The following is a 71,642-nucleotide window of genomic DNA, read 5'->3' as shown; positions in this document are numbered from 1 at the left end:
CATTTGCTAAGGGTCTCACAAACCTCCCTCACCACAAGAGTACGATGCCCTCGTCGACTTAACTCCTTGGTAGTCTTCGTTCCTTTAAACATCTTTTGGCTCCACTTAAACCACTTCTCCATCGATATCCTTCCATGGACTTGTCATCACTTAACTCAACTAGGATCACCTCTATCTTAGACTCTTCCATAGGCTTCTCTTCGTCGTCACTTGAGATCACAATTATGCCAGCCATAGTCTCCACCATATGCTCATATTCCCTTATTGGCTCCTCATTAGCCTTGGGGTTTTCATCCCATTTTTCAAACATAACATTCCTTATAATGTTATCAATGCTGAGCTTACCCATGGATCATCTTCTAACTCACTTTTCGAAAGGTTTGAAGCAGAAAAAACAGAGTGAGTCGCATTTGCCATCAACTCATCAAAACGCTCCTAGAAGTCTATGTGCCTTGTGGTTATATAGGCCAATTCGAAATCAAACTCATCTAATACATCCAATTAAATGCTAAATTCATCTCAAATTCATCTCAAATGGTACCTGCACAATACATGTGATTATGCAGCCCACAAGTTCGCGCCACAAACTTCCTATCCAGCATGTAGATCCTCCAAGTACCAAGACAATGCGCCAAAGCATCAAACTGCATCTCTTTTAGGCCATAATTCAAATCCAAATTCGGCTCCATGTTTTCACTTGCCTCTATCAACATACCCTCATGCATCAAAGTAGCATCAATGAAAACTTCTGAAGGTTCTACGACAAACACATCCACGAACACCTCAATCACCTCCAACACCGGTTGCTCAATCACATCCTTTCCTGAAGGATCTTCCAGTGGAATAACTCTTAGAGAATTCAATAAAACCATTGGATTCACCTAAAGACTGCTGCACTCTTCCGCACCTCCATCTCTCTTTGTCATAATTGCATTCAAGTTCTGCCTCTTTGGATAGTCCTTCACAAGGTGGGGTCCTTGGTAAAGAAAGCAACCCAAGAACTTCTTTTTGTCCTTGTGTTCTTCACCTTTGTCACCATCTAGAACAACCGTAGTCTCCTTACATTTGTCGACTGGCTTGTTGTCCAAATGTTTATTCCCACCTTGTTCTTTCTTCCCACTGGAAGTAACTGCTACTTTATAGTCCATTAGTCTCCCGGTTGCAGCAATGGAGGAATTGAAACTCTTCACATCTTATCTCTTCAATTTCGACTGTGCCTAGGGCTACAAATTCATGAGGAAGTTAAACAACTTATCCTCTTCTGGCATATTAGACACGTCGAGCATCAAAGAACAAAAAGCATTCACGTAGTCCTTCACTGAACCCACTTGTTGTAAATTCTTCAAGGCTTCCCTTCTTAGCCATACAACATTGCATGAAAGGAACTGAGCTCTTAATTCCTTCTTCAGCACAACCCTCTCATCAATTGTAGGTCTGTCTCCACTTGTCACTTCTTGTACACGAGCCCTCCACCACAACTTAGCATCTCTAGCCAAGTACATGCTTGTGATAGACACCCTCTTAGCATCCGGAATCTTGGCAGCTTGGAAATACTGCTCCATATCCCATAAGAAATTCTCTGACTTTTTGGAGCTTTGTTCGACAACATATGTCTTTGGCTCGGGCACCTTGATCTTGGTCGTCATTGAAAGCAAGCTTCACCACGCTCAATTCTGTCTTCACCTCCTTAAGCTTTCCACTAATGGCCTCCGCTAAGCCATCCATATCACCTAAAACATCGATGATCTTCTTCTCCATAAAAGATTTCAAATTTTTGAAGACTCTTTCAATCTTTGATGTCTTAGCATTAAGACCTTACATCTGGGTGACCACACGCTCAGTCTCATCCCCACTCACAATACCAAGGAAATCTTTTATCCTTGTTACTCTCTCTTTTAAGGAATTACTACCTCCAACCATTCCTTTCTCGCTTTTAACTCCAAGACTGTTCCTTGCTCGAAAATTGCCCTCCCTACGGATCCCAAGGGACAATCCTCCATCTAGGTGACCACATTAATGCTCTTATACCAACTGTAATAGGGGCGTGAAAAATGCCTTTAATTTTTCGACCCTTGTCTGGCACTTCTACTCCTCCTAAGTCACCCTTCTCACACCTCCAACTCGTAAGGGTTCAGAATTCACGTAGCGGTACAGGTGATTACCAACATACAGCAAGCAAGACTTGCCTACACAAGAAAACTCTTACACTCAATATACGGGAAAATTTCCCAACCTTCTATTCTCAAATAGCAAAGGATTACAAGCTCTTACTTTTTGTTGGACAACCACATCACTTGGTATCTCAACTTCACCTTCACAAGTTATTTATAGGCATAAACTACGTAGATGACACCCTCATCTACTTAGAAAACGTTAACATCCATTAGATTTGCCGCCTAGACATTTGTTTCTATACAAACAACTGCCTAGCCCACTCTTGCCGCCACCTTGCAGCCCATTTGGTCATGGAGTTGATTTTTACTCCTTAAAAATCTCTCCCACTCCTTGGAACATGCAGCCACACTCATGTAACCGCCTGCACTTGCTTCAGCTATCAGCCACATCCTGAATTTTAAGCTTGCAGCACTCCTACCACGTCCAACAACCTTTGGAATTGCTTAAAAATCGTTTTGCCATGTCAAAAACCCATTATAACACGTCTATCAGCCAACTGCCACGTCTATCCCACATCCTGTCTACATCCGCAGCGACCGCTTGTAAATCTACGTTGCATGCTGCATGTCCCAACCACGCCATGTGTCTTTGTCGATCGCTATGTCTTGCTGCACTGCTGCCAAGTTTTGCTGCCTATACCCAGCCCAAAACTCACTTGTTCTGACATTGTTATGCTTCTCATGTGCACCTTATATGCACCTTTGGCTTGCCTTAGCATGGTGCAGAACATCAAAACCACAACATGGCATATGCCACTTGCTAAGGGTCTTGTAAGAGCTTCTAATGTCAACAGAAGGATAGGCTCAAGTTTTGTGTCTCCATTAAGGGGAATGGTGGAAGTTAGCTCATACACATTGTTGATGACAGTTGCCTGGTCGACCAGGGTAGCATGAGGATCTACCATATTTGCCTAAAAAGAAGAATGTAAATTTTCTAAAAACTTAGGAACTTTGGAAAATAATAATAATAATAATAATAATAATAATAATAATAATAATAAGGTGTAGTAAAGTTATCTGAGAAATTGGGTCTTCGGGGACCGCCTCAAAAGGATGGCTCAAAGGAGGTTCTGAATTCATGGTGAAGAAGTGTTGGAGCTCAACCTCAGTGGTCGTCGAACCGGCCAAGACAAACTTTGGTCCAACATAAGTCCTCTGAAATATTTAAATGTTCAAGTAAGAACTTGGGGGCATATGTAAAAGAAGTTTTTATAATTAAAAAAAACTTGAAAATGTTGAAGTACCGGTGATTCTGCATGTGAGGGAAGTCCTCCTGGTCAGCAGGGCCTCGGGCTTCATAGGACAACCTCCAGACGTTTGGGCCGTTTCATGTGACTCCGTGGGAGCTTCATCCAGGTGTCTCGAGGTATAGGTGTCGGCCAACTAAGTTTGAGAATTTTGGTAAATATGAAAGAAATGCTACGCAAAGAAAAAATAAAAACTCAAGTGGTGGAGGAGAAGAGCTTACCCCGATCTCATGCTCGGAGTTCATAATATGCTCCAACTTTTGTCTCAAACATGGGAAGTTGAGCTTCCTATAATTTGAGGCATAAAGATAAGTCAAGGCCCTCAAAATTAGTAAATAAAAATATGTAGAGATAAAATAGGCTTACTGGAGCAACGAACGAAGAAGTGGCTGATTGCATTGCCACAATCGATTGGCAAAAGTTAGGTTGTTCCGCCAACCTTGATGAACCTACAAATTGAAGGATTTTTATTTTTTTTTAAAGGTGCAGCCAAATTTGGGGGCAAAAGGTTCTGCGGATATAAGTTTTTAGCAAATCATTAAACATGGAGAATGACTTTCCTTGGGTGGAGGCATGTGGCCTTTTCTCGCCTCGATCAGAATTAGAATCGACGGGGTTAGTGGAACACTCCTTCTCAGCAGCATCAACTATAAGTTTTGAAATGTTAGGAAAAAACAATGAAATGATCAAGAATGAGAAAGTAAGCATTCTACCTTTAGCCTGAGCTTTTTTCTTCTGTTTTTCCTAGTGTAAGTTTACTTTATTGTAATTTATATTTTCTTGCTTTTAACTTCAAGTTTATTTAAATTGCTTTACTTTTCATTGTTATCAAATTTTTATTAAGTTTAATTTACTTTATTGTTCTTATTTTATTCTTGCTTTACTTTATGTTTATTTATCGCTTTGATCTATTTTATCGAACTTTAATTCTCGCCATTTAGTTTAAATTACGTTTTAGTTCAATTGCACCATTTTCATTATTAAAAAAAACCTAAAAATCACAACAACAAAACATCCATATGAAGCCTAACCATCCCCGAGCCCGAGGAAGTGAAAGAACCTAGGCCAATAGGAGGTTCCTTGCTTGGCCGATCAATCACTTGATCAGAAGTCAAAAGAGCAACATATCTGTCCAATTCTTTCCATCCAAGTCATTCGGTGACTTGGTGGTGGCACACCTAAAAAACTCAAGAAAAGAAGGAACAAAATTTCCTTCTGTCGACCATCTCGGCTGAAAAGAGGGAAACACAAGTCAAGTCAAGTAGGAGTCATTATCCCAAACCGAACTCTCATGCAATTAGTGGAGGTCGACCAAAAGCATATGCCTGCTATGATAAGTGGTCGATCGTAAGGAAAGGTTCTGTTGGCGCAGAGGACTAGCACATTGTAGATGGCAATGTTTTGCAAGATGTTCTTCAATTTTGGTTCCATAGCTTTAAACCAATCATACCAATCTCGCTTAGAATTGTTGTCAACCACCATAGTAAGTTTTTTGGCCATGGAATTTTGTCCTGCCACAAGATCGACCTTAGAAGTATACCCATATGGCCAACCTTTGAAAGGTTTAGAACTCTCCCAAGTCAATGATCAACCAAACTGTGTAAGGTAGATGATCGTCACTTTGCTCAACCCAAGTTTTCACCACTTCATCTAAAGGTTGAAGTGAGTAAAGAGGTCCCAGAAGATATCTAGGGAACTCGCCTTGAAGTCAGATGGCGTAGGCTTCATCGTGCTTGTCTCAATTCTCAGCCATGACCTTTTTCAATTGGGCTAGATGAGAAATGATGGTTTCTTGCACCAAATTCTTCCTACAAACACAAATACTATCTTAATCAAGAAAAAATAGTGGCAAAAGTGAAAATTTGCCAAGAACATAAAGAACACCATGGATAAACCCAAACTTTCAAAGTTCAAAATCAAACTTCCAAGAGCCGCAATTCATCAAAATGATGAATCTAAGAAAGAAATTTAAAGTTAGATGTGATTCAGTTACCCTTCCACCTGAAGGCCAAGGAATTGAGGGGGCAATATTGGAGGCTCGATTAAATCCACCTAGAGGAACGTTATGCGACTTGATAGATGAAACTGTGCAACATGTGGCTATTTGATTTGTAAAAAGATTTTTCTCTTATTAATCAAAAAAGAAAAAGACAAAGAGTGGTAGAAACCAAAAAAGTAAAAGATACCAAATTTGTTTTAAAAAATAAAACTGAAGTTTTCCCAAAATCTTGGTTCTTTGACAATTCATAAGGGATGAAAAACTAAGCAGCAAAAATAGAGCAAAAGAATTAGAATCGGGGGACGTCATAATCGGAGGAGGTTGCAGGCAGCAACTGCAAGGTTTCTGAGAACATGTTTTGTTTTGTCGACAACAAGAAGAAGAGAAGTGTTGTGTTTTTTTTTCCTTTTTTAGGAAACATGTTTTGTTTAATTGAAAATAATATAAAATTTATTTTTTATCCACCCTTAGATCAGATCAAAGGTTGAGTGACAACTAATTCCTTGCACACTAGAGTCCAGGAGAATGAGACTGTATATTATATGGGAGCTGATTTTTCTTCTCCCATTTTCTCCACTTACACTCTCTTCTGCTTTTTCATATTTTTTAAATCAATTTTGTTCTTTCTCTTTCTTATTCTACTCTGACCCTACATTAATTTCTTTTCTACTTCACTTTTATATTATTTCTTTTATACTTAATTTTCCAACTTACACTCCATTTTCAATATTAAAGGAAAAAACAACTAAAAATAGAGTGTAATTTGAAAACTTAAGTATAAACAAAAAGAACTAATATAAAAGTGAAGTAAAAAGAAATTAATGCATGGTAAAGATAGAATAGGAAAGAGAAAGAACAAAATTGATAAATAAATAAATAAAAAATATTAAAAACCAAAAGGGAGTGTAAGTAGAGAAAAGAAGAGTTGAGAAATCAGATCCCTATTATATATAGACATTGAGATCATGTGCATGCTTCCTAAATAGCTTCATAGTTGAAGCAAGCCAAAGCCTTGCGGCTGTGATTGTTTAAAGCTAAATGGTACATGCATAAGTAGGTGCCTTATGGCCTTTTTCTAATTATGAAGGCCAAGCAACCATAATAGGATCAAACATGGATGAATGCTAATATAGCCAATTTAAATTCAAACATCATACCGCCGACAAGATATATATAGTCCAAACATCAGGTCAGCCCAAGCCAAAAATATTGAGTTTGGACGTGAGTCATACATAGTCCATTAGGTTTTTCAAAAATTTCGAACTGAGTCAAGCCAGACTTAGAAGGCAAGATGAGGACTTCAAGCTTGAGCTTTTTGGCCCCAATTTTGATTTGAGCTTTGAGCTCGCTTTTATTTATTTATATATATAGTAATGCGTAAGGGTGGGCATCAATTCAACCAAACATACTAAACCGGCCAATCCAAACCCTAATGGATGGTTTTATTTGGTTTTGACAAGAAAATTGTCAAACGATTTAAGAACCCAACTGGACGGTAATGGTTTGGTTCAATTTTGAGCTTTAGCAAATCAGATTAAATCGAATAGGACTATCTACTTGTATATTATTTTATTTTACAAATGTAGTCCTCTCATTGAATTATAAGAGCACCTCCAACGCTCCCAATTTGCCCGAGCAGGAGGGGGCCTAGGGCCAAGGCTTGGTCTCCAGCGTGCAACAGAAGGCTGGGCAGCTTATGGACTCCACAAGCCTAGGCAGGCCCAAAGGCAAATCTTGCTTGGGCTGTTGTTTGGGTTTGCTGATGTCATTAATGATGTCAGCAACAAAAAAAAAATCTTAAAAAATACCAAAAATTTCAGATTAATATATATATATATATATTGTCATATTCTTCACTTCCCACACCAAAATTAATGGTTTAAATACTAAAAATTAAATTAGAAAATTAATTCAAGTGAATAGTAATTGCCCTTACCCATACTTTTTGGGGTGGAAACAAAAAAGGCAAAGGCTACACTATTCACGTGAATAGTGACAAACCTTGCCTTATCTTGCCCTTGCCCTTTGGGGTGGAGGTGCTCTAAGGATATTGAATTTAAAGTTTAACTTTGAAGTTATTTATATTTGAATTGCAACTATATTATTAAACTTATAAGTTTTATAACGTGTTGAATTTTAGGATTATTTTATATGCTAAAAATTGAAAAATGTGTGACATATTTTGAATTATTTCTGTTTTTAATTGGGCCAACGAGGGTGAGAAAATGTAAAAGAAAAAAGAATTGTGCTTAGACCCACATCGGCCAAAAACGTCTTAAATTGGTTTGGTTTAGTTGAATTTTGTTTACCCCAAATCTACTTGTAATTAGGCCAAGAGATTGTTTTAATTGCAAGTATGCCACTATTAGTTGTAAAAACCCTAATAAATAGAAGAATAAAAATAACGAGAAAAATAACTTGCGGGAACTAGAATCTTGGTGAAAACTGTACTGCAAAAGAAGATCGCATCACATTCAATTGATGAAAATCAATTGGAAATCAACACCAATGTGAAAATTGGCTGAGCTATTCAAGCCTCAAAAACCAAGCCACAAAAGGCTCAAATCTGAGTATAAACGCAAACAAATCAACGGAAGCCTTTGAATCCTTTGAAAACCTTAGAATATCATGTAAGAGATGTTGCTTGTGTAAGTATTTGAGTTGTCAAAAGTTGTTTTGAGCATGAACTTAAACCCTTTTATATGGTGAAATGCTTGAATCGACACAGAAATTGCTCCAGAGTCTTTTCTATTTTTGTTGGCTTTAAATTAGGTCCCATTTTGATACATTAACTTATGATAACAAGTATAGAAATTGCACACCATTTTCACACACACACAAAAAAAAGACATAGATGTCTTACATTATTTTCTCTTTATGCTTCAAGTTAGCGTTCTAGCCTCACGTCTTATACAGATTACAGCAAAGCACAAATATACATAACGCCCCCATTGGAGCTAAAGAAACCTGTACACAGAGAGCATCATTCATGTTGCATGAGACATCATTTTAAACTTGGACCCCTACCCTCTGAGCCACCTGCATCAGCAGAAAAGTAATCAAACTGTTATTAACCATGAATGCTGGGTTGGACTAAACTCCAATCAAATCCAAGTTGGGCCACCAAATGAGGAAGAGTGTTAAACTAAATATAAAAAATCATAGATATGCATAAATACATATTCAGGAATGAGGATGACTAGAAAATAACGAAATGACAAAAACTAGAATGACAAGGACAACAATAACGACAAGGAGGATGAATGCCAAGAGAGTTTGACACACATTTCTATGGTCCTTAAACAAGTGTATAGGATCCACAAGTTCAGAAAATTGAACAAACAGTAAAATGCTATAAGACAGACTCCAAAATGCAGCTCCCCCTATCTGAGCTAGCTGAAGGAAGCTCCCCAAAATCAGGGTAGTTTAAATTTCTACCAAATCCAAGATCCCGACTTCAAGGAAAATATGGACTCACACATTCTAGAAATGGAGCAGCTATGGTAGGTGGAAATTCTATAAAGTTGTGGAGAAGAGATGAAAAAAGGTTTTTCCCCAATCAAAAGGTTGCATTGGAAGCAACTTCAGGGACAGAGAAGAAATATTTTTCCTCACATTGCATAATGTGAAGTGTTAATTTAAAAAATCTGAACCAGGGTAGACTGATCAAACTGTTCCTGGAAGATTTTCTAGAGACTAAATTACACAGCATAATATACACTTAAAATTCCCTTAGAAGAAATGTGATGAGTGACGTACCTCCTTAAAGGAGTGAACATCACTTCCCCAAAGCCAAGCATCACAGCCTGCATCTCTGGCACCCCATATATCATTCCTACGATCATCTCCCACATGCACCGCATCCTCAGGTTTTACTCCTAATAATTCACAAGCTTTAAGAAATATTGTTGGATTTGGCTTCTCTGCTTCAACCTGTTCATAAGAGATCATAACGTCAGCAATCGCATAATGATTGATACTAGCAATAGCTTTGCTACCAGACATACATACCCATAGATTATAAATAATAAAAATAATAAAAAACTCTCCCAATATTTATTATTATTTATATAATAGAAATATGGAATTTCTGAAAATCCGAATAAGCTTTCTTCTTGTCTGTGTTACGCGTGTGAGTGAGAGAGAGGGGCAAAACCCATGCAAACTGCTAAAAGATTCTAAGCAATTCACTTACTTCGGCTGACACGGCTACGGCATCAAACCAATGTTCACAATTTAGAGCCTGCAAAAGAGGTCTTAATCGAGTATCAAAATTTGACACAACAGCTACTTTGACACCTGCTTTTCTCAGAGCTTGAAACACTTTCCCAGCATCAGGATCACAGAGGTGCCAAGCCTACGAGAAAACACAGTGAAAAATATCATAACCCAATTCTGACTTCTATATTGCTATACAGATAATGGTAATTATAAAATGTCAAACCTTGTTAGTTGTATAGTAGTTATAAAGTTCTTCAAAGTACTGGGAATCTGAACAGCCAGTGGAAGAACTGACTATATATTGCCAGAAGGGTCTCCCATCATTTACATATCTGCAATGAAATAAGAGTAAAATGCTCACTTTAATGATCAAAAAGAAAATCAGATAATTCACTCCAAACATGACAGAACTACTGCTAAACTTCTTTATTTAACTTAAGGAAAGATTAAAGACTAAACAGAAAAGAAAGGAAACGAACTCTTCTACTTGACCAACCCATTGATTACATATTGGATAAACAGGGAAATTTCTACGATAATATATTTCTCAAAATGTGATGAAGCATCAAATCACTACTAATAGAAACTTGCCAACTTAATGTTATAAAAATTAGAAAAACAAAGTTTATGAAATTAGCTTCTCGGCTAACTTCCAGGATGCAATATCAAAGCTATTAAAGGCAAAATTTGATTTAATTATTTCTATCCCATAAAATGAAAGTGCAACACTTCTGAACAACTCCTCAGAAACTAAATCAGGCAAGAACTAAGAGGAGACAGAAATTCATGATAACCATGGTGAATCAAAAAGTAAATACGTAAAATTTACACTCAAATGGATTATTGCAAACCTTATCACCCAGTATAAGAACCAAAAAAATAGAAAAATGGAGAATAAAAACGGGAAGAGACCTGAGACGAGATCTACCCCAAGGCTGCCCGTAAGCCCTTCTGTATCTGTTCAAAATCTCAGCCTCTGAGTACTCCACTCCATACTTCTCGCCTATCTTCCTATATATCTATATCAATAGAAAAATAAACAATATGTCAGCAAAGAAATAGAGACACAGATAATAGCGCAAGAACATTATATATAAAAAATTAAAAAATATATATATAAATAAAATTAAAAAACTCCACAAACTTGCAAACCCAATAATTTCTATGCTACAAAACCACAAGCACAATATAATTTTAAAAGGAAATTTCCCAGAAATCCAATTCTGCCACACAAAAACCAAGAATTCAATGCATGCACAAAAAACCAATATTTATACATATAATTTATAAATACCTCCATACAAAATGCGCAGTAAAGTATGTTCTTGGATTTTCACCATTTATGTATAAATTTAGCCCAAAACACAAAATGGAAAAACAAAGAAACTAAAAATAGGAAAAGAAACAAGAACCACAAACTTCAATTCATAGATATACAAAACCAGAAACCCAAAAAATTCAATTCATAGATATACAAACCCAGAAACCCAAAAGTTCAACGCATACTTAGAAACATTGAGCAATAAATATGTAGCTGTGCATGTAAAAAGTGTGTGTGTGTGTGTGTGTGTGTGAGAGAGAGAGAGAGAGAGGGAACCTGAGCCATTGGCTGGGAAGGAACAACAAGGGTGCCAACAGCATCAACAAGCAGAGCCTTGTGGGTGATTTCACCATAAAGAGACCTCCTATAATCTTCATAATCTTTCACACCCAATATCTCCAACCCCATGTGCCTCGACCCAACGACCCCTGGCTCTTGATGTGCCACAGCAGAGGTCGAATAGGCCGTCAACCCGAGCCCACCGCCCCGGTCGACCCGAACCGGTCCCTTAACGCCATTGGAGCAAGACCCAGATCCCAAAATTGGTGCTTTCGTAGTGAGAGTCGTCAGCAGCCTAAAGAGCTTTGTTCTGGTTGCCATTAGCGCCATTACTGAGCTTCATTTGAGGCTCTACTGCACAATGGTTGTTTCAGTTTTTGGCTCCATGCGTGACTCACTGACTCAGCTTAAAACCAGAACCGAATGCTGGGGTGCCAACATGTTAAAGATCCTTGATGTGGGGAGTCTTTATAGAAATGCATCTCGGGTTCTGGTTTTACTAAAATGGCCTCAAGAGGTTTCCTAATTTTCTTTTAATTAATCTTTATTTAGTCTTTAATTGTGTAACATTCTCGTTTGGTATCTACGATTGAATTATATTCTACCGCGCATTAAATTTAGGTACACTGAAGGAGAAAATAAAAGTATAAATGAATATTATATGTTAATATCTTATAATTTTATATTTATTAAATAAGATAAGTTTCCTTCACAAGTTATTCTGATGTAAAATCGCTTTTTCCTTTTCTTTAATGGGAAATGTCCTTATCTTGCATACGTCACAGGAAACAAAATAGAATTTCATAAAAAATTCAAAAATTAATGTGATGACCAATGATTGTGTACAATATACATTGCAACCTTTCATTCTTGTAATCTAGTGGGCTGCCGCACATCGTAGAATTTGTGTATTCTTATTTTCTGAAGTTATTTTAAAGATGAACTTCGTCATTTAATTTTCCAATTTTTACAAAAGAATTTCTTTAAAACATTTATACTTCTATTAACGGGATCTAATTCAATGAGAAATGGTCGTGAGAAGTGTTTGTGTGTGAGAACTCCGCCACTTACTTTGTCTTTTTCATCCCTCTCTTTTCCTCTGTCATTGTAGCTTCCGCCACTTGACTACTACCTATCCAATGGCATCCTCTCAAATATTGGAAACCTCTTTTCCTCCATGGTGCGTCGTAAAGGTTCTAAGATATTATTCGGGTAAGTCTTTAAATACAATGGGTATGAAATATAAAATTTATCTATATGAAGTATAATCTATAAATGAGAAGTGGGGATAGTTGTGGTAATGGTTCAGTGGTTATGACAATGACGATGGTGGTCATGGTTCTGGTGACGAGATTGGGGTGGTGATTGATTGTACCGGTCACTGGTGTTCGAGGTCGTGGCAAATATAATGATGGTGGTCGCAATAGTAGGGATGGTAATGAAAATGAGGTGGTGGTTGAAGTTCAGGTGGAGAAGATGGTGGGGGTGGGGATGGGGATGGGGATGGGGTGGATGCGACGATGATTTTAACTTCTTTTTTCTTCAAATTCATTGTCTTGAAGTTTCTTTAATATAAATAATGGATCTCGAGCCTCTATATTTAGCATTCGTGCATTTACACGTATTTAAAGGAATGTTAATCATTAGATTGATCTAATGAATTTTAATAAGTCCACATCATCATAATTGTATTATACCAAACTCACCATTTGCAACTTATTATATGTATATCTTTAAAATTAAAAATTTCATACACACATTATTAATGTACTATGAGGGTTCAAACTTGAGACTACTGGTCTGTAAGTTAAAATCCTTCTTTATTGGGCTACCACGTTGGCATTGTCATTGAATTTTAGAAATTACATTCGTGTTTAGGTGGAATGTGAACTTGGAATTTATGACGACATCAAAATATGCAAGTCAATACTTTTTTTCAAGACTAAATCACGTTGGCAAATAAGAAAGTTAATTAGTTTAGTTATCATAATGTATGACTTTAAATAAGGAAGTTAGATTCATCTTCTTAACGATTAAATCATATATATCACAATCAATCAAATTTGATGAACAACTTCACGAACATGACCTCATTCAATAACGGCACGAGAGAAACTGTACATGCCCTAATATATCTTTTACGTGATTCACTTTTTATGGTGCTAATTTCATAATCGGATTAGGTTACATGTCCTCGGTACAATATGAAGCAAGTTATGATTTTATTGCAATCTTAATTAAACAAGCGATTGTGACTTTTTTTTTTCTTTCTCTTAGAAAAGATTGTGATAATTCACATTTCACAAACATTTCCCATTTTATAAAACTATATGGAGAAAATCCAAAAGTCTCTCAATTAAGAGTTCGTTTGGTTCACGATTTAAATTTTTTGAAAATATATATGAAATTGCGTTACCATATTTGACAAATCGACTCTTGATAATTCATAGATATAAACTTTTCATATACGGGGAAATTTCCGAAATTTCATACCATTGACTCTCCTTCAAGTTTTACTGGGAACTTACAAATGTTACAAAACAATAAATAAATAAATAAAAACTGCAGACTCCAAATTAAAAAACCATTTGCCCTGAGGCTTATCTTGCACTGATCTGTTGGTAGCAGGGTTTCCATACGCAATGTTCTCTGGATCATTTAAAACCAACTGAACCTGGCCTTGCGCATACAGACAGATACAAGAAAACTAAAACGACACGTGGGTGTGGGTGACCGCTGGGAGAACACGAAATCGCTGATGTGGCGGACACTGGAAATCGGTTAGAATCCGCATCAGCAAATTGACCCTTCTTTCCTTCTTTCCTCTCCACCTCAACCACATCTGAAAGGAAGTGGGACCCATCACTGCCATGCATGCGGGGCCCACTTTATTTTCCTCAGTCGGCTTCATTTCATACGCCAGGTTTCCCTATCAGTCTGTCCTCATCGTAGTATCTCTCTCAACAACCAGTCTCTCCCTTCCCGCCATAGATTGTATATTTTGGCCTTGCGTGTGTGTGTCGCCAAAATTTGTCTCGTTGATTTTTAGCGCAATTATTGGAATGCTTAACTAATTTATTATTTCCGTGTTTCATGTGTAGCGGGTGTCCTTTCTTTCTTTCCCTTTTCAAAGTTTTTTTTTTATATTTTTTTTAATCCAGAGTTTTCTTATAATAAGTCTCTAACCAAATTTGGTTGTATTAGAAAATTTGAATTACTTCAATTTAAACATTGAGGTCTCTCCCAAAAATTTATATGTGATGTTTTATTTGAGAATTGTAACTAATAATTTTGCGGGTATGATTTTAGGAGGATGGGGTACTCTGTCATGGGCAAGATTCATTCTTCCTCTTTAATGTTAAGAGGGTAGGCTATTTGGTTAGTCTGATGATTGAACCCTTATGTGTAGAGCAACTCGCCTAATCCTTTAGAACATAGTTATGCTTAATTTCTTTATCCTCTTATTAATAAAATCCTATCGCTTTTCCTAGGTTAAATGAATAGGGTTTACTACCATTAAACTAGTATGACTAATAATTAGCATTATCCGTAAAATCTCACAATTTGTTTTTAAAGAGTCCCAACATGATTTCAACGTATTGAAATTACAACTTTATTTTTTTAATATACTCTTTTACTTTGGCTAGAAAAAGAAAGGGGAGGAGAATACAATTAATGAAGATAACATGAAATAGACTCATATCATATGCGGAAAAAGGTTTTCTGGTGTTCATACCATTTTGAGTTACATTTAGCATCATACTAGCCGTGTCCATGTTTATATGAAATTCACTTCAAAAGACTCATTTCATGAGAACACCTCTATCTTATTTTAGGGGGTGTATTCAATTATGATTCTAGAGCGTTTAAAAAGATTTTGTTTAAGTGCCAGTTTTCATAGAACTTGATGGAACTTTAGAATTCGCATAGAACTTGATAGACTTTCAAAAGACTTCTATATAATTTTTTAATAAACTTTCTTAAAATTTGTATGGCTTTTATTCCAGAATTCAAATTTAGAAATAGATAGAAGAAAAACAAAAGGGAAAAGATCAGCTGACTGCTAGAGGAAAAAAACTCAAATGTTTCATGTGTGAGACTTTTTTTTCCATCTTTGCCTAATAAGTGCTCAAGTAGGCCTCCGTCTTCTACAAAAACTTTGAGCATGTGGCCTTCCTTGTTTTGTTTGCTTTGATATCTCATCAAAGCCATGACTTTATTAAACTCCTTCCTATCAATGTCTTTGTTAACAATACATGTAACAAATTATAAATATAAAAAATAGATGGAAAGTATACAAAGTAAAATTATTTTATATAGTAGCATTGATGTCAATGTATCTAATGGTGATCCAATTTCAAGAGATGTTCTGATACTTGATTTGTACCAACATGAAATAAAATTTTAAGCAACATGACATAAAAAGCCAAATTCATAACATATTTTCCTTCAACAACATGAAATAAAATTATGTTTAACAAAAACCCTAGTAACAAGCATAAACTCTAACCCCAAACTATACCCTAATAACAAGAAAAACACGATGAAGAAAAATCATGGAAAAAGAAAACCCAACGAGGTATTGATCGAAGAAAACATAGGGAGCATACCTTCGCAGATGGAGGAAGGAAGCTGTTCGTCTTCATTGCAGAGAGAAAAGATAGGGCGAGAGAAAAACGCCTGATGAAATACTTGGGGGGGAGGTTGAATTTATTATGGCCTTTGTTATTTATAACTCTCCCCTTAAAACCTACGAAAATATATCACTTAATGAAATCCTTTCAAATATATGACCTTTTGAATACACCTAGATTTGATTCAACTTTTTTATAATCCTAATTGAATACCCATATTTGAATGGACTTTTTAAAAGTTCTTACAAGTCGGAATTGAATATACCCAGACTTATAAAACCTCTTTTAAAGTTTGTTTAAATCCAAATTGAATACACTAGGATTTTTAAAATCTTTTTAAATGCTTTATAATCCTAATTGAATACACCCCCAGTATAGGTGAAAATTGTGTCACTCTAAATAATATTGGTCATTATAACCAAAAACAAAAAGTCTCGTTGTATTGATGATTTTAGATCATCTCATTATTTCCTTGTTTAATAATTTCATCATGATATCACGAGACGGATGTTTTGTTCTTTTTTTGTTCTTTTTTCTTTAATAAATTTATTTATAAGCAATATTGAGGTGGGAGATTGTAACACATACCTCAGATACATGAGTAACTACTCTTATATCTACTTGAGCTATAATACGATAACAGTATTTTGTTTTAGTATGATTCTTTTTATTCATAAAGTAACCCCGAGTGTCAAATGGATTGTTTTGCTTTAAATTGTCACGATCTTCATATTAATTTGTGAATGAAGAATAAGTTCTGCTCTTTAAAAAATAAAATGAGCCTAGATTTTAAGGGTTTAGGGTTCTTTACGTCCTTTGATTTTAGTTGTTTAATTAATATTAGGTGCTTTATCGGCTTGTGGTTGTCGTAATGAGGACGTCCTGGTCATTGTCACGCACTGCAAATGTCTTCATTATAATGGACAAGTTTGAGTGATAGGTAAAATCGAAGCATTGCCTCAATTTTCAAATTTGTATATTGCAAAATACAGTTCATGGTGAACCTACCCACCAATTTGTAGTTTGTAAACCCAAAATAGACATGTCAATATAAGAAGCAGCCTATTGATTATGTGTATTTTTTTTTCCCTTACACCAATACTTTCGACTACACAACATGGTGCAACTTTCATATCCATCTCGTTGTGATTAATGAATCTTCATTGTACATATGTCATAATAAGGACTGTTCATTTTCTAAATCATCATTTAAAGATTATCTCAATTGGAGATCGATTAGTCATTCGAACATATCAAATAAATGGACAATTCATCATAAGGATTTTAATTGTTATCAAAACTATCGATTTATCCAATACAAATGAATGATTAAATAATTTTTTTTCTTTCATAGATGATAGGAAATGAACTATTCACTTGTCTACGGTGAAGATTTGTTAATCACAATCGGGATGGGTAGTGTGATGCATCGGGGTATGCATCCAAGTATTGTTCTTTGCCTTATGCAAGGTTTAATTACTGCAAATATTAGTCCATTAATAATAATTTACCATATATGATTAACCTTTGTGGATTTCTATTTAAGTTTAGCCACACTAGTATATTTTAATTACCTGCTAATCTCATCTCACCCTACTCCAAAGGAGAAAACCCAATCGAACCAAATGAGAAGTGAATATGACTTGTTGTACGTTTTCTTTTCATCTTCTCATGGTAGTTAAAAACTTTGATAAGGACTAGTCACAAAATCATATTTTAACTTTTAACTTTTAAAAAAAAAAAAATGTTGGAGGGAATATTTGCGCATATCATAAATCCTAACCTATTGCACCATCCTTCTTCACCACTTGTACGTTTATATTTTGAGCTCACTTTAAACCTCACGATATACAATCAATAAACAAATTTCATATTTTTTAAAGACGTCTTTGCATTCATCTCCAATAAGGTGCAAGGGGGCAGACTTACTCCCCTAGCCAACTGGCCTAAACCCACGTATGCTCTAAAAATGTTTTAAATTTTGAGTTATTTGAAAGTTTAGCATATAGCATCCATTTATAAAACTAAATGATGCGACGTGTCCCTACCATGAAAACGATAGAGAGGATGAACAATAATTCTCGGCGTGCTGTATTCTACGTTTCTTTCCCTCCAAATTATGTTAAAAAGTACTTTTTTCAAATGAAAGAAGGAAACACAAATGCCCCACTCGAAGTACGGCATTGGTTAGTCCTCCGTTCATCGCTAGCCACATGAACGACACATAAAGACTGAAAACGACACATAAAGGAATGGTTGAGAAAACTGGGAAAGAGTTGAGGACTGGTGGTGAGTAAGAATAGTTGTTGGGCTTGGACAAATCAGTATGTGGGTATACGAGTAAAAGGGCCCACTAGTTTGGAACCGGATGCCGAAATGATTAAAGCCATGGTGGATAAAAGTAGGCCCACCATACTTTTAACTCTTGACAACACTCCTCCGTCACATTTTTATGAGGCTGACTGCTCAAAGTATGGTCAAGTTTCAGACTCTTCACTGGAAGTCACAATGTCCATCTTTATCCTCTTGATCAATGTTTGACGTATCACTTTGCTCCACACCTCATCAAGCGCCTTCAAAGTTCCATCAAAATTGATGATGTGGCTATCATGTGGCAGGAAATTAGAGGGTCATGAATGTAGAAGTCACACCATTGATTTTGACGAAGTTATTGATGGACTAGATGATGATGAACAAATTGAGACACAAAACGTTAGTCAAACGGAGAAGGCGAGTCATCATGAATTTTAAACGTAGTTTAAAGGGCACTAGCATATCTAAAGCATTCTTCTTATAATTTTATTAGGTCGCTTTTTGTGCAATTTTCTTTCTTATTATCATAGTACATAAATAAAATATATATGTGTATTATTTGATAAATTTTGTTAGAAATACGATGGAAAATTCCCTATTATGTAATAATATTTACTTAAAAATTGTAATTGATAATCTTTTATCTCTATATATAAAAGGAGAATGACAAACTGATGAAACTTAAAAAATAAAAAAAGAGTTTTTCTATTTAAACATCAAACTTCTAATTCAAATGTTCACAATTTCTAAGAAAACCCCACTTCTTCACTAGAAGTCACAATGTCCATCTTTATCCTCTTGATCAATGTTTGACGTATCACTTTGCTCCACACCTCATCAAGCGCCTTCAAAGTTCCGTCCAAATTGATGATGTGGCTATCATGTGGCAGGAAATTAGAGGGTCATGCATGTAGGAGTCACACCATTGATTTTGACGAAGTTATTGATTGACTTGACGATGAGGGACAAATTGAGACGCAAAACGTTAGTCAAACGGAGAAGGCGAGTCATCATGAATTTTAAACGTAGTTTAAAGGGCACTAGCATATCTAAAGCATTCTTCTTATAATTTTATTAGGTCGATTTTTGTGCAATTTTCTTTCTTATTATCATAGTATATAAATAAAATATATATGTGTATTATTTGATAAATTTTGTTAGAAATATGATGGAAAATTCCCTATTACGTAATAATATTTACTTAAAAATTGTAATTGATAATCTTTTATCTCTATATATAAAGGGAGAATGACAAACTGATGAAACTTAAAAAATAAAAAAAAGAGTTTTTCTATTTAAACCTCCAACTTCTAATTCAAATTTTCACAATTTTTAAGAAAACCTCACTTTCTTCCCAAATCACCTCTAAATACACACCCAACAAAAATCAATAAAATAAATAAATAAATAAATAAAACTCATCAACCTCACACCCCACACCCCCGTTATCTTGCCCCTCACCACTCTAAGTTTACTTCAACCTCACATTACTTAAAGAGATAAAAACAATGTTGTCAAATGTGTATCAGAATTATTTTATTATTTTAAAAAAAAAAAACTAGGAAGAATGATGGATAAATATTCTACTGGAGATGATACTAGTAGACACAAACAAAAGGCAACCAGAGCATCTTGCTACTTCAAAAAATCAAAATTATACGCGAATTTGAAAATGGGAAAAAGGGTGGTGGTCATACTTTACTTGTTTTAAAAAAAAAAAAAATCCAAATAGCAGAGGGTATCAATTACTTTTGATAAAACAAACTTCTCTTCAATAATCTTTGATAAAATAAAGGTGTCGAGGAGTGTGTTTTTTTAAAACATAATATGAAGAGTTTTGGGGTGTGTTTATAGATGTATTAGGGTTAGGCATTAAGTTGGATGACTTTTTTTTTGTTTTTTTACACAATAATAAAACTTAAGAGCTTAATAATTTAAGTATTAGGGTGAATAAAAAAAAAACATGGCATTTAAAGTGGCTTGAGTTTACAAAATTTCTAAGAAATCACGTTTCAACATCCCGAGGATAAAATACTAATAATCAATTTTTCAGTTGAAAACAAAATTGCAAAAAGTTAAGTCATAAAGGAAGTTTCACAAATGATGTCGGCAACCAAGAAATCAGAAGGACACTTATCCAACTTTGAAGATAGCGCAAAAGAACCAGATGGCTTGAAAACATAAGTTTGTATGTGTGTGGATGTGGTGGTGCTGGACCCCTTTCATTGTCAATGCAACCCTGATGGCTTGAAAACAAATATAAGATTATTGATTCCTCAAACTTTCCCTTTTATTCAATTTTGTTTCCTTGCATATAACGTTGGGGCTAATTTGTGCACAAGCGTGTTGGACCTTTCTTTCGGTATTGGGTCAATAGGTTTTGGTAAATGTGTGACTTCAAAAGAAATGAATGAGGAACCGTACCATTTGAATATATTTGTACTTAATTTCTTGCTTTTTTTATTATCCCCATTTTGATATTTTTATTATATGAATTGTTTTTTGTTAGAGTTTGTATAGGGAAAATACACTTGCATTTAGTCGTACATTGGAAGGGAGTTGTTTTCTTTCATAGTTTATAGGGAGTTTCACTAAAACACCCAAAATGGGGGTTGAAATTATAAAAAAAACCCAAGCATTATTTAAACATATAAACACACCCAAAACCCATCATTACACATACTTAAAACTCATTTATAAACACACCCAAAAAGTTGACTTTGGGGTTGATTTTGGGTGTGTTTCTATGTTTAAATAGTGCTTGGGTTTTTTTTTTAAATACATGTCTAGGATTGGGTTTATTTATAAATTTGTATAATTTATAAGCACCAACACTTTAAACTTGGGCCTCATCATGGTTTGGACTTGAAATATATATATTTAATTGTCAAAAGATGGGCCTTGGGCTTTGTTGATTTAATTAATAATTTTTTTATTAATTAGAAATTCATTTTCAGATAAAATAATTATCTGAAATTTGAATCTATTAAACAGTATGAAGAGGTGCTAGACCTCTATATATTGACAATTTGTCCAAACCAGAACAGACAAATTTTTTTTAACAGCATTATATATATATATATAAAGCATATTTCGTTTTGTCATTATTCTGTTATTTGGTTTTATACTGATTGTTCTTCAACAGGTTTAGCCTCAATGATTCAACCCAAAAGTCACATGTTTATATGATCTTGAGTTTTTTTATATTTCACATTTTTTTTTTATTTAGTATAAGCGATTGGGAGAGAGGAAATAACACAAACATTCATTAAGTGCATAAGGATTTCGAACATTTACCCGCATGAGTGGAGGTGTATCCCCTTTTTTTTTCTTCTAGGAAACCTCAACGGTAGGATGGGAAAGTAAACTGAAATCCAAAACTTATTTTTGACTATTCTATTTTTCTTTAGCTAGAAAAACAAAAAAAACCAAAAAGTACAAAGGGAGAACACAATATTCATGAAGATAACATGAAACAAACTATAATATCATGCGGAAGAATGAACCGTAGCTCATTTTCCATGACAAAGTTCATGGTATTTTTTATTTTATGTTTGGTCAGAAAAATTCATATTTCATATTTCATGGTATGGGCGCGACTAGTAAGATTCAAAATGTAATTCAAATTGGTACCCATTGGAAAATCAAGCAACATGGCAGCAAGTGACACGTAGCGAAAAATCAAAGCAGAGCAGCAAGGCAAGCAGCCAATAGGCAATAACAAGGCGCATGAAGAGATAAAGATAAGAAAATATTTTAGGGTTTCTGTCAAAGGTAAAGATAAAGCAGCACATGTGAGGCAAAATGCTAAAAATTTGGGATTTAGGGCAAAGGTAATAAAGGCAAGACAATGCAAAGTAAGACAAGATAAAGGTAAGATAAAAGAAGGAAACTGGCATGTGTCTAGGATCGATGCTTTGATACCATGTCAAATAATGGTATTTGGAAAATATTAAACTGTGTTATTATTCTCTTTTAACAAAAAAAATGTACCATCAACTAGCTCTTGGTCTACTAGTACTTCTCTTTCCAATCTTGGAATAGGTTCCAATTTTGAACCCCGTAACCTCCACTAATAAATTAAAAACAAGAAAAATGTACTATTACACTAGGTGTACAACAAGAAAGATATAACTAGTTCTAATTACAACAGAACAAGTCAACTATACAAAATAGAAAGGGTTTAGGGTTAGCAGAAGAAAAAGTAAACACTTAAAACTAAAAGCTTACCAAACGGCTCCTAGGAACAACTAATAGTCATATTGGGTCATCAAAGTATTTGATTAAAGGGAAATTAATTTTCATTTAGTATTCTAATAGGATTCTGAAATTAATTTTTATTTAGTATTCTAATAGTATTCAAAGGAAAAAAAAAAAGACCTTAAATTTTATATTTTCCTGCAAATGGCATTGTAACTGATCCAATCCAAAGAGTTTCATCTTTCTCCACCACTTCACTAATAGACTTCCATCTATTTCCACTTGTGTCTTCAAACATTTCCAATATAACACCTTGCTCACTCAACCTGATTATCAATCCGTTCCCTGTCCATTTCGCCACGTAGGAATAAGCTTTCGTAATGTCCAAAGGAAGCTTAAGCAGTGCATTTCCTAAGGAAGGGTATGAAAGAACCAATTTCAAAATCCAGAGTCTTCTTGAATGAATCCCCACCCAAAACCCCCCTCTGGGGCTCCTTTTAATGTTGTCTGGAAATCCTGGAAGCTGAGCAAACACTTGGAAAGTTCCGGCTTTCGGTGTTTTTAACCAATACCTCATAATCCTGCAATGTGTGGTCTCTACCAGTAGAATGAAGTCTCCATTTTTGCTCAATGCCACCCCATTTGGAAATGAGAGGTTTTCAAGAAGAACTTGCACTTGTTTGCTTTCTGGGTCATATTTCATTAGCCTTCCAGTTTTATCCCCACTTAGTATCACAGAGATGTAATTCCTGAAAAAGGCACATATATGCATCACTTGCATGGCCATTAATCCTTCAGAAATATATATACATATACATATATATTTATTGTACCTTCTCTGATATTGTGAACTGCTATCTGTGAAATACACTGCTCCCAGTTCTTGATCAATGTCCAAGGCATTTGTAAATCCAAATGGAATGCCATGTGCACGTGTCACAACCTCAGTAGCCAAGCCACCTTGAGGGCCCACAATGAGTAGCCCCATATAAGCATCAGCAATGTAGAGATCACCACTCGTTTGGTTGAAACCTAAGCCTAATGGACGTCCGCAAATGTGCTCCGTTTTGTCGTGTTCATGTGACCCTTCACAGCCACCTCTGCTAACCGATAAGGCAAGTTTGTACACAAGCAAGTCAAGTAATTTCCACATGTGCTATTGAGTTTAAATGGATTGTATATGCATGGATGCACAATATTATTATGTACAAGTTTTATGCCTACAGTTTCTGTATTGGAACCTTGCAACATTAGAATTTGTGAAGTTTTGATATGTTAGTTTTCGATACATTGTTAGCCTATTTTCCGACATATTAAGTTTTTGGGTATGAGAAATTATGTATATGGAGATGTATGAGGAAGAGTATCTTGCATGGCTCACCTGGTACTTAAAGTTCCACTATAACTAAGGTTGAACTGTGCATAATGAGATTCTAATGCACCCAATTTTCTTCTTGACTCTGAGTTTAAATCTCATAGATAACAATTGTTGAATAAAAATAGATTGCAAGTAATAAATTTGGTGGGTATACAACATTAATGATATTCTAATGCATCCAATTTTCTTTTGTTAAAAGAGACGTTGACTATAAATCTCATAGATAACAATTATTCATAAGTAATAATAAATACCGTGGGTAGTTGAGAGTAGGGGGTGGGCATCTTAAACAGAAATACCGAAACCGTATGCTAACCACACCGTACTATACCGATTTCATACCGTTTCATTTGGTTTGGGGAGATATTCGATACCGTACCGTACCAATAAAGTATGGTATGGTAACATTATCAAGATTTTGACACCGGTCAATACCGTACCGTACTGAATATTGTAACTTTATGTTTTTGTCATTTATGTTTAGATTGTGTTTGTATTTTTGTAAGCCATAAGGCATAATTTTAACTATTTTGGTTTGTAAGTTATACGGCATGAGTTTTAACTATTTAGATTTGATGAATCTGTTGATGGATAAATATTGATTTGGTTGATTTGGATATTAAATATGTTGATTAGGATTTGGATATTGAATATGTTGAATCTTTGAATTTGTAACTTATGCATCACTTATTTTGGTGTTGAATATTGAATTGGTTCATTTTTTGTTGTATCATTTTGGTACCGATATCGATTTGGCGGTATATGCAGTCTCAATTTTAAACCATAATTTCATACCGCACTACACCGGTTTAAATTTGATATCGGTATGATGCGCTCAATACCGCATATCCACTCCTAGTTGAAAGTGCTGATAAGCACCTCTCACCATGCCTTTTTTTTATAGGGAATCTCCAAATATATATATATTTTTTAAAAAAACCAAAAAAGCAAGAAGCTTTTGGTGTGACAAAAAGAGTGCTGTGATTTCCAGCCTATTGTCTTATTTTTCCACTCACCTTATCTTCTAAAAATTTAAAACAAATTTACCTCTTTATAAAATGACTTTTAAAGACTTATAGCAAATAAATTTAAAATTTGATATTTAAATTATTTCTCCCATAAATCCATCTCTCTTCTCTCTCTCTCTCTCTCTCTCTCTCTCTCTCTCTCTCTCTCTTCGAATGAACTGTCCATCCCTAACAGCTCTCATCCTCTTCCCCAAACATGCCATCTCTATACGTTTTTGTTAACAAAGGGAGAAACTCACGAATAGGTGGAATAGTATTTTCAGCTAGCTCACGAGCTAAAACCTCAAAGAAGATAAGGACGACACCAGCAAACACAAGGCCAAGTAGAAGAAAAGTTTTCAAGGATGCCATATGGTTTTTGCTAATAATTCACAAGGCAAGATTAGACGTGTGATTGTTGAGTGAAGTTACTGGGGCTTGGCTCTCCCTTTTTAAGATATAGAGTGGGGTGGTTGGGGAAGTGTGATGGAGAAATAATTCAACGTGAATTTTCTCACTCATTTTAATATTCATCTTTCATGTCTCTCACTATAGAGTGATTATGAGAGTCATTTTCAATTTCAATTTCAATTTTGGTTCTTATATTTACATTCTAGTAATGATGGTGGAGACCTGGGGATGGGATTGCTGGGGCTAGCACTAGAGGTGTCATTCAGTCCGTCAATGATGAAAGGGTATTTTAGGAATAATGGTGGGTGGAAAGATATAATTGTATTTTTGCAAATTTACATAGTGGGTGGGAAGATAAAGTGAGTGTGAAAATAGGACAGAAAGGTGAAAAAGAAATAGCAGCACTCTACAAAAAATAGCAAAGGAGAAAAAAAAAAAAAAAAAAAAGAGAAAGGAAAACGGAACGGAAAGAGTGCCCAAACTCAGGTGAGTGGTTCGAGCCGCTCATTTTTGTCACTTAGGGACCATACATCATATATGCATGTATGATAAACAAACCAGCTAACCCTACTTGTGAAACATCCAACTTAATTTCTATTTGGCCTAATTAATTTCACCCCCAAACTAAGCCTCTCTGTGCTTCCCCCAACCTAAGCATCACATGGAACTCTTCGCTCATAGATAAATTTAGTTAATTTTAAAGCTCCCACGAACAACCACCTCACGCGTAGCTGGTTGATTCTTTTCACACGCATGCTCTACTGCAAGGAGGATTATGCTTCAAGTAATTAAGAACATTCACTTATTAATTCGAGAAGAAACTCTTGTGAGATTGAGCAATCGCATAGAACAATTATACACAATATTTCTCTGGTCAAAGGTTCTACTTTTAACTTTTGCTTCTTCTAATATCGCTTGTACAAGATAAAATAATTTCATATTCGGTTTTAACGGACGGGGTTGTAACGGACGGGTTATCTTGGCTTAGAGCGTAATTAAATAAAAAATCCGTTTAGAAATAAGAGTTATATATTGGATGCATACCTGTTTGGAGAAGTTACAGCGAAGTTGATCCAGTGGTGTTTATCTTGATCCCATTTGACGATGCGGCCATCTGAAACGCCGGTGTAGGGACCTCCGCCGAGAGGGTCGAAGGCAAAGCTCTCTGGACCAACAGCACCTTCCACAATCGGAACAACTTCAAACTTATTTTCCTCATGATTTGAAAGCTTTTCTACATCTGCTGCTGCTGCATTATTTTTAATAGAGCAAAATTTGATAACGTTGAGGGCTGTCAAGACAGAGAGGACAGCGCCTATGCTTGCTGCCAAGAAGAGCTTTGCGTTCATGTTTGCTCCTGGGGACGAAGTAGCTAGAAGGTGTGCTTAATGGGATTGTTAAATGTATATATGTACATATATATACACGTGGCATGTAATAGTTAACTGCAGGACTTATATGAGGACGCATACCTTAAAGTGCGCAAAGTGCCCGCTGCCGCATCCAAACAGAAAAACTTGTATGAAATTAGGATATCAATGTTTTGTTATTTTTGTTCAATCAAAGTTTGTTACGTGAAAAAGTTATTAATGACATACCGTAATTGGCCAAGGATAGCAAAATAGTGCTATTTCATTTTCATGAAAGTGTTTCTCTCGATTCCAGTAGTGTGTAAAAAAACTTGTATGATGTGACATACTGTTACATGTTCAGCTTTTTAGTCATGGTTCTTGTGTGTAATGAGAAAGAAAGACCAATAAAACAAAGTTTTTATGTGAGATTCTAATCTCAGCCATTCATATATTAGATGCGATAGTCATTTTAATATGTATTGTACATATAACTCAATGACCTGAGATTAGAAAACACTACAAAAAAAATCAGCAATAGTCACCTTTTTTTGGGTGACTTTTGAAAGCATTAGTTACCTTTATTGGTGACTAAAAGCTTTAGTCACCATACAATCACAATATTCGAGTGTATGAGATTTGTGAGGGTTACTATTGGTCTTTGTCACCATTAATAAAGAAAGTGACAAACAATATGTTGACTTTTCAGCTGCATTTACACTTATATTTTATTATTATTTTCATCTTTAATTAGTTTAATAATTTTCTGAATTATATATGTTTTAAATAATTACAATTTCCTTTTGATATACTTTAATGGCATAATAGCAGTAATTCCTTTTTTTCTGATAAGATAATAATAATTCCTTGGTAATGCACTTCATGTGTTAAAAAAGCCTCTAATATTATTATTTAATTATTCATAAATATTCAATTGATACATGATGGTGATTAAGTAGTACAATATTTTCCTAATGAATAAAAAATTAGGAGTTTCACTAAAACACCCAAAATGAGGGTTGAAATTATAAAAAAAAACCCAAGCACTATTTAAACATATAAACACACCAAAAATCCATCATTACACACACTCAAAATCCATTTATAAACACACCCAAAAAGTTGACTTTGGGGTTGATTTTGGGTGTATTTCTATGTTTAAATAGTTAGGTTTTTTTTTTTATAAATACATGTCTAGGATTGAGTTTATTTATAAATTTGTATAAAAAATTTGTACTATACTCTACAAACAATAATACATACACGCCTAAGAAGATATATTGCTAGTACTTTCTAATCCAAGCACTCTTCTGATCCGAACTACAAACGAACGATGCAACTGAAGCATCCTCCATCCCTGCAATTAAAGTGTCCACCACATCCCTATAAGTAAATCGAAATGACAAAGAAAGAAAGAAAATAATCTCAAATGCCAGAATAGAAAGAAAGACCATCACTGACATTAAAAAAATACTGAAGAATAATTCAAACTCACAAGGACTCGTGGGATAAAACAAATGCACAATGTATAAGCAGCCAAACTCAGTAAATCAACAAAGAGATGATGGGATATCTACTCTTGGAGCCCAGCACAAGTTATTAAGATAGCAAAAAAATAAAAATAAAAAGAAGATGCAATCTTGTAAGACAAAAAGGAAGAAAAAAGCATTACATCGAAGAAGATCTACCTGTAATTTCGTGATGTCCCACCCAAAAAAGTAATTCAAGCCTGCAATTGGAGATGTACAAAAACATTTAACAGAATTTCATTCAAGGCCATAAACATTAAAGAGGGAAAACAAAAAAAAATCTTGCGAAATGGAGCAACCAAGCCAAGTCAAAATAGGTGGGCAGCTTTCTGCCAGCAGCTCTTCCCTGTGTCACAAAAACAAATTTTGTTACTTTAAAAGGTGAATATTGCTTTTTTTTTTTTTTGGGTAGTGAATTAATAGTAGTTCACAGGTCATAGTTCAAGAAGAAGGTAAGCCATCTCTAGCCATAGGGCTAAATGTAGTCCTGGGCTAAAAATTTAGCCCCTCAAAATATTAATTTTTTAAAGAATAGTGTAGGACTAAATTTTTCCATCTCCAGCCATGCAAGGCTATATTTTAGGGTCCTTCATATTTTATTATTTTGAGAAAAACTATGGTACAACACTCATCCATTCCACAAGTATATATTGTTTAATTTAATTAAACTACTATTTAGAGATAACACCATAATTTGTAATAATTTTTTTAAACAACACCAAACATTTAAAAATGTGAAGACAAAAAAAAGAAAAGGATGGGTTTCAATGTTTGAGCTCAACGGTTATGAACAAAACTTTTTTATTATTTTTTTTAAACAACACTTGAAAAAATGGCAAAAACTGACCACATTTATTATTATTTTTTTTAAAAGAAAAAAGAGAGGGGAGTGGGTTGGTATGGATTCCAACAGTCATTGCCAACAAGAAACATTCAAAAAACTTTTAAATATATATATATATCCAACTTTTTAAAAGGGGAGTGGGAGTCTTTAATGATTGGTTGTTAAAAGCATGGATGGGCCCACTATAAATTTGGCATGGACCAAAGTTGTCTATATTTGGCAGTTGGAGGGCTAAAGAGCCAAATGTAACCCTCCAAATTTGGCCAAAATTTTATTTAGCCCATGGCTAGAGATAGGTTTTACATTAATTTAAGGGCTATATTTGGGATATAGCTCATGGCTGGAGATGACCTTAAGAGGTAGAACACGGGCATAGTTCAAATAGGGAAAGAAAGTGAAAAGGGCAGATCAAAATAAAATAAAATATAAGAAAATAGAAATCTTGCACTCATCTAAATGAATAACCCCAACCCACCAATGTTCAAGGGAAGAGAAACCCTAGATAAAACAACTTTTTTAGAACTCAGAAATAGAAAAAGGGAATTACAAAGAGTATATTAATAAAATTTAAAAAAATTTAAAAAACCTGGGAATAGAGGCGCCTCTAGCAATTCCATCGCCCCTGCAGAACTTGATCTTCCTACATCACAGAATATCAAAGAATATATTAATTGTTAGTACCGTAACTAACCGAGCAACTAGCTTGGCTAGATCATCCACGTGCCATGCTTTGAGAGGTCATCACTTTACCCAAAGAAGCATTACCATAAGTCACAACTCTAAGCAAAGCAAGAGAAGTCCCACATCGGAAAACTACAAGAAGTGAAGACTACCCCTCACCTATAAAAGAAGATCACTCTTCCACTTAGAAAAGGGTCTTGGATCTAGACCCTTGAGCCTTGGACTCTCTCTCTTTGGATCACGTTGGGCTGGCTTTATCTTTAATCATGGGCTTTTCCTTTCTTATCTTTATATCTGGGTCCAACCCCATGTGCAAATGTAAACATACATCATAATGAGAACATACTTATCCGTGGGCATAGCCCATTCATCAAGGGTGAACCACATATATCTTGCCTTCTTTATATTTATCGCTTGTCCAAATATTCACACACATGCTGAAGGTCCTCACCTTTACCCATCATCCACCATTCCACTTCTATCTAAGTTGACCTCCCAAAAAGTGCATCAACATTAATATATAAAAAGTAGAAAAAAAAAGCTTATACAGAAAATAAATTACAAGGAAAGCCATGACTAAAGCAAGCCCTACTCTAGCTCTCAGATCTGAGATATAAAATCTCGGCTTTGAGATTTGATCTAAAAGGACCGCCTAGAGCCAAAGAAACGTCCTAGAAAAACTAGGGAGATAACAAACTTTGTCAAAAGCAAGGAGGTAGCTAAAAAATGGAGGGATCGGGGTGGAAACCACCTGATCTAAAAAGAAAATCAGACGAGAAAGGGGTTGCTAGGTTGTTTTGGGAGAGAAGAGCTTTACAAAAGAAAAAAGTTTCGATTTGTTTGAGAAGTAGGAGAATAGAGGTTGAGGAGAGAGAACGAGAGGTGGGAAATCCACCGAATATTTTATTTGATTACAATTATTAGCAAGGCTCTAATCAAATATTAGTCATAAAAAATTATTGTTTCGGTGTTAATCACAATAATTAGTTTTACATTTATTATATTTAAATCAATTGTCACCAAAATATTAAAATGTGAGAAATTAGTCACAAATAATAGTGACAAGTAAACAAAAGCATTGACCAACCACTCAATTGTCACCAATACCAATACTTTTTTTTTTTTTTGATAGGGAAAAGAAAAATTAGCAAGAAAAGTTCAAAATAAAAGGGTAAGCCCATGCTCCCACAAAACTTGATTAGAAAGACCATGACCTAATTTTGCAACAGCATCCGCCGTGAAGTTGGCCTCCTAAAACGTGTTGAAACCGGATGCTTGTAGCAGAAGAGGACAGCCCAAATATCTTGAATATCTGTTGGATACACCAAGGGGGAGAAGAGCTTAGAATCTCCTTCAATTACAATTTGATCCCATCCTTTATCAAGAGCAGCGGCAAGACCATCACGAAGAGCAAGACATTTAGCAACATTAATGAAATTTTCGCCAATAGATGCCCCTCACAATCCCGATGACAAAACTTGTGGAAGCATGAGAATTCATAAGAGACCCGTCAAAATTGACCTTAATCCAGCCGGTGGGAGGAGGATGCCACTTAATAATCATAGAATCGGTTGAACCACATCGTCGAGTTAAGCCTCCAAAAGTACATGAATACAGCTAGTTGAGGTGGCCTTAGAGTCATGGAACACCACATTATTCCTAGCCTCCCAGATTTGCCAACAGATAAGGAGAGCTTTGGAGAGAGGGTCAAATCAGACTTTGTGGTCGTGGTGCTAGACATAAGCCATGTACAGATCACCAATCTGCGAGGGAAGGGCATGAGATCAATATCCTATGGCAGTCCATAAACAAGTGGAATAGTCTTAGGTAAGCTTTCTGATATGTTGCATGAATCTATGAAGCCTGGCTCTCACTTGAAGTTTACGAATGAGCAACCAGGCAAAAATCTTCATTTATGTTGAGCTTCCAAACTTTCTTAAGTAGGCCCGCACGAGGGTGGGATGGTTGGTCCAAGTTGTATGCACTTTTGATAGTGAAAGAACCGTTTGGGTCGGGGCCCCAGATCAATTTGTCCTGCAGATTAGTTCTTGGCAAAGGAATAGATAAGATTTTCTCAGTCAAATCATCATCAATAACCTGAGATAATTTTCTTTTGTCCCACTGTTGTTTATGATAAAGTCTGAAACTCTTTCATCAAGATTCAAAGAACCTCTTTGGTGCTCAGGAATGAGATCAAGAAGGGGGAACAAAACCCAATGGGAGGTCCAGAATGGAATGGAACCGCCATTACCCACCACCCATCTCAAACCTTCACACAACACCTGTCTACCATCCAAAATTGACTTCCAGGCCACAAAATGATTAAATTTTTTCTGCATGCTAAATTTTTTTTCATATCTTAAATATTTTTGAGAAACAATACGTTAGTGACAAAAAGGTGACTATTGCCCCTTTTGTAGTAGTGAAACTTTAATCAACCCTAAATCTACATACACTAATTCGTAAGTTTTATCTCAAAATTACAATAGGAAAGGATGGAGTCATGAATCTTTGAAAGGGTGGATTAGCTAATTTTGTGTCTACATACCGTTAATAAAACTCTAAGTAAAATCTTATCAGCCAAACTAGTTCATTATTCATTTTAAACAAGCTTTATGCATATACATTATTTAAAAAAAAAAATCACACTTTTTCAAGTTTGATACAAAAATATTCAACAAAAGAAGTAAGATTGTATATATGTTAATGGGCTATAATCAATATTCTCCCCAGATTTTCTGTAAAAAAAAGGGGCTTTCAAGTGTTTCTCTATCTCCCAAAAGAAATGCATATACCCTCAGTGAAGTACATATAAAATCAGTGGATGTAACTTGATTATGAGTAAACACACTCAAACACATGTTTATGTATCTGAGATTATGATTTTATCATCTAAGATGTTGATCCAAAATTTGGTATCAACATTACTAGTTTTTCATAGGGTTTAGGGATTAATTATAATACAAATTTATAAAGGCTTGGCAACAAATAAAACATGCTTTCTACATGAAAAATCATTCGTTCTTTTCATCTTTTTCATAGGGTTCTTCTATGCTATTTTCTCCACATGTTATTCTCTTCTCTCTCATACTTTGAAGGACTTGTTGTCCATTATTTACTGCAACCATTATATTATAAAAAGTAAAGTTAAGCACAAGAACCTCATATTTTTAGTTTGTCTGGTAATTTTTTTTTATTTTATTGCTAATTTAAGCATTGATATGGATACGACAATATGATATTATACGACACGGGAATACAGTAAATCTTCAAAAAGTAGGATATGGTTATTAAAAATATATATAACTCAAAACAAATTCTAAATAAAAAAATTGAAAATTATAAATGGTGTGGCATTTTGGGCTTTCTTTTCTGATTCTTTATATTTGTTTAGGCCTGTATAGCTTTTTTCACCCAAACATTTCATTACCCAAAGCCCATTTTAATACTGTTGCTAAATAATTTTGACCTAAACCCATAAACAGATCTATGTAAAAGAAATGTACTACAAATCCTGTTTTAGCAAACGACGTCGTCACTTGAGATAATAAAAATTAGGTCAGTCGACATCTTCTTCTTCCTCGCGCGCACTGATCTCTCTCTCTCTCCCTCTCCCTCTTCACACGCAGCGCCCAGGGGCTCCTCAACAGCCCCTCAACGGCAAACTTCGCCTGGAGGAACGTATCCGAAAAGTCAAATACTCGTGTCCGGAATATGGGATACACGTATCTGTTAGTGCAATACGTATCTAATGCGTGTCGGACCGTATCCGAAGAGTATCGTATCCAAACGAGTATCCGATACGGTATACGCCACTAAATAGCTTTCTGAAAATTGTAAGCACCTTCCTTGGACTACATGCAGGGCAGCAGGAGACAATCAAGAACTTGCTTCATGTTCTTCTGGACTGACAGAGAGGTAGCTCTCATCTACTTATAACCATCTGTCGATTGGAATTTCTATAAAAAATTTCTTTTATTGAAAACTAAAGTGGGCATCAAAACATGGTTAATAGCATTCACAGTACAGCTTCTTCTTCTATTCTTCACCCACCTCCCAACCCAACTCACTGTAACTCAATGGCAACGGTGGAGCCAAGTGAACCCCCAACAGTAGAAACTTTATGCCCAGAAACCCCTTCTTCTTTTTCTTCTTCTCCTCTGCTTTCTCCAAAATCAGCAACCCCATGTCCCCAAATCCCAACCCAAAGCTCCTCACCGTCATCAGTACTAGCGACACCGCTGGCAAGGCTATGGAGACCCACTGCACAGAGAAACCTGAGAAATCAATGGTCCAAATTAGCTTCTTACAGACAACAATGGGCATCTTCTTCTTCTACTGCACGATCACATGCCACCGCTCTTGTAAACGCCTATCTTTCTCAAAAGTACTACTCTCCACTCTCTACTTATACATGCCTTTTTATCATGGAGACCATGTGCTGTTCTGGGGCATGGTTGGAATTCAATTTCATGCTTAAAAATCCATAATTTTGCATAAAAGCTTCATATTTACTGATTCTTTCAGATACATGCCTTCCATGGAGTTGGGCGCCTTGAGAGATATTCCTAATATAAAAAAGAAAGCTTCTCAGAAATTGTTTAAGCAGCAGGTAACAGTAACAAGCAAGCGTTTACTTACTTGACTGCTTTTACAACTCTTGTATCGTGATTAGTGTACAGCTTGTGCTACTTTACTTAATTTTGTTTCAGGTGCTTCATGGAGGCGAACTTTTATCATCATATAAACAAATGGTACTCATCTTATTCTTTTACCGTCTTATTTTCTTTTCTTGTTTTATTAGAATTTACACATCTTTATTTTCTTTTTCTTTTTTGGGAAAAATTAGATTGGATGAGGAACTAGAAACATTTTTCATCTTAGTTTATTATGTCTTCAAATTGTCAAGTGCTTAACTCCTGGCAGGAGGAAAATATTCTGTTCTTATTTTAGAGTGGGACTTACATCATATGACCACATTTTCAAATAATACAGTAATTCTGGTTCTGGTGTTGGACTTGTTCACAACCTCAGACTATAACAAACTAGAATCTAGCTGCTACTTGACAATATGACTTCTTATTGTTTATATAATCAGTGAGTTGTATCATCTAATCTAAAAGTAGACAGCACATAGTGCTTGTTTTGACTCAAACATTGAGGATATTAATTTTAGAATAACACATTGGTACATCAAATGTTCTTTCAGGATCATGTCAAAATGATTCAGATAAGCACTTTGGACCTAAAAGTTACTGAATAATAAGTTTGGTTTGACTTCTCTGGTGATTATCATCTTTATGACATAGAGTTGCATATTAAATAATAAGCAAGGATCTTTATGACGTAGCATTGTTTTATCTCCAGGTCTCAGTTGTAATTCACATGGTTAACATTAGTAGATCCATGAAATGCTTTCTCAAAGGCGCAAGCAGTAGCCCACTTGTACACTTTTCTGGCTATTCCGAAGATAAGAATGATCCTGGGGATGGTGGTGGAATTCCAGTCTTTACATTTTGGACGATCTCTTGCTTCGGTTAGTTAAATTAAGGATCATCCATACTGCGTCTTTCTATATGATATTGATTGATCATGCCTGTTTGTTTTGTTCTTATTCATACAATCTCAACTGGAATAAACCCAGTTTAATTTTGGGTTCAGTTCTTCAAATTAATTTTTAGTTATTATTAATTGGGTCATGGAAACACATTTGATTCAAAATGGCTTTCCCTAGGTCCTATATGCACCTACCAAATGAGTTATCTTTGTTACTTTTTAGGAATAATATATACAATCAGCATGTGGTTGCAGAAAATCAAGAACTAACTCTTGATTTATGACAATAGCATTAGATGATATCATGCAAGGAAAATACAAAATTATGCTCTGTCATTACGTAAGATTATGTTTATCTTGTCACAATGTGGAAGGTTTTTGTTGCTTGAAAATTTTCAGATTCCAATTTACCTTGTGTAGTTACATGAACACGTGCATGGTATATAGAGGTTCAAATTTTGTGATGAGTTTCTTGCCATTTTGTTAATAACTAATTTGAGAGGTTAGGGAATAATCTCAAGTGACAAAAGACAAGATGGGTTAGGACAAGTAAAGGGAATATAGTATATGAGGGGTCTCTATCCAAACTTTGCCTTACTAGCAACATTTGTCCCTTGGTACTGTACGGTTAGTAAAAGAGTTAGCAAAAGAGTGATTGTGGTATTTTGCATCAAAGTAAAAAAACTGTATATGTATAAAGCTACTGTCATATAAGTTCCACATGATTGTGAACTGTGATTCTTGAACAATCTCAGAAGAAGTGGCAGAGGAGCTTGTCCAGATGTTTATATTGGAGTTAAATTTGAAGGTTAGTTGCTGCTTATTTGCTTCTATGGTAATTTCAGCATGTTCTTAGTTACATTTTTGTTTTGTTTTGTCACTTTATTACTTGTTTGTGCAGCGTTTGCTAGTGGTGGAATTACTATCCATTAGTTGCAAAGTTCCACCTTTAAACAGTTTGCGTTGGTCAGATGAGCTTTATCCGGGAGAATTTAGTGATTTGAGTATATGTAACTTATACTCTGAGGAAACTTGTAAGCCAGTCTATCCAAGATTGGATGATCAGAAATCTGAAATGCCAGCTGCGCGATTTAACAAGCAGCCAGATCATGATGTTTTGCAGGTATGGTTGCCATTGATTTAAGCTATTGGTAAAATATGTTTGTGCTCAAATGGGTTCTCCTCTATTTTCGTATTTACCCAATACATATGGAATTTTCTAGTCAGGATATACAATATGGAATCAGTTTTCTCGGATGGAAAGAATTTCCAGTATGGATCTTAAGAATTGAGACTGATGCAGATTCAACATGTTTTCTTATTCGCTTTCAAATAGTTGTTTACCTAAGTGAAATAGAAAATTGCCCATTGTAGTCGAACAATAAAAGTTAGGATGATATTCAGTTCCTCTGTGAGGTTCTCATCAGCACTAGGCCTCACATTCTGAAATGCAAAACATCCCTTACATCATCAGTAAAACTTAGCAGTACCTAAGCATTTTGGAGAGTAACTAAAATGATTAAGATGGGAAATATCATATAGATGGGGAAGGTATGTTTACTTCAAATGCAGCTGCATATACTGCCTGGAGAGATGACAATATCAATTAGTCCTAATATTTCTATGGATTTCAGTACCTCTAAACCAATTTGATTTTGCAGGTTTATCTAACAACATGGCTTGCAGAGGTGAACATAGATTCTGACAGGTTAGAATGATCTTGGTTACTTTCTAAGGTCATTTCAGACATTCTATTTCTATTTTGATAACATTTGCGCGGTTGCGTACCATAAATTATTGTTTCTTAAGTCACACAAAAATGAAATACCAGGATGCAAATTCATGTTTTAAAGGTTTGATTTGTTGCTTCTCTTTGTAAAGGGTGGATGAAATATTTGTGGAAGTTGGCGATGAAATGCATGTTACGATTTCATGAGTTGCTGGCCTGTCTAGAAACAAAACGTTTGAAATTTTGTCAAGGAGGTATTTATGTTGATACGCTGAAGATTTGAGACTCTTTTGAAGTGTCCGTGTTATTTGTAAAGAGGGAAATGCTTGAAAATGTCCGAAGGTCGATTCTGCCAAAGTCCCCAAGACCCATAGACCACGGGAAAAAACAAAGAACCTTCAAAAGATGTAGGCGTCTACATAACAGAAGTCACTCCAACTTTGCAAGTGAATTGAAATACTGATACTACTGTAGTTGTTTATGTTACATGACCCGTATTTAACATAAATTAGAACTAATTCCTATCAATTGCTTTTAATCTTTGCTTAAGGTTTTCATGGACTATTTGACAATTTTGAAGCTGAAATTACTGAGAACTAGCTTGTGGGGCAGACTATTAATCAAGAATGGGAGATTCGAACTTGGAACATTTCCAACATTAGGAAGAGACGTACCACTAGATCAAGAGCAACTCGTCATCAATCTTGACATCAATCTCGAAGTAGAAAAATGTTATAGAATGATTTTGATTTAATTTATAGGGATTCCAAAAAATAAACTCAAAGATCAACTATCATGTGCGCTGAAAAGAAACTCAAGCAGAAATTCACAAATCAAACTTGTTTCCTAATTCCTACAGTTCATAAATGCCTAGAAATGGCATTAAAACTGACCCAATCCACAGCTTGCCATCCTTCTCCTCCACTTCACTAATGAATCTCATATTCTTTCCCTCACAATCTTCCAAAACTTCCAAAATTTCACCTCTCTCGCTTAACTTGATAGCAGTTGCATGGGCCTTCCCTCCGACTAGTAGCGAATGCAGTTGTTTAAAATCAAGGGGAAGCTTTAGCAGTGATTTCCCAACCAATTTGTTAGAGACAAACCACTTCGCGAAAAATCCCCTCTTTGCATGCAGTGCAACCCAAAACTCCCCTTTCGAGTTCCTTCTTATGTTGTCTGGGAATCCTGGAAGCTCTGCAAAAGTATCAGTATTTCCAGCATTTGGACCATGAAGCCAAAGCCTCAAGATCCTGCAAGTAGTTGTTTCAGCCACTAGCACAAAAGAGTGGTCTTTGCTCAATGCAACACCGTTGGCAAAGGCAAGACCTCGTAGTAAAACTGTTACTTCTTTGTTTGATTTATTGTATTTGAGTAATCTGCCAGTTCGGTCTCCATTCAAGACTGATGACATGAATTGCCTGCAAGCCCACAGAAGCATGAAATTCTAAACTTTGAAGTAATTTTAGCAAAGAATTCCTACGTACGGCAATGGAGTAATAAAATCCAAATGCATACAGATCTTAGATTATGGAAATAAAGGATAATGATGGCGAAAGAGAACAACAAAACAAGAAAAGAGCTAGCATTCCTTTTCAACTCAATCTGGCAGTGTTGATTTGGGATCCAAATTTTCGAAGAATCAATTGGACACTGATGCTTATAGAATGCAAAAAAAAGACCATAACACCGAAATATAACTTTTGCATAGATATTTCTACTGGATGCTTTCTACAGGCAACACATCAAATATTTTACACAGGTTTTTTCATATTTTGAATCTTGATACATCTGGTCCAGATGATCTGGAGCCAAAATGTGTGACCATTGAAGTGAAGCAGACTACAAGTTATCTGGAGTTTGAAATTGAAAGAGCTTAAATGCCAAATTATCCCAAGAAATGTCTCTTGAACACACTACTTTTATGAAATTTGAAATTTTAATATGCAGATTAAACTGTTGAAGGCTACATACTTTTGGCATGTCCTACCATTCCATCCACATTGTTCTCTGACAAAAACTGAAGTGGCTGGTGAAAGGGAAATTCTACTTCAAATCACTTTCAGATGCAACCCTAAAGCCTAAGGAGATAAAGTAAGTCTTTGTGCTTAAATTACCTTCTGTGGAATATTGTGCTTGAATCTGTGAAGTAAATCACATCCTTATGCTCATCAATGTCCATATCATTGGTGAAGCGAAGTGGCTGACCTTCAACTTCTCTGACCACTTGAGATGCCAAACCTCCAGCAGGGCCTACAACTTGAAGGCCAAGGTATGCATCAGCAATATAGAGATCTCCAGTTTCCGTATCAAACTTTAGTCCTAAAGGCCTTCCACAAACATGCTCCAGTTCTGGTGCAAAAGGGTGAATACACTCCTTCCTGAAAAGAATAATTTCAATTAATTAAAGCTTAACAGAAAGCATTGCTATGAAACAGATGATATCAGTAATATATGTAAGCTTAAATTTAACTGGGTATGGAGCATAATCCCAATGAACAAAGCAAACTATCCCCCTTTCAGCTTAACTCCATGTGACTATGTTGGTAACTCCTTGCTGTAAATAAATTGACAACAAATTTAACATGAAATAAACAGAGAAATATTTTAATGGTAAACCTTTTGGCATAGTATAATCATGCAACTGTTTAGAAATGTTATCAAACTTTGTGCATCACAAAGTAAAACATGGAAAATATTTCATTGACTCTTTGATGTTAAAGACTCCATGTTCATGTATGGCTTAACGCTAAACTGGGTATTAAGTGATTCAGGGGCTAACTGCATGATCATTTTTTGAGGTGATGCTCCATGAATTGAAATGCTTTTCTAGGAGCAAACTTTCTTTATTCAAATACTATGTGGTCATGCACCAACTTTGACACGTTCCCGACATCCAGTGTTACATCGTTTAGATACTGCTTGTGAAGTAAGCAGTGCTGCAGAAAGAAGTCTACCCCATTAGCTAAAGTACTTGTGAGGTTGTGTTGCTCTCCACTGCGTGACATGCTTCTGGTTAACACGACAATGGGTATAAATTCTCTAGTTCCTAGAACAAGTTGCAAAATAATTACATGAGATTAAATCTCTCTTCATGCAGAAAAAAACTATTTATGTTATTATTCCATTTATATACTGTGAAAGTGAGTGAAAGGTACAGGGTTGAACTACATCTACTGGGTCCAAAGGTTTCAATGTTCATTGATAGGCTCTATTTCTAGTTAGCCATACTGCAGCTTTTGACCAAAACAGCAGTTACTAACAGCAGTTGTCAGCTAGTTATTAGTCGAAAGCCAAAAGTACATACTAGAAAGAACATACATCAGCTCTTGCATACACTTCAATAGTTCAAAGTAAAATAACAAAATAATTGAACGCATTGAATGACATTATTGAAACTTGGCACAGAAAGTTAAATTACGGAATAAGGTTAGATTGTCTGAAAATCAAATTCCTAGATTCTTCTGGGAGTGAACATCCTAATTATATAAGTTGTATCTAAAATATAGACAACCGCAATCAAATGTATGTCATTTCCTAATAAAACTAAAGCACAAAGTGTTTTGTGTGTGTTCTCAGTCAATCCCACTCCTTACTAAGAACAGAATCTTGAATAGTTAGACTTATTACAACATTTTACAGACCAAGGAATGAGGATCCTCTAGCCATATAAGGTTCCAGTCCACTTCACACATTTTTCGTCAGCTTGAGCTCTGCTTAATTGAGTTTTGATTTATGGGTGCTTAGTCGAAAACCAACCAAAATCCTCTTAAGCTAGAGACAATCTGTTTGTATGAGATTCATCAGAAGAAAAGAAAACGAAAAAGTTGCTGCAAGAATTGTGAAGAGAGCTTTTCTGCAATTTGGTCCCATCCATTAGTTACACTGATGAACTCCACAAGTGTGCTTCTTGCCACAAGGTGCACAATAGAGCCTAATTTGATCATTCGAATTCAATGGTAGTAATTCTAGTGAAAGTGCAAGATAACGTGAACTGGGTAAAATCTAAATTTCGAAGACCCTTTACAATCCATTTGGTCAGGTTGCTAATGATCACATATTAGTACATTTTGGCCAGAAATGCATGAACCCAAATCAAATTTTGAAGTGGTCAGTCTATTGAATTGATTGTCACATAAAAAACAAAAACAAAATAGTATAAGCAGCTGATATAATTCAATACTTGCAAAGCACAAACACCAGCAACATGTAGAATTACTGAATGAAGCAAACAATATTCAATGCTTCAACAAAATGCTTGCAAGCACAAAACAGACATAAATAAGAAGGTTGGTTACCTCTGAGAAGAGGTGACAGCAAAGTCAGTCCAACGACGGTCGTTTTGATCCCACTTGAGAATACGGCCGTCGGCGACGCCGGTGTAGGGCCCACCGCCGTTGGGGTCGAAGGCAAGGCTCTCTGGGCCAAGGGCTCCGGGTAGCTGGATTAATTGTGCAGTGTGGAGGAGGTCATGGGACCCTGAAATAGGAGCTACTCCATTACCAAAAAGCTTCAACAAATAAAGTGGGTTCAGAGCCAACACTACGGACACTACAGCTAGTGTTGCTGCAATCAAAGTTAACTTTGAGTTCATCTTTTTCTTTTAGAAAAATTATTGGGTTTGGCTCTCCACTTAGATGAGGTCTGTTCTGTGTTGCTCTCGAGATACTTGTTGTAAGGAGTTGGGTTTGACCCTCCTCTTCCAAAATTGGCAAGGTGATCATCCAATTACAACAACTTTTCTTCACCTAACACTTCCATTCAATTTCAAAATACAGTTTCTTCTGTCCGGCCAAAAAAAAAAGTGAGTTTATTTTGTAAATAACACTCGTTTCCTTGATCAGAAAATATTAGGAGAGATTAATTCAAAATTATGATAAATTTCACTTTATTATCTGAAAATTTACTGAGTTTCAGCATTTATTACCTAAGATTTTCGTTGCGTCAAATTCGCACCCAAATTTTGATTTCACTATAATTTTATATCCATCGTAACTTTAACACTTAGAAAGTGTTTTAACTTGTGACGTGGCAATGAATGAGCCCATATGAACTCACTTATGTGGTGCCACGAGAAAAATCAAAATAAAACAAACTAATTATAAACATAATGAAAAAAATCTGTATGTTATATTTTTAAGTCAATAAAAACTTTAATAATATGGAAGATAACAATTATATTAATATTTTTTTATATCAAAATATATACATTAATATAAGGTCAATCATTACAAAATAATTTTTATATTTTAAATATATAATCTTTTTTTTATAATACAAGTAATAGTCTAAATTATAAGGGGAATGATGTTTCTCACACTCATACATGAACCTTAGACTATTAGTCTGCAAAATCAAGATATTTTTTTTTTGGGCTAAGCCTCGTTAGCTAAATCCATAAAATTTTAGCTCGTCAAATTCTGAGTGAATTTAGCCCAAATACTAGTCCACTTACTTAAAGTAATTTGGGCTCTTCAGATCCAAATCCACCCACTGAAAATCCATAAAACCAAATAGGCCCTAATTGAAATGCAAAAGTTGATTTGTGAGCAACAATTTCAGAAGCTTTTAATTAAATCTACTATTGTTTGTTGCAAACTTATAAGATTAACAAAATTAAAGGTTTTCCCATTTCTTAAAGCATCTTGAAGTTACTATTAAGTATGTAATTTATACTGTAATATTATTTTACCTATTTTTTTTTCTTTCATCAAGTTCAATGATTTTAGCACTTAATTTTAGACTAATAAAATTTTGAGTTTTTTTTTTTTTTTGGGTCAGACAAAAAACTCTGAACAAATGGCTGGTTAGCTAACCCAAGCCCAATAAAGAAATGCTAGCCTAAGCCCAACTTAAATAGAAAATCCTTGCCCAATAGAGACCAATTAATTTAGGGCCCCCAACTATCAAGCCATGCAAAAGTCTTCCAATGTTTCTTCCCTTTGTGCATATCTCATAGCTTTGAAAATTAAAGTAAAACTCAATAAAACTAAAAAAATATATGTATTAAATTATTAGGATGCCTTCCATAAACTTCATAACTGATCTGTAAATTCCAAAACTTAGGCATTATTAAAGTTCAAAGTTCAAGCATGATACCCAACAAGCATAGGCTAGGCTGGCAACAAGATTTTGTAACAAATGTATGAGACAAGATTCTTGTATGGCAAAAATTATTGTTGTACGCCTACCTAATATGTATAATCTCATCTAACAAAACTTCCGTTAGCTCTACACTTCTTTCTCACCAAATTTATTAGAAACGTGGAACATATATGTTGTTCAGTTACATTCAATGATGCAAATTCTTATGCGAGTTCATAATTTTTGGTTCTATCATTTTACAGACGATAATTTAGTTTAAACTAATAGAATCTACAGGAAGGTGAATTCAAACCTGGATGCAAGGAGCCTCCTTTACTGCTCTGATTTACACGAATTTATAACTTTAATGATAGAACACTTCATCGTAATACCTACGACAAATTATTATAAAGTCTTCTTTCATCAATCTAATAGTGTATTCATTTAAATAGTTGAATTGTCATTGCCCATAATGAACATTATGCCTCATATCTAATATTTTGTTGAGTTAATAACTTATCATCCTTACAAGAAGAGCAAAAATGTTACTGCAAAACTAGTTAAACCGGGTAAAATTTTGTTACAGTGATCTCATGCCAGCCAGCATTGGTAAATTGGAGAGGTCATTTTCATTTGGTAAATGGTAAATAATAATTAAAGTGTGTTTGTTTGGATGGGGGATGGGGCAATTTACCCCACAAACCACAACCCTTTTCTTCTGCATTGACTGCCATTGCATTCTTCTTTATAAAAAGCAGGCCTGAGTCTGACTGACCCACTACACCAGGCAAGAATCATTGAATTTGAAGACTTCAAATATGCCAAAGGATCCTTGGTTTTGAAGAGCAAATCTTTCTTTTTCAAATAAGAGATTTGGGACCATTTTTCTTCCCATTAAAATCACCCATATCTACAGCAAATTTCAGATTTGCAAGGGCATTTTAATTATGGTATTGGTGCTTCACATTTGTATTGGTATATGCATAATGCATGTCTATGGACAATGGGTATGGTAATGAGTTGCCTTTTAAAATAATATTTGACCCTTTACAAATCATATATTCCATCTTGGTGAAGATATTTAGAATCACCAAATATTCCATGCTCCTTAAAATAAAAATAAACAAACAACACAGCACACAATTCATGACCCCAAATTGTATTTGGGTGCAAGGGATTTATAGCTCCAGTGATTAAAAACAGTTATCTCTATATATGAGGTCATGTGTTTGAATCCCCCTTCCCACAATATCGCTCGTGTGAAAAAAATATTATAATTGAGTAATTCCCAAGTTACAATCTCAAAAATACCCCATCACTTGTGTATAAACAAACAATTTAACCTTGTCATCCGAATTTCTAAATTTGGAACCCTTTCCATCCAAATAGATCCTAAAGGCCAAGAACTGTAAGCATAACAAGTTTGCACATAACATAAGCACATGCACAAGTGGCCTAGCCTACTAATTTGAGGGTTAAATCCTAAGTTCCTTCATTAATAATAAACCAATAATCACAAGTGGCCTAGCCTACTAATAATTAGAATCATTATAAAGTACCACACATTCTAATGTTATTGCCTTAGAAAGGAAAAAAAAAGAAGAAAGGAATTTGTGGATGATCATCTCCAATCCCAAAAGAAGCACTTTCTAACCTTTTGGTACCAAACATATGTGTTCATTATTGTATTACAAATCTAGCAACTAGGGTTTTTAGGTTGTTAAGGACGGATTATATATATATATCTCCCTCTCTCTCTCTCTCTGTATAGGCTTTTACTTGAATTCTATATTCCCAAAAAGGATCTGTTTAAACACAAAGTATCTCTTGGAATTGCAGTTGGGTTCTCCTAGTGCAATGTATCGTTCCACGAACATGAAAACCTGAAAAACAATAAACAAACAGTTCCAGTATAAAACTACGCTTAATTAACGGATAACATCATGATATTAGTGCGTTGACTATTTAATTAGTTTTAAGCAGCAGCTGTAGAGTTGACAAATGTCAAGTGTGCATTTTTACTGAGAATAGGAAATTATTGGAAATAATGTTATTCGAGACTCGTTTGAGAGTGATTATGAATATGCTGGAATCACTTCTGGAGAGAAGCACCACTCATGTGCTTCACCAACCATAATTACTTTAAGTGATTTTGGGGAGAAGCACCTTCCATGTGCTTCCCCATAAAATCACTTAAAACCATTTAAATGTAGAAGTGATTTTTGGCTTATCTAGAATTACTCCCAAACGAGTTCTCAATTTATTTTGCTAGCATGTGACTTTTTTGGATAACGATTTCGGCACACATGTTTATCTTTTAGCACTTTCATCCATTGTGAGTGTATAAAATTACCAAATACATTTGAAGTGTTAAAGTCTAAATTGGAAGTGAAAAATCACTACATAGTTTTTTTTAATTAAGAGACTGATGAATGTCATATACTCCATTATTAAAGCATAATCATCCACAAATCTGCGTTTAGTACTTTGTTCCAAAATTTGTACTTTTGGGCGCAAGATCTTCCTAAAATATGACTCCGTTACAACGAAAGTTGTTGTAATTTGATAAGATTTGACAAGAATTTACAAGGTTTGAACGTGAGTTTTTTTGCAATCAGAAATCATGCACGTCAACTAATTCGATGACAAGGTCTTATATGGGTGTCTGAATTAAATACCACCCTTCCTCATTCCATACCGATTTGACTTGTTCTTGGTATGAAGATAGGACATATTTCCTTTACTTTGAAATGCAGTTGTGAAAAGGCAATATTTGTCATGCTACATATTTTTTACAAGCCAAATTAGGAAATGGGATAATAAAGGAAAAAACAGAAGAAGATTTCAAGTGGAAGGATAAATACTCTTAACTTGAGGTACACGTCTTTTATTTGCTACTTTGAATAATAGTTTTTCAGCAACCAATATACTGTACATATTGATTGTCCTCAATTGTACGAGAAACACCAATAAACTACGTTGCTATTTCCAGTCAATTACGGTATGCCACGCATTTCATATAAGTTTTTCTGCAATCGTACCGTTAATTTGAAGTTAAAATTTCATGCAAGATCTTCTTTCTAATCCATTTAGAAATGCACTGTGTGACATCATGAGATACCTTTTTTTGACTAATAACAAGAGGTGAACATCTAAACCTTGTGTTATATAGAAAGCAGTGTATAACTAATTCTGATAGCAGAGACGACTTTCAAAAGCCATTAAAACAAAGGCTTCCTTTAGCCTTTCTCTTTGCACTTATTTTCCAACTTTGACAAATCGTTAGGCTTTTTCTGATAGTGTTTTTTTTTAATGTCACTTTTGGTCGTGCATGATTTATTTGTACATAATATAATTGATCTCCCACCTATGACCTAACTTATGCCCTTGATCGCAATCTTTTAAAATCATTTGTTTATTTTTTCAAGATCTTCAAGTACAACAGTATCTCTTAAAACTATATACTGCCTTGGTTTTGGTTGTGGGTTCAATGTATTTGCCGATAAGTCTCTTTAATTACACATCTAAATCATGATTGGATGCACCCGCTCCTATCACTAAACATATAATTAGGACCTCTAACCATATCTTCTCTACTATTTTTAAATTCTTTCTTATTCATATTGTTTCCCCTTCCCCTGATGGCTCTATATTATATACTAACTTACTTAACATATGATGAATATATTCTTCAGAATAAGTCCAAATCTTTTAGGTACATTAAATTATTGAGTAATTATGCTTGTTTGCTTCCATTTATTTGATGCATTATGACAAGAAATTGGGGGCACCAGTTACTTTATTTCTTATATTGAAGCGCAATGGACCTACTAGTGTAGTAGTTTGGAGGAATTATTCCCCCAAGAAGGGTCCTGAATTCGAGTTCTAACATTTGTATAGTTTGTGTGAGTTTAGTATATTATTGTCCATCTCAATAGGAAATGTTATGGATTCGAGTCCTAACGCATTCGTATATTGTATGTGAGTTTAATATATTATCGTCCCACTCAATATGAGAGGTTTTAAAAACAGAAGAAATTATTGAAGCATTATAAGTGTGGCTTTGTTTAATTGACAAGTGGGTGGCTAATTTAAGGGTTAATTTGAACAGGTAGGTTTTGGTTCAACTTTTTTCAAGTGGCACATCTTATTGTCACATTTCCATTGATTCATGAATAGACTAACGTCCACCATATCTTGTCACATGTAACAATTTTTTTTGAGCACGTCAATTTGTTGACATTGACCTAACACTAAACTCATATTAATTTCATTAAAAGTCAAATACTAATTATTTGGTTTATATAAATCATCAAAATATATGGAGTTTATCATTTGAGAACTTTTATCTAAAAAGAAACATAAAAAAAGTGGTTGACAAACATTATACCTTGAAAAGGTCCACATGTGCCTAATGTGATGTGAAGTTATTTATTTCTAGTTTGGTGGAAAATAAAATAAAATAAATATTCCTACCTAAATTTCATAACTGAAAAAATAAATTAGAACGACTTTGCATTGCTTTTTATTTAATTCATCATCTTCAGTTCTGGACATCCATGATTTAGTTTTAATTATATATTGACCGTGAGCCATTTCCTTATAGTAGGGTTTTTTTTTTTTTTTGGGGGACCATTACCTTATAGTTGAAGTTATGTTGTCCATGTGCTTATGTTATTATTTTATAAAATGTATTAATAACAAGAAATTTTAGATAAAAAAAAAATCAAGGAATTAGCTGTGAATAGTGCAACTCAATGATATGTCGTGACAGCTTGAGACATGCCCATCCACGACATTAGGAATATTAGGGAGGTGGGTTGGGTATTATATATATATATATAGCTTATTGATCTCTAAAATATTTGAGGACATAGGCTCGGATTGTATTTACTAATCCAAATATTTTGTAGATACACATTCAAAGATCATTTCTACAAAAATCACTGAATCCGATATCATTTGACCATTCAATTGATTTATTGAAATTTTAGTATTTTCAAGCGTGTTCATTGATTTTGTAGGACACAATTGGATGTCGAAATGGTTTCCGATTTGTCTAATTTTTGTAAGGATGATCTATGAATGAAGACCTAAAAATAGATGGTTTGGATCATTAGAAACAAAATTGTAGGTACCTAAAGGTGTCTCTCAAATAAAATTATTTGAGGATCCTCATGATATATATATATATATAAATTAGTCGATTGGAAAAAGATTGGGTGATAATAAAGCGGGTCATAGGAAGACTGTCAACTCTATAGAGTGGGCCCACGCTCTATTAGAATCTGTGAGTTAATATCTAAAGTCGTATGAGGGAAAAAATGAGTATTGCTTGGCTCCTATTCATATTCGGCACCAAATTAATGAAATTCTTTATGATGTGTGATTGAAAAAAAAACATCTTTCAGCACAATATGAACTAAAAAACATTTATGTCGTGTCATGCGTGATTAAGAAAAAAACTTCTTGCATGTAGCGCGTGTGTAGAAGTTAGTAGAATTCATATTTTGAAACACTTATATATGTAATAATCGAAGATAATAACGGATAATGATGAATGCCCACTTACCCATATATTGTGGTACCCAAGATCGCTTTTAGGGGACTTACTTTTAGACATGGAGAAAAAGAAATTGAAGAAGGTGAGGGGGGTGGGGGGACCATGAAGGCATGAACTAGAAAAGCCCTAAGACAAGGAAGAAGGGGACCATATATCATATCATATATATGATATATATATATATGCATGCAAAAAAGCCAATGCTAATCAGTATTTTCTACCTGTCAAATTCTACGTGACAACCCATGTGGTGATCAAAGATGCTTCCTCTCTTCTAACTTTCCTATAAGCCATTTCATATTTCATGATAACATATTCACTATGCACACGTTTTCCTTCTGGCTGTATTTTTGTGAAAAAGACTGTGATTTATCTTTGTAAAAATGATCTTGAGGAACCACAAGCAGTAGATAAAAAAGAACAAATTGGGAAACAAACATAAGAATTTTAGGTTCAACCCTTACCGGCCGGCCAATTATCACTTCAATCTGCTTGATGTCTTGTGGTTTGTGAGTAATTGCACGTATTTAAATATTTACTTTGTATTTTTTTCGTTCATCAGATTTAAACTCAAAATTTGCTCCAATTATATAGCACTAAATGCCAGTAAACTAAATTTACTTTAAATCAAGGTTTCCTAATTACCCAAAAGAAATATAAGATGGATCTTATTTGCTATATGTGGACAACACAAGCCATGTGGTGACCATATTCGTATATTGCAATCAAGATAATGATGAGTTTTCTGACACTGCATCCCTTTTTTTTTTTCTTTGATTTTTTTCTGTAAATCAATCTCAATAATCTCCTAATTAACTCTTGTTTTACCGATCCAACTGTTATGGAGACAAAATTAATAATCCCTGGATGATGAATAATATTATGCATGCAGTGCAGAGCTGCTCCTGCTCATAGGTAGTAACAAACAAAACAAACAACTAGACAACAACTATGCGACAGGATCCCGAGATTGATATATTGGTCCATGATGAGCGCAACCAATTATACTGCAAATTACGTTGGTAGGGTCGTCATGTGATGATGAAATGTATGAAATGAGAACATGCAAGGTTCCTGAAGCAAGCAGGCCTTGGTGGACAAACTGTACCGTTAGAATGATCATGGCCTAAGATTATTGCGAATATTTGGCCTACTTTCTGTCCATCCAAATTACAATTCTCTTCAATTGCCTTCGTTGCTCCATCAAGACACTAACTATTTAGGGTCTCACGTTTGGTATCTCTCAGGGAGTTTTCAATGGGGTCTTGGCCAATTTTGTGGCAAGGTGATGGGATGGTGGCTTGCGTGTTCAATTTCATTTCCACTATGGATTTAAAAGTAGATTTAGCCTTGGTTTCTGATTAAGAGATGCTTTGGAGTGTTTGTGTAGATTTTTATTTTTATTTTTTTTATATGCTAGCACTTTGGTTAGAACTTAGAAGCTTATGAAAATGTTATATTATAAATAGGAGGAGTGCGGTTCGATTTGATTTAATTTATATCTTAAATCGCATACAGATCTATGTAATATTATGGTTCGAATTGACTCGGTTTAGATATCAAACTAGTAGCATAATCGAATCAAACACTCCACTTGAGAGCTTTGGTTTTACTCTTTTTCTTCAAAAGCATATATGAAGGGAGCTTCATACCATAAAATTGAACAATAGTAAAAAACTATATGGTGATTATTGAGCTGCTCTCCTTCCCTCCCCTTCCCTCTACCCCCTACTCCTTGGGGATTTTATTAGCTTTATTTTGACTGAATTTTGGTGCATGGCCATCTTGGTTGGGTTTGTTAGTTGTTTGGTTGTCCAGGTGACGATGTAGTGGTAAATCAGCTTAAATAATTTTTTGGTAACTGGATTTTACATGAAATTTCAATTTGGCCACTAAGAAACAAATTTAGCCAAATTTGTCACTGTATTACCAAAAGTTTACAATTTATAGACTTGCACTTAATTTTCGTTAAGTTGTTTGTTTAAATATCTTTTTAGTCACTTGGTTTTACACGAAATTTCAATTTGGTTTGAAAAAAAAAAATTTAGTTAAAGGCTATGCAAATGCGAAACTTTATTATGAACTTTTTGTTTGTTTGTCAAATCTATGTATTGATATAGTTATGGACTTGAACTTTTGTGAATATGGGAGTATGATAATGGTTGAGATTATGATTGGAGCTATTTTAAAAAGATCAATTTGTATTTTTGTGAAACCATTATTTATTTATTTTTTGGGATCAAAGAGAAACTTCATTAGATGAACTTTAACGGTACAATCAAAGACATCAACAAGTCATCTAAAGTACCAATTCCAATAGGGTAACAAACTAACATGCTAAAATGCAACATCCTATATTGACCAACGGAGAAGGGATGATGTGCCTAATATGTACATGCCCACCTCCATCTAGCACGAGGCTTTTTGGGAGCTCACTGACTTCGGAGTCATGAGAATTCTGAAGTTAAGTGAGTTTGGACTAGAGCAATCCTAGGATGGGTGACCTACTGGGAAGTACTCGTGAGTTTCCATAAACAAAACCGTGAGGGCATAAAGGGGGCCTAAAGCGAATAATATAGTGCTACGGCGGAGCCGATCCCGAGATGTGATAATTTAGTAACATAGCCACTCTGCCGTGTGGTGCGAGTGTGTCGACGAGGACGTCGGGCCCCTAAGGGGGTTGGATTGTAACATCTCACATCGACCAACGGAGAGGGGGTTATGTGCCTTATATGTACATGCTTACTTGTATCTAGCACAAGGCTTTTTGGGAGCTCACTGGCTTCGGAGTCATGGGAACTCCAAAGTTAAGCGAGTTTGGACTAGAGCAATCCTAGGATGGATGACCCTCTGGGAAGTGCTTGTGAGTTTCCAGAAACAAAATCGTGAGGGTATGAGAGGGGGCCTAAAGCGAACAATATCGTGCTACGGCGGAGCTGATCCCGGGATGTGACAATTTGGTAACATAGTCACTCTGCCGTGTGGTGCGAGTATGCGGACAATAACGTCGGGCCCCTAAGGGGGATGGATTGTAACATCTCACATTGACCAACGGAGAGGGAGTGATGTGTCTTATATGTACATACCCATCTTCATCTAGCATAAGGCCTTTTGGGAGCTCAATGGCTTCGGAGTCATGGGAACTCTGAAGTCAAGCGAGTTTGGACTAAAGCAATTCCAGGATGGGTGACCCACTGGGAAGTGCTCGTGAGTTCCCAGAAACAAAATTGTGAGGGCATGAGGGGGCCCAAAGAGAATAAGATCGTGCTACGGTAGAGCCGATCCTAGGATGTGACATAAAAGCAAAACTAAAGTGGACAAAAACTACACTAAAACTACTAGCTCACATCACCACAATTAACCATAAGCCCAAACAAAGCCCACAAATCACCCAATTGTTCTTTGGCAGAATTGTTGTTTTCGTTTATTTATTTGCTCTTATGCGCATGTAGATCACTGGAAATCATATTTTCCTCATTTATGTTAAGGATATGGTGGTGGGTGTGACTGCAACATCGTTTCTTTATGTGGTGGTGGTAAGGTTCATTTAGGCTCTTATGTGAAACTATTCTTGAAATATGAACATATTTTTGTTGACTGTAAAACCTTTTCGGCCCAACACGTGGACTATTCGGAATAAAATAATCGAAGGCCATGAAGATGGTAACAAAGTCATCCTTTGGTGCGAGATTTGTGCCATTCCAGCTACCACGGTCACTTCTGGCTATGATAACAATAAGTTAGCTTGGTGGAGCAGATGACGGATAGTGCCTTGGATTATGACTTCACCAAGCAAGTCGGGTAAGGAACATGGTCTCGGCCATTGGGCTCTTAGCTTTGGTATCAAAGCTATTGGTGTCATCCGTGCTAGTCTAGTGCTTGTGTGACCGCCATGTTTGGTGAAGAGTTCCGCCGTCAATTGATCTCTTAAGTCCTCTTTGAATTATTAACTAAGACAGCTTAAATGAGAAATCGGGGTGAATTGGATGATTCTCAAATGAAAACTCTTATGAACAAAGTTGTTTGTTGATATAAAATATGGACAATTACAATGTTGGTGCTCTAGAGAACTTTGAACAAGCCTCAAAGTCTCTCGGTGACATAACTATGAGAAATTAAAAGAAAGCAATAAAAATTATCTAAGTTTGTTTTGAGAGGGAATTTAAGTGGAATTTTGGGTTCATTTTGTTGAGACGTGAGTGTGTTAAAATGAAGTATAAGTCCCCTATTTATAGGCAAATATTGCCGCCTTTAAAAATTGCCAAGAAAGTCGGCCATCGCCCAAATTGTTACGTAAGGTGGCTTCTTGCCCTCACTTCATGCCTCGATCAATAGTCTCGAGGCTCGTCCTTCTACACACGCTTCCTTTGTGAGCTCCAAAGATTCTATGTATGTGTGCACGTTTCAAAAAGTAGCTAAACGTCACATAATTCCTTTTGCCCTCTACGCGACATTTTGATCAATACAAGTCATGTGATACCTTTACCTAAAGTTGGTACTTGCAACTTTCACTCGCCCAAGACTCTTTGGGCATAGGAACAAGCTGATGAGCTTCAACTTCGATCGAGTTTATAATGGATTTAAATTGGGCCATGCGTTTGGGCCGTTGTCGAAGTTCTTGGGCTGAGATTTCAGCCCACATGTATCTGTATTTGGGCTTCTTGTTCTGATCCTATCTTAAAAATGGAACCGAACCTATTGTTCGGTCCGAGTCAAAATCATCACAGCCTTAGGTCTTTGATTACTCAACTTTGTTTGAGCCCAATCACTGATTTAATGGGTTAATGCCATGTCATTCCCTCATGTGAGTCCCAAGAGGAAAAAATTTCAAGTATAAACAATTTTGTCATGACACAATTCCGCTTTATAGCCTTAATTGATGCTACACCAACTATAATTTTTATTTTTATAAATATAAACAAACGATAGTCTAAACTACAAAGAGAATGAGGTTTCTCACATACATATTACCAAGGTACCATGGGGGTTCAAACTTGAGACAACTGGTCTACAAATCAAGGCTCTTTCCACTGGGCTAGACCCTGCTTGTCACTAATGACAATTTTTTATCTTACGTGCAGCATGTGCAAGAGCATAGCATTTTCATGGATTTTGGGTAATTTTTTATTTTTTGAGTGATAAAATTGAAATTTCGTGTAAAACCTAATAACCAAAAGGTATTTAAACTAAAAACTTAATGGAAACTTAATGACAAGTCTATAAATTGGAAACTTTGGTTAATATAGTGACCAATTTGGCTAATTATTTTTTTTCGGTGACCAAATTGAAATTTCATGTAAAACCAGTGACCAAAAAAGTATTTAACTTTTTTTTTTTCTTCGTGTATTGCAGCTTTTTGAGTTTGTTCCGTGTTTTTAGTCTCTACTTGCATATTTTAATTATGAGAGTTTAAAGGTTGTAGTTGCAGTTGTAGTTTTGTGTGCCTGGGTCTTTGCTTGAGTTTCCAAGCTTGTGGCTGTTATGCGGGAATTTCTTTGTTCTTGTGTGACTATGAGTGGAGGTACACTTTGTACACTTGATGTTGCTAATGGATTTCTCTGTGATTCTATATTTATATTAACTCGACATGGTTATTTGTATTTGTATTGACTCTTGTGCATGGCAACTTTTATGCCTAAATTATGAATGCAATATATTTTTTTTAGGCGTGAAAATAGAAAAAGGGTGTATAAAAGGAAAAGATGGTTGTGAAAATGTAATTGTAAATGCTACAAATAGGTTTTTTAAAAAAACTTCGGATGTGCCTGCATTGCTACTTTTAATATCAAACATCATTTCAATTTTGTAATGGTATAATTTTACTTTAAAAAAAAAAACAAAAGAATCCTTAAGATTTGTTTTAATATTCTTATAATTTAAATGATTTTCCCGTATGATGCTGCCGGTGATATGGTGAAATACCATATGATAAGACTAGGAACGGAAAATTCGTTAGGCATTGGGTCCATGGTTGTTGGTGGAGCTGAGCAGCATTGGATCAACAATCATGTCTGGCATTGGCAGGGCTGTGTCGACCAATTTGGTAGTGGGCCCCCACAAAACATACCTTTATTAGTATTGTACAAGTTTTAACAAGTGTGGATTATGTGTGACAGGGTGTACAACAAAATAAAGTGTTTCTGTCTGAGAATCTTTTTCTATTTCTACGGAAAAATAGAAACAAATTCAAATTATCTCTTACATGGTGCCCTATGTGGTGTTCCACTTTTGGAACAGAAGCTTCTTTTTATTTTCCCCAATTCTTACGGTTTTAAAAGAAAATTTGTTGGACCAAAGTGCATATGCATTCCATTTATGAAAAAATCAAGAGTTCTGAGCACTATTTAGCGTTTAAGATTGCAATTGTACTTTATTTTAGGAGCGACTATTTCGAACACGACTCGAAAATAACACGAAAAAGTGCTGCGACAATATCTTTGCGTATTTTTAGAAAAGAAAAGAAAATATTGTTCTAGATTTTTTGGGCCTAATTTGGATCTAAAATGGGTGAACATAGACAAACAAAAAACAAAATAAGATCTTTTACACTTTACCTAATTTCTCAGTCTTTTCAGAAGTGTTTTCTTTTTTCTTCTAAGTATCTGTTAAGTCCATCTTATACCTATGAATAGTGATAATACTACAAGATAGCATATGATTGTGAAAATCTTATGATACTGATATTTTGACATAGGTGAAATGCACATCATGGTTTGGTGTTATACTTCTAGAGGGTCAATTGAAATTTCGATGAGATTCCACACTATATGATGACAATTTTGAAATGAATTACTAATTTACTGATGAAATAAAAAGGAATCTTATTGAATGCTTTTGTCAATTAGTCAAGTTTGAGTTCTTTTTAATTAATGGGGAAGATGATATTTGAATTTAAGCCCTCTTTCAACATTAGGAAAAATATTATTAGATCATAATCAATCTTAAATTAGAAAAAAGATTCTTAATTTTTTTTGTTGTTGAGAAATTCTATGATTGCATTTATAATTCAACAAAAAAATTCACTAGCCACAAAATGCCAATAACAAAGCGATTTAACATCAAAATTAAGACAATCTGATGTGCTTCCATTAACGATCACGCAGGATCGAAGGAACTCAGGCATATGCATTCCAACTAAGACTGCAAACTTAGAACAACTAAAAAGAGATAAAGTCTTAAAAAAACCAAGCCATAAAAATACAAATAAAACTTTGACAAAAGAGAGGTGGAAAACTCTCACAAAAAGAGAGGTAAAAAACTTTCACAAAAGAAGAGGTGAAAACTACACTAAAAACTCAAAGAGTCTCTGCAACTTATTCTAAACCTAAATAAACCGCAAAAAGGATAGTGGTAGAGATTCGATACTGAAATGCAAGTGGAGATCCAACGTTGAGACGCAGCTACCTATGATAGGTGGAGGAAAATCGTAACAAAGCAAAGACAAATAGGGGAAACCTTATGTCTTTAAAAATGGGGGAAGAGAGGAGAAGGGAGAGGATAGGAAGAGAGGAGGGGAGGGGGGAGGAAGAACAGTGGATTCCTCCCCACTCAAAGTGAAAACGGCTCTAGAGTGTTTTTTGGGAGATAGGGGGCTAGGGTTTTAGACAAAGACAACCTATTCTTAAATTGTTTAAATAGCCAAAAAAGAAAAAATGAACACTGGTAATTTTGACATGCTTTAGATTTGTTATATATTTTTACATAAAGAGTGAGACAAGTATGACTTATTTGTAAATATTTAAGCAGACACATGAGAAAATTCAAAATGATGTTAATTATAATTAGAGAACAAATGAAAGATTTGTTTGTTTGTTTTTGTTTTTGTTTTCTCTAGTCGATAGGATGAGGGAATACAAACTCTGATGCGAGAGGTGGGTTTCGAACCTCAAACATGGTTTGAGGCCAAATACTCTATGGTATGACCTCATTGACATAAACGGAAGATTTGTTCACGGTCATTAACTAAAGGATGTTGATTTAACTTATCTACATTTCAAAAATTAAACTCATTCGACGACACAATATATGCGCGCGTGAACAACAGATTCTAAGTGCCGGATAAGTTTGTTCAACCAATAGAGAATTTTAATAGGAATTTGGGGTGGGGTAAGTGGCTATTACGCATGCATTGGCAGCTCATGAATGTTGAATGTATGGATGCATGGATGGAATGGGTATGGGTATTGAAGGGAGATGACCATCATCATCATGCATGGGAAGCAAATCTTAAAAGGGAATCAAAAGAAATTGCCCTCTCTTTGCCACCACTCCCCCACCTGCTCAAGATATGGTAAGCGCCACATGATTTCACTCCCAGGGAAAAAGGCACCTCTGCTGATGTCACCTGTATCTCTTGGGAGGATTTTGGTGGGCCCCACCTCCCCTACCCTTTCTCTCTATCTCTCTATCTCTCTCCTCTTCTCTTCTCTCACCTCAACTCTCTACTTTTACCCTTTTGCTTTCATCCAAGACTTTCTATTTTTCACACAAAATCTTCCTGCCCTCTCTCATTATGTCTAAGCCTTTTGTATAAATACAACCCACCACCCCCATCAACTAAAATATTCATTGGGATTATTTTCTTTCATTTCTTATTACTTGTTTCATTTTTCTTTTGTTTTTCTTTTTCTTTTGCATTGCTTGCCCTGTAATTCAAAAATCAAGTTGGAAAATTTACAAGATTTGGGATGAAATCTGGTCGGATCTTGCTTTGTGGGATGTGGATATTGGTGGGTCTTCTTCTTATTTCAATACAAAGCTCCCCTATTTCTCATCTTCCCCTCCTCCTCCCATAGGAAAACCAAACCAACCCACCAAAGAAGAAAAATAAAAGCTCACAAAGGCTTTTAGCTATTTCTCAGTCACTGCCATCTGTTCTTCCCTTGGCCTTTTGGCATTTGCTTTCATCTTGAATCTTCTTCATCTGGTGAAATGGTGATGGCTGCTGCAGATTCACAGTTTCATGTTTTAGCTGTTGATGACAGCCTCATAGATCGCAAACTGATTGAGAGGCTCCTCAAGACCTCTTCATATCAAGGTACTTCATTTCTTGGGTTGCCTCTACTTACCACCCACCCCAACAGCACCAAAAAGTTAAAAAAAGAAAAACAAAGGGAGCTAATCTGAACGCAAGTTTCAATCTTGGGTCTCATTGTTTTATTATGTTAACGTTGTGGTGTGATTTTTATTCTCCTCTGTTCTTCATTGCAGTTACTACAGTTGATTCTGGTAGCAAGGCTCTAGAGTTTCTGGGTTTGTATGAGGATGACCAAAGCAGTCCAGATTCACCTTCTGTTTCCCCAAGCAATCAACAGGTACTATGATTGACTGATTGATGGATTCTTCTCTTCTTTAATGTCTGAGATTCCCAGAGCATTTTTATTTTCTTCCTAATTTCCCACAACTTTTCCTTTCTGGGTTTCTAAATTTATTTTGTTTTCTTGTGTTTTTGCAGGAAGTGGGAGTGAATCTTGTTATTACAGACTATTGTATGCCTGGCATGACAGGATATGATTTGCTCAAGAAAATCAAGGTATGCTTTATTTTCTATTCCTTTGTCTCTTTTCTCCTTCATCATTATATTCCCTTGCTTTTTCCTCAATCTTTTCCCATTGAGTTTTCCATCTATCCACTAGAGTTTGACAATTGTCCTTCCTTTTACCACTTGGTTTTGAATATCAATTAAAATTCTCTTGGAATATTTCCCCACCAATTTTCAACCCAAATTAGATCAGGTTCTAGATGTCAGAAGATTTCCTTTGTTTTACATGGGTCCTCTTGTCATCAAAATTACAAATCTGTTCATGATCTTTTTGAAAAATGTTTGTTCTAGAAATTAATGGGATTTTGATTGTTTTTACAGGAATCTTCATCTCTGAGAAACATACCAGTTGTGATCATGTCATCTGAGAATGTGCCTTCAAGAATCAACAGGTAACAACAGAGGAGAAAAATAATATGGGCTTACCTGATTCGCATGTTTTTTTTCTTTTTATTTTCTTTCTCTTGGAGATTTAGAATATTGTAGGAATCTGGGATTTTGGTTTGTGAAGTGGAATTGATGAATTAATGAATTGATGTTGGTTGGTAACAGATGCTTAGAAGAAGGGGCTGAAGAATTTTTCTTAAAGCCAGTGAGGCTATCAGACTTGAGTAGGCTTAGACCCCATATCATGAAAACCAAGTCCAAGGATCAAAACCAAGGAAAGGAAGAAAATGAAGAAAAACAAGAAGAATCATCTGAAAGCTCAGAGGCTTCACAGGAGCAGGATCAACAAGTAGTAGATCAACAACAACAACAACAACAACCACCCCCAGTACCAGCAAACAGTAACAAGAGGAAGGCCATGGAAGAGGGGCTTTCACCTGATAGAACTAGACCAAGATACAATGGCATAACCACTGTGGTTTGATTGATTGATCATGGAACAAATTCTTCCTTTGATTCAAACAATGTAATTCTATTACCTTTTTTCTTTTTCCTTTTTATCATTTCACTGCTGGTTGATGCTGGCCGAAATGAGTGTAGAGAGGTTTTTTCATGTATACAATTTACATGGAAATGGTTCATTCCAATTTTGTTTTGCTACTTAGATGACAAAGTAGAAAAAAAAAATAAATCATGTATATGAAGCAAGATTACTGGATTTTCCCGCTTTTTTTTTTCTTTTTCTTGTTCTGTTTTTAGTTTTGATAAGCAACTCTCCCAATATTGTTGAACTTTACCAACCTATTGAACTTTAATAATACATGGCCCGGAACGGGTCGGGCTGGACTTTTCCTCATTGGTTTGGGCGTGCCTCCATCAGATCATGAGCCTGCGGGCCATAACCCCTGTAACATGATTTGTCTCCCAAGTAAAGAGTAAAATTTTCACGTAACACATGTTTTATTCACCTTTCTCTCTATATCTATCATCATATGAAGAGAGAAAGATGTATGAAACGCGAGATATATAAGTTTTTGATTTTGCAAGAAACGGGCCTACCAACTATCCACTATGATATGGTGGGCTGGGCTAGAAGAGATGACTTAATATATAAATTACTTTTTACAAATAGGTCCATTTTAACATGACTTTTAAAAAATAAAATAAAAATCCTTCAAGTACAATATTTTAGAAAAATTTTATGTACTTTCAAGTGAAAAAATTGTAATATACTAACCAATTAGAAAATGGCAAATGGCTAGTTGAAGTTTTTCCCCCTTTGTAAATAAGCTTTTAAGAATTTTTATATAAAATGTTATGTTAATGTGCCATGTGAAAAGCTCAATATATAAAATAAGTTGGATGTCTGGACTAAACTGCATAGGAGAAATGAAAAAGTATAATTGGGCGGTATGGGTTCCGCCTAATGTTTGCTATGAGCAAAGGGTGTGGGAAATGGTTCCAAATACAAACTTAATGGGGTCCACCCATATCCATATGAACAATTATTTTAATAATTTCAAAAGAGCTTTTATGAATTTTATTTATTTTATTATGGGAGATGGATAAAGATAATTCGAACTATGGACATTTTGCAATACATAAGTGGTGAAGCACTGCTAGATTAAGTGCTAATTGGTATTTATGCTAGGGTTATTAGACTTAGGTCCAAAACACTAACTGCTATTAAGTTTATTCCACATCTATTATTATTATTATTATTATTATTATTTGTAAATATAGATCTTGTGAATTTTATTACTTGTTTTGTTGTGTCAATTTTACCTTTAGAGGTGAATAAGGTGAAATTGCATAGCTAAACCACCTATAAGCCTAGAGGGAGTGAATAGGCTTTTACCAAATGCTAATTTTAGTTTTACCCAATTAAATCTAGTTTAAAAACAAAGAAACTAACAAGCAATAAAAATAAAGTGTGCAATGGTTTTAACGTGAGAAAACTCCAAGATAGGATTAAAAACCCACGACGACTTTGTAAAGTAATTCATTAAGGCCTTGTTTGTTACACATGATTGTCTTGGCATGGACTATGTTTAGGGACTGTATTGGCTTAGCTTGTCTTAGTTTAAGTTGAATAATACTTGTCATGTGTTTGGTGTATCCTTGGACTGGGACTACATTTTTATTTTATTTTTTAATGTTTAAGTGATATAATACTTTATGCATAATATATAGTGTATATATATAGGGTAAATTGCCGAATACCCCCTGAATTATCACGCTAGTTGAAATATACACCATGAATTAATTTTTCAGCCAATTTAGCACTCGTACTAAATTTTATAGCCAATTTACCCCCCGCCGTTAGTTTTTGGCAATTTCCATCCAAATCTCTGTTAAAAACACCACGTGAATGACACATGCCAACCCTTCAACCTAGATTACCCAACGAACCCTCTCGCTATCTCCTTGTCTCTTCTTCTCTCTCCTTCTATCTCCCCTTTCCCCATTTCTTTGATAGTTTACCCAGATTAAAGAAATAAAGCCAATTTAAGCATAGAAAAACCTGATCTCTCTTGACCTAACTTTTTTCAACCTAGAAATTCTCATGGGCTTAACCACCTAAGCCTTTTGACATCCATTCAAATGCTTCAGTTGAACCCTAGGGACATGTGGGGTCTCACTACTGAAAGCTTAATTAATGGACCCAGGACTTTCAAAGAAGGGAGAGAAGAAGGGACAAGGAGGGGCTAGGATGAGAGACCAGGGTGAACTTATACTTGGTTTTAAAAATAAATTTTAAAAAATTCTTCTAACCTGAGAGGAAACACATGGCCAAAGAGGAAGAGACACAACGGATTTTGAGGAGGGCAAGGAGGAGAAAGAGAAAATTATGCAACAATATAATTATTAATTGAAGGTCGGAGGAAGTTGGTGGTGATGACTCTTGTGTCTTTGCTATCTTGGTAGAAAGGGATAAATAGAAAAAGACAAACTTGTCCAATGGTGTTGGAGGAATGAGATATAGAAATATACCAGCAAGTACCCTTGTTGGAGGAATGGGATTTGGGTTTGTAATTTAGGCCATGGTCATAAGATCTTGGTGATTTGGGTTTGTAATTTAGAATCCCCATATGGGTTCGAGACTAGCAGAGAGAGAGAATAAGAGAGAGGTTAAAAAATCAATTTTTAATTCAACAATGAATCATATGCCTGACATGTGACTTTTTAAACAGAGATTTGGATGGAAATTGCTAGAAACTAACGGTGGGGGGTAAATTGGTGATAAAATTTAGTACGAGTGTTAAATTGGCTGAAAAATTAATTCAGGGTGTAGATTTCAACTAGTGTGATAGTTCAGGGGGGTATTTGGCAGTTTACCCATATATATATATATATATATATAGGTATATATATGGGTATTGATTTTCCCACTCCCTTTTTATCCACTTACACTCCATTGTTTTTAAAATTGTATGTTCTCACTCCTCTTTTGTTCACTTACACTCCCTTTTATCTTATAGTAAAAAATATTTAAAAAAAAAAACAAAAAGGAGTGTAGGTGGATAAAAGGGGAGTGAGAAAATCATCACTCTTTATATATTGAGCTTTAGTTGAGGGATTCCTCAAATAAGCTTATTTGAGGGATATCCTTGTAGGGCCCACTCTGTATTATATTTCACTAATTCAAATTGTCTATTTTGTAGATATTTATTCAAAGATCATCTCTATAAAATAATAATAATAATAATAATATTTGAATCCGATATCATCTGACCACTCAATTGAGTTATTGAAATTTTAGTATTTTCTTAAAATACTGTGTTCATTGATTTTGTATGACATAATTGGATGTCAAAACAGTTTTCGATTTGTCTAATTTTTTGCAAGGATGATCTATGAATGTAGACTTACAAAATAGATGGTTCGGATTGTTGAAAAACATTCATAAGGAACTCTAAAGGGTGTTCCTCAAATAAAATTATTTGAGTTTATATATATATATATATATATATATATAAATATATCAATATATATACAGTGAGCTTCAGTTGAGGGATCCCTCAAATAAGACACTCTTGTAGGCAATGGTAGAGCCATGATTTCACATTAGAAGAGGCTTTTATAAAATTGGTCTTCTCTTCATAATTATCATGAATTTCATATTTTAAATTGGTTACATACTAATTTCATCATCTACACTATTAAAGACTTAAAAATAATAATAATTTATATTCCAACAAAGAAAAGAAATATAAAAGTAAAGAGTTCATAAAGTGCAATATTAAGGTACCCAACTCATACATAAAAAAAGGAAGAAGAGGAAAATAAAAAATTCACAAAACTTTAAACAAAAAGGAAGAGGAAGAAATGTTAAACCTTTATGAATTTTTAGTGCAAATGTCAAACTAACCTAGAAGATTTAAGGGAGATGAGTAGAAGAGTGATGAAGAAAATTTATGGTTAATTTGTTGACCAAAAGAACCTAATATATTATTTTATTTTAGGGTATATATCCTAACACTAATCTAATATATTATAATATTATATATAAAGCACATTTAAAGGACAAACAAGTAAAACAGAGTGCAGCTTGCTTAATGGTTGATTACCACCCAAAAAAAAAAAAAAAAAAACTTGGGTTAATTCTATAAGAAGATCATTTCTCTTTTATTTTTATTTTTTTTGGCTTAAGCATGTGTGATTGAACCTACAAATATAAGTTACTAAAGAAATAGAACAAGTAGGTAAAAAGTTGAGGTAGATTAATTAGGTTTTGTGAGTAGTAAGTTAAATTACCAAGTTAGCCTAATTTTAAATCTTTTATCTCACTTAAAAGGGTCATAGGAGGTAGACGTCCCTCGGTAGATTAGGTAAATTTTAGATTAATTCAGAGTGTTTTAGACTATCGCTTGTATATAAAAAAATTAAATAAATAAAAAATAAAAAAGAGGCCATAGACATTTTGGTTGAAAAAGAAGGGTCCTAGGAAAATCAGATTTTTCTACTTTTATCAAACGGAAAGATAAAAATATGAAAATAAGCGATTTTGGCACTAAAAACCCAATGCCAAATGGGCATTTAGTAATTTGATAATAGTTTAATTTAATCACATTCATTGCCAACAAAATTACCCACCACATCAATAAAAGAGGAAATTCCACCTTAAACTACAAAAGAAAGTCTTTTGAATTCAAATTTCATCTCATGTAAGACTTAGGCCCATTTCAGCACTGTCCTTCCCTTCTGATCCTTCGGGAAAAAATCCCACTGTCAGCGGCATCTGGCTCTGACAAAGGGATTGCTTATTTCTCAAGTTTATTTTCTTTAATTTTCTTAATTGGAAAGTTGGTTTTATATTTTGAATTATATTAAATGCACAGCCGAGCTGAAGCACACAAAGATTATGTGTGTCTCTTTCTTTTCAAAAAATTTCGTTGGCAATTTTGTATGGGTTTGTTAATAGCGTTTCTTGCATGGTATGATCAATGACTTTGTCATGGCTTATCTGCTCCTCTTTGCTTCTCTAAAACTGAGTACTGCGTCTTCATGAATCTTCTCCCTTCTCTCTGTTCGATACCCATGAACCCCATGCTTAGTAATTTGAACTCTTTACTTGTCTCGTACTTCGCTGTTGCTTATTCCTATTAATCCACCCTCCACCCACCACCCTCCACCCTCTGTCTTCTCCCTGTATCGTTACCATTCCTTCTTCTTTGTACAAAAGAGGCAGGACCTTTCAAATATTATGGATAGTACAAACATTACGGCTTCACCAAAACATATGCGGTAGGCGACCAGAATTGTGAGGTTTACACCATTTTCAGCAGCCAATTTGTACAGAAGGTTCGAACCTTCTGTATAAATTGGCCGCCGAAAATGGTATCAACCTCAAATCTAATTGCCTACCGCATGTGTTTTGGTGCGGCCATGTTTGTGTTATCCATAATATTTGAAACGTCATAATTATTTTCAATTTACAAGGACTGAAAACAAAACTAACATGGATGGTACTGTTGAAAGGCTTTTTCTGCGGGCTATTTGGGTAACTAATTTTCCATCTTCTTATTACAATATCATAGAAAATTTGGGTTTCCCCCTCAAATTTAGTTTTCTTTACGTGCAAGTGTAATCCATTATAGATATAATCATGGCTTGTTCAGTATAACAGTATCTCAAAGAAGAAAGAAAATTGAGCTTGTTAGGCCGTGTCGAAGCTTTTGATGTGGATAGACCTCTATGGGAGCTTTGTATGTTCAAATTGGTCTTGGATAAACTTTCCTTGCTTATATAAAAAGGTACACACAGGAAAAAAAACCATAACAGAGAAAAAAAACCACCCAACCCTTCAGCGCCGCATCTTGGGGGGAGGTTCCCCTCCCTCCTCTTCCTCCTTTTTCATTCTCCTTCCCCCCTCTTCTCTCCTCTTCCTTTCCTTCTGTTAATCTCTCCTTGTATTTGGTTTTGCTCCCTCTTTCTTTTACTGTATCCTTCTCATCCTCTGTGGTGATTTTGCTTGGGATTTATGCTCATTTCTAGAGGTTCTTCGTCTCTCTACCACAGACCTCCACTCCTCGTGTTCACGGATGGCTCCTCTGCCATTTTTACTTGGCAGTGCGTTCGGGTATGAGGATCTGTGTCTTCAAAAGCATGCCTAAACGCGCATTGGAGCGAGGAGGAGGGAAATCACCTTAGGCGTACGAATGTTTAGCTTGTTGCACACTTAGCGTGGCGAGGCATGGAAGGCGCGAAAAGCGCCGCTGTCTGCATGCCAAAGCCCGAGGAAGAAGACGGCCTCGCTTGAATTTGTATATCCCTAATGCCATACCTTGAAACAAACGATACTTCCCTTTAAAAAAAAAAAAATCTAAAAAAATACATTGATGGACCTATATGCATATCCCTAATGCCATAATCTGCATCAATTTTAATTCTCTCCATAAGTTTTAATTCTCTCCTTTGGTATGCAATTCTCTTTGTACTAGATTCATATATATGTATATAATATGTTAGTATTTTTTTTTTCCAAACAACACAATATCCATAAAATCCACTAAAAATAACACTCAAGTCCACACATAAATGCCAAATATCATAGCATTTGATGTTTCGTGATGAGGAATGGGATGCATGAATTGAGTTTTTCTTTTGATGTTGAATAAGTATTTTATATTTTGGGATTGATTATTATGCATAAATGACAATTAGTACTTATATTTGATAGAATATTTTGGCTCAATAAGAATTAGTAGTACAATTTATCTATATCGTATTATTTATAATTTTTTTATTAAATTAAATTAAGGTTCAAAAGGCTTATGCCTCTCATGGCGGGCTAAAAATGCCTCGTCTTTACGCCTCACCTTTTAAAACATTGATAAGGATGCCTTTAAAGTGCAATGTGCACTATTGACTTGGATTATGGGAGTGCATTTTGCGGGGGTGGCTTGTTCACCCCCATCTTCCGTTTGTACTTTTGGTTCACTATGTTACCAGAGACTCCCTCTTGGTGGGTGTGGACTTGCAATGGTGGTTTGGCTGCTTTGCTCTGGATAGTGCGGCTGCAACTTGTTTTCAATTTTGGGGTTGTTTTGGTTTGAAACTTTGTATGTGGACCTTGCTTGTTTTAAAATTCAGTTGTGTAATCTTTTGAGCCTATGTCTTATGTTTCTACCTATGTTATTCTGTCTTAAAACTCTTATAATGTGTTTGCATATTTAATGAAGGGAGTTTGCCTTGACCCCAAAAAGAAAAAGAAAAAACAAAAGGTCTTGGATATATTGGAATGGTGTTGAATTTGAAAATGATCAATTTTGGGTCTCTTGTCTTTCTACATGTCAGTTGAAATATTTGCAGTTAGCAGGGAGGTTTTCTTTGGGATATATAATACGCTAGTGCTGAAGTTGGCTCTTTTATTCATAATATATAGCGTCTTTCGTAGGAATTTAGATTTATGAGTCTAATGAAAAATCATCATTTTTCCCTTTTTTAAAAAAATTGTCATTCAAATGGTAATTGATATAAACTTAGAGATTTGTTTTTTTTTTTTCGCATTAAAATAGAAAAAAGTCATGTTTGTAAGTTTTTACACTCACCTATGCTTCTTATGTGTTTTCGATCAAAAACGCTTCTTTTGTGTTTATCTCCTAATATTTTAATGCAACTAATTTTTATTTTAACATTTGATTTATTGGTTTCTTGATTTTTAATTTTTTTTTTGAATAATAATGTATCTATTTCGTGATTTATTGAAAACAGCAACTACTACGTTTCACCATTTGCGCGACGAAAGATTGCGCGACGAAGAATAAGTCCTCGCGCAAAACAATGGCGCGACGAAATAACTTTATATTAAATCGCGCAATCCACTTGAAAATTTTGCGACCAAATTTTTCGTCGCTAGAAATGTCTTTGCGCGACCAAAAAATCGTCGTCAGCATAAGCAGAGATAAAAAAGCGGGGAATTTTTTGGCGAAAACTTTGCGGGATGAGAAATATCGTCGCGAGACAACCTTTGCGACGGTACATTAGTTAAATCGCGCAAAAGCAGACGAACCAGTGGGTCCCTTTATATGGCGGTAAAAACTTGTGCGCGAAACTCTTCGTCGCAAAAGACAGCTTAAGCGCAGCGGGAAGATTTTTCGTCGCGTAAGAGAGCGAGGATATTTTATTTTGGCGCAAAAATTACCTGATTGAGATATTTTTTTTGCGCGACGGAAAATACGTCGCGCAAAAGTTAGATGTCGGCGGTGATTGCTGCGAAAAAAGGTTTGCGCGACGGACAATTTGGTTTTTTGCGACGGAATTTTGCGTGTAATAACCCAAACCTAAAATTAATATTTAATTATTAATTTATTAGAAGAAAAGACTAAAATACCCCTAGAATATTTTTATTAATTTAAAAGTTGACTTTTTGACCGGGAAGGAATTTGGGAATTTTAGTTGTACCGTTGCGTAGAGCGCGACGAAACGAGTTCGTAGACATGTAACGGGCTCAAATCGGAGTTGTAACGAAGGAGTTACGATCAAAAGAAGTTCAGTGGCATAATCGTAAATATTTCAAACTTCAGTTTATATAAACCCAGAAATTTCTGGGTTTCACAGAGTTCGACCAGCCAGCTTCCCGGGGCGATTTCTCCCACCTCCGGTCACCGATTCAGGCAAGACCGGTCACGTTAGAACCACCACACTTTCCTCTTCCAGTCCCAGCCCATCTCAGTCTCGATCTGCCGTCGTGGTAGCCGGAAACCGCCACGAAACAGGGTGGTTTGGACAGTTTTTGACGGAATTTCGTGGAGCTCGTTCTCCCTCCTCCGGCCATCGTTTCAGACGAGTGAGGTATGGTTTTCTAGCTATTTTTCGTGCTCTAGCTGCTGGTTGGGTAGGATTTCAGAAATTTCCAGCGTAGATAGCTCGATTTACGAGCTAGGTTTCAGCAGGTTTTCGGGTCACTGTTCCGGCCACTTCCGGCCAGTTTTTGGGGTAGGTCCAAGAACAAAAGTGGTTCCAAATAGGGTGTTATACCTAGGATAGGAGTCTTGAGCTTAGATGTTGAGTTTTTCTGGCAAGGCGTTATCGCTTAGGACACCCACGAGCTGCCGGCGCGTGAGCAGATTGGTCGAGACCCCATTCAGTTCCAGAATGATCCTTGGGTCGTCATGAGCGCGTAGAAATTCGCGGATCTTAATTCGGATACCGTTTGAACCCCGAACGGATCTCGCCTAGTGTGTGATTTCCGGGTTCACTAGTTTTGCACCGTTGGATCGTAACAATTTTCAGGTATGTTGATCTAGGTATTTCCAGGATCGTATAGTATTTGACGGATCATAAAACGCGAGTCCCGGATACTCCAAAACATCAACCTAGAGTATGTTTCACGGATAATTGAACCAATTCAGTCGAGGCGGTGAAAGAACTACGTGTGGCTTGATCCCTCGAAGAAAGTGCGTGGCGACCTCGATTACGAGTTTGTGTTATCGCTTCCGGGCATTTTGGTCATTTACGATCCACGGCGCAGTGTCGGTTTGCGCGAGTTGGCCGGATTCCAAAGTGGAATTTGGGTCAGTCGTTCATTGCGCAGCGAACTTATGTATTCGTCGCGCAAAGTCCTTCTTCTTCATTAGAATTCGCCATTGCAGGAGGCGAATGCAAAAACAAAGCATTACGCCTCTGCCTCTCTCTCAACCTCTCTCTTTGAGACTTCAATATATTGATTGGGTAAATATTTTTCGTCATTAGTTTAAAAGTATTAATTTAAGTTCGTACTAAGATTTTTTATTTTGTTTTCGTTAGGGATATTTGTAATTAGCACAATCTGTTATGTTTAATAATGTTATTCGTTTTATATATTAATAATGTATTTTATTAATAATGTTATTTAATTCGTTTTATATATTAATTCGTTTTATTCGTTTTATATATTAATAATGTTAATTTGTTATGTTTAAAATTTTCTTGTGAAGTTATATTTATATTATGTTGTTAAATTGTGTGTAACATAGCACAATCTGTTGTGATGTACGAAGTTAATTGAAATTAACTTCGTGCTTTTATTTATGTTTAGTAACACTTAGTTTCTGTTCGAGATTAGTTGGATTTCGTGCATGGATCGTAATGCATGTATGGTCAATTAATTCTTGAATTGTCCCATTATTTGGACAGTTTGGTAATGCATAGTGTTGTCACGTAATCTATAGCTCTGGATTAGGTTTCGATTGTGGATATTTGATGTCATCTCGATGCGTTCTTGGGTGATACGTAGGTATTTATACCTATGGCCACCTCAAGAACTATGGCGAGATCTTTGCGAAATTCATCCCGTCGAAATCTAATCTCATGTAGTCGTAGATTACGTGGCTATGCATTCGAATGGGATAGGACCCTTACCGGAGGCATAAGGTGACATTATAACTTTGTATGAAGTTGTTGTGATTGTTGTGTTGTGATTCTAGTTTCAGGAATTATGGACAGAAGGTGGATCTGAGAACCGAGCAGATGCGTGACGAATACTTGGATGAAATCGAGGATTTTATTGAGTTTGCACGTAGACACAACCCGGGTGCAACTAAAATCCGTTGTCCTTGTAGGAGGTGCAACAACACGTTATGGGAGACAATTGAAAATGTTGGATTTCATTTAGTAAGGAATGGAATGATTGAGACATATAACATTTGGAACCTTCACGGGGAACAATTAGAGCATGCTTCCTCTTCAAATGCCACATGAGTGGACAATGTTCAACGTATTATAGATGCTAATGATCAAGTCATGGATATTATACAAGATATTTTTCCATTTGTATCGACCAACATGAATCAAGAAGAGCAAGATGATGTGCCTACACCAATAGACAGTGCGGAGTTTGAACAATATGAAAAATGGTTAAAAAATGCCAACTAAGAGTTATACCCGGGGTGCGAGAGCTTTTCCGTTCTCACGGCCATTGTGGAGCTAATGCACGGAAAAATAAAATATCGTATGTCGAATCTGTGTTTCGATTACTTTTTGGGGGTTTTCAAGAGAATGTTTCCGACGGACAATTGTTTGCCGAAAGACCATAAACAGGCGCAGAAGGTGTTGAATGGTCTTGGATTGGTTATGAAAAAATTCATGCTTGCAAAAACAATTACAAGTTATTCTACAAAGAGCATGAATCGTTGGATACATGTCCTATATGCAATGAGTCGAGGTTCAAGATGACATCTCAGAATAGGACGATTAAGATCCCACAAAAAGTCATGCGTTATTGCCCTAAAAACCTAGGTTGCAGCGATTGTATATGTCGACGCATACGCCACAGACATGAGATGGCATAAGGAAAAACGGGTAGACGATGATGTGATGCGGCATCCTGCAGATGGGGAGGCATGGAAAGAGTTCGATCGAATGTTCCCGAGTTTGCTGCTGATCCCGAAATGTTAGATTGGGACTTGCCACTAACGGATTCAATCCGTATGGGGTTATAAACCAACACCACAGCACTTGGCCGATTTTCGTATTCTCATATAATTTACCGCCTTGGAAATGCATGAAAAAAGAATATATGATGATGACTGTTTTGATAACGAGGATCCTGGGAGGTCAATCGATGTTTACTTAAGGGCTGGTTGATGGTGAAGGATTTATGGACAAGCGGTGTTCGCACGTACGATAAATCAACTGGGAAGATGTTCACTTTGCGGGCAGCAGTTATATGGACTGTGAATGATTTCCCAGCATATGCAATGGTTTCTGGGTAGAGCACAAAAGGTTATATGGCATGTCATGTATGCAAGGAAGATGTAACTTCTGGTTAGCACGCTGAAAAAGTTTGTTACCTTGGCCATCGGAGATGATTGCCATGGGACCATGAGTGGAGGGAAAAAGATAAAGAATTCAACGGGAACACAGAGCGTCGCCTTAGACCCAGAGAATGGTCCGGTGATGAGATATTGGACCAGCTTAACCGGTTGGATTTTGCTCCCTTCGGGAAAACAGTTAGTCGTATCAGACCTTCTACACATATGAACTGGACGCACAAGCCTATGTTTTTTGAGCTTCCATATTGGTCGAAACTAAAATTGAGGCACAATCTAGATGTGATGCATGTTGAGAAAAATGTATTCGACACATTGGTGGGCACGATTCTAGATATCGAGGGGAAGACAAAGGACACGATCAAAGCTCGTCTTGATTTGGAAAGAATGGGCATACGAAGGGGTTTATGGATGAATAGGGACAATGATAAAGCTAGAAGGGATCTTGCATTCTTTTCTATGAAACCGAATGACAAGAAAGAGTTTCTAAAGTTTGTATCGTCAGTAAAGTTTCCCGATGGGTATGCTTCTAATATCGCATACGTTGTGTGAATGTTGTGAGGTAAATTTACTGGACTTAAGAGCCATGACTGCCATGTGTATATGCAACGCCTATTTCTGTTGGTATTCGACACCTATTGCCGGAAGATGTAGTGAAGCCAATCATTTTGTTGTCCAGATTTTTTTCCCAACTGCGGCAAAAACTTTGCGAAAAACGGACATGTTTCATTGCGCCATGACATTGTCCACGTCCTATGCAAGTTTGAGATGATATTTCCTCCAGCTTTGTTCACAAGTATGATGCACGTGATGGTTCACTTGCCAGAAGAGGCATTGCTTGCTGGTCCATCAACTATCGCATTTGGATGTATCCAATAGAAAGGTATATGATCCTTATCGTTTGTGTATGCATCATTATCACATGCTTGCTAATTTGTATC

General features: G+C 35.5%; 5 protein-coding genes and 1 long non-coding RNA gene across 9 annotated transcripts; 2 read left to right on the top strand and 4 right to left on the bottom strand.

Moving 5' to 3' along the window:
* Positions 1-8,259: 8,259 nt before the first annotated feature.
* LOC103342953 (Haloacid dehalogenase-like hydrolase (HAD) superfamily protein) lies at positions 8,260-11,698 on the bottom strand. Its single transcript, XM_008246618.2, has 6 exons — positions 11,239-11,698; positions 10,554-10,660; positions 9,865-9,973; positions 9,616-9,777; positions 9,180-9,353; positions 8,260-8,459 (listed from the first exon to the last, which is right to left on the bottom strand). Exons 1-6 carry the CDS (start codon positions 11,569-11,571, stop codon positions 8,430-8,432), a joined length of 915 nt encoding a protein of 304 aa, XP_008244840.2. The 5' UTR covers positions 11,572-11,698; the 3' UTR covers positions 8,260-8,429.
* A 10,605-nt stretch (positions 11,699-22,303) lies between these two features.
* On the bottom strand, positions 22,304-26,577 carry LOC103342958 (protein STRICTOSIDINE SYNTHASE-LIKE 2). Its single transcript, XM_016796907.2, has 3 exons — positions 26,229-26,577; positions 23,222-23,488; positions 22,304-23,137 (listed from the first exon to the last, which is right to left on the bottom strand). The coding sequence occupies exons 1-3, from the start codon at positions 26,531-26,533 to the stop codon at positions 22,570-22,572; spliced, it is 1,140 nt and encodes a 379-aa protein (XP_016652393.2). The 5' UTR covers positions 26,534-26,577; the 3' UTR covers positions 22,304-22,569.
* Positions 26,578-28,220: 1,643 nt separating this feature from the next.
* LOC148914873 (uncharacterized) lies at positions 28,221-30,319 on the bottom strand. Of its 2 annotated transcripts, none has more exons than XR_016122455.1 (3): positions 30,180-30,319; positions 29,493-29,546; positions 28,221-28,262 (listed from the first exon to the last, which is right to left on the bottom strand). It is a non-coding gene; the product is annotated as an uncharacterized LOC148914873 (long non-coding RNA). The 2 variants fall into 2 exon arrangements; XR_016122454.1 differs by lacking the exon at positions 28,221-28,262 and adding an exon at positions 28,329-28,408.
* Positions 30,320-33,169: 2,850 nt separating this feature from the next.
* LOC103342952 (uncharacterized) lies at positions 33,170-37,410 on the top strand. 3 transcript variants are annotated; one of them, XM_008246617.2, is made up of 9 exons: positions 33,171-33,505; positions 33,603-33,974; positions 34,115-34,199; positions 34,300-34,341; positions 34,955-35,123; positions 35,899-35,951; positions 36,045-36,266; positions 36,805-36,851; positions 37,025-37,410. In XM_008246617.2, exons 2-9 carry the CDS (start codon positions 33,667-33,669, stop codon positions 37,077-37,079), a joined length of 981 nt encoding a protein of 326 aa, XP_008244839.2. In that variant the 5' UTR covers positions 33,171-33,505; positions 33,603-33,666; the 3' UTR covers positions 37,080-37,410. The 3 variants fall into 3 exon arrangements, with proteins under 3 accessions (XP_008244838.2, XP_008244839.2, XP_088898988.1); XM_008246616.2 differs by having other exon boundaries at positions 33,170-33,974; XM_089042862.1 differs by having other exon boundaries at positions 33,171-33,974; positions 35,902-35,951.
* Positions 37,411-37,590: 180 nt separating this feature from the next.
* LOC103342951 (protein STRICTOSIDINE SYNTHASE-LIKE 10) lies at positions 37,591-41,588 on the bottom strand. Its single transcript, XM_008246615.2, has 3 exons — positions 41,171-41,588; positions 38,990-39,253; positions 37,591-38,293 (listed from the first exon to the last, which is right to left on the bottom strand). Exons 1-3 carry the CDS (start codon positions 41,464-41,466, stop codon positions 37,726-37,728), a joined length of 1,128 nt encoding a protein of 375 aa, XP_008244837.2. The 5' UTR covers positions 41,467-41,588; the 3' UTR covers positions 37,591-37,725.
* A 15,454-nt stretch (positions 41,589-57,042) lies between these two features.
* RR3 (response regulator 3) lies at positions 57,043-59,165 on the top strand. Its single transcript, XM_008246613.2, has 5 exons — positions 57,043-57,556; positions 57,730-57,833; positions 57,974-58,051; positions 58,382-58,452; positions 58,613-59,165. Exons 1-5 carry the CDS (start codon positions 57,451-57,453, stop codon positions 58,929-58,931), a joined length of 678 nt encoding a protein of 225 aa, XP_008244835.2. The 5' UTR covers positions 57,043-57,450; the 3' UTR covers positions 58,932-59,165.
* The last annotated feature ends 12,477 nt before the right edge of the window (positions 59,166-71,642 follow it).

The sequence above is a fragment of the Prunus mume genome, linkage group LG8 (assembly GCF_029339155.1).
Source record: "Prunus mume cultivar Tortuosa linkage group LG8, ASM2933915v1, whole genome shotgun sequence".
NCBI lineage: Eukaryota > Viridiplantae > Streptophyta > Magnoliopsida > Rosales > Rosaceae > Prunus > Prunus mume.
The sequence above is the reverse complement of the archived record's forward strand: the minus strand, read 5'-3'. Positions and strand labels throughout refer to the sequence as shown.

Excerpts from the sequence above, each read along its gene's own strand:
- LOC103342953 (XM_008246618.2), bottom strand. The coding sequence starts at position 11,571 with ATGGCGCTAATGGCAACCAGAACAAAGCTCTTTAGGCTGCTGACGACT. Across the intron at positions 9,974-10,553 it reads TGGGGTAGATCTCGTCTCAG|ATATGTAAATGATGGGAGAC; the intron begins GTCTCTTCCCGT and ends ATTTCATTGCAG. Across the intron at positions 8,460-9,179 it reads ATGTTCACTCCTTTAAGGAG|GTGGCTCAGAGGGTAGGGGT; the intron begins GTACGTCACTCA and ends CTGCTGATGCAG.
- LOC103342958 (XM_016796907.2), bottom strand. The coding sequence starts at position 26,533 with ATGAACGCAAAGCTCTTCTTGGCAGCAAGCATAGGCGCTGTCCTCTCT. Across the intron at positions 23,489-26,228 it reads GCTGTAACTTCTCCAAACAG|AGGTGGCTGTGAAGGGTCAC; the intron begins GTATGCATCCAA and ends ATCGGTTAGCAG. Across the intron at positions 23,138-23,221 it reads AGTTCACAATATCAGAGAAG|GAATTACATCTCTGTGATAC; the intron begins GTACAATAAATA and ends TGCCTTTTTCAG.
- LOC103342952 (XM_008246616.2), top strand. The coding sequence starts at position 33,592 with ATGGTTAATAGCATTCACAGTACAGCTTCTTCTTCTATTCTTCACCCA. Across the intron at positions 33,975-34,114 it reads AACGCCTATCTTTCTCAAAA|ATACATGCCTTCCATGGAGT; the intron begins GTACTACTCTCC and ends TGATTCTTTCAG. Across the intron at positions 36,852-37,024 it reads GTGAACATAGATTCTGACAG|GGTGGATGAAATATTTGTGG; the intron begins GTTAGAATGATC and ends CTCTTTGTAAAG.
- LOC103342951 (XM_008246615.2), bottom strand. The coding sequence starts at position 41,466 with ATGAACTCAAAGTTAACTTTGATTGCAGCAACACTAGCTGTAGTGTCC. Across the intron at positions 39,254-41,170 it reads GCTGTCACCTCTTCTCAGAG|GAAGGAGTGTATTCACCCTT; the intron begins GTAACCAACCTT and ends TATTCTTTTCAG. Across the intron at positions 38,294-38,989 it reads AGCACAATATTCCACAGAAG|GCAATTCATGTCATCAGTCT; the intron begins GTAATTTAAGCA and ends GTGGGCTTGCAG.
- RR3 (XM_008246613.2), top strand. The coding sequence starts at position 57,451 with ATGGTGATGGCTGCTGCAGATTCACAGTTTCATGTTTTAGCTGTTGAT. Across the intron at positions 57,557-57,729 it reads CAAGACCTCTTCATATCAAG|TTACTACAGTTGATTCTGGT; the intron begins GTACTTCATTTC and ends TCTTCATTGCAG. Across the intron at positions 57,834-57,973 it reads TTTCCCCAAGCAATCAACAG|GAAGTGGGAGTGAATCTTGT; the intron begins GTACTATGATTG and ends GTGTTTTTGCAG.